Source organism: Populus trichocarpa, chromosome 2 (assembly GCF_000002775.5).
Source record: "Populus trichocarpa isolate Nisqually-1 chromosome 2, P.trichocarpa_v4.1, whole genome shotgun sequence".
NCBI classification, from domain to species: domain Eukaryota; kingdom Viridiplantae; phylum Streptophyta; class Magnoliopsida; order Malpighiales; family Salicaceae; genus Populus; species Populus trichocarpa.
The window spans coordinates 17,363,255-17,435,343 of record NC_037286.2 but is presented as its reverse complement, the minus strand read 5'-3'; the positions used below and the strand labels follow the sequence as shown (position 1 = coordinate 17,435,343).

Here is a 72,089-nt window from a genome sequence, read left to right as displayed (position 1 = left end):
TCATAAACTCGGTTATATTTAATAACTTTATTTCTCAGAACTAGTTTTTTTATTAAATAAAATGATAATAAAAAAGACACGCATAGAAAAGTGATTGAATAAAATTGAAGAAAAAAAATTAAGTAAGGCTGCACAGAAAGAATGTCTACTAATGTTAAAAAGATATTGTGATCTTATTCATAAATTGACGCAAATGGAACCACGAACAAGAACATGTTAAGCTAGAAAGACAAAATTGAAGTCAAATAGTGTTGTCATATAGAACCTTAATTTATAATTTTATTTTTGAAAATAAAAGTATGATATATTCTTTTAAAATACAGGTTAAACAACCTTATTGAAGTGTCTTAGGTCTACCTTGAAGAGAAAAACAATCTCAATCAATGATTATAGAGTTATTTTAGGGATCCTTAAACTAAAATAAATAAAACAATTACCAATCTTAATATTTTATTTTCTAAAATAAATAGGAAAAAAAAACATCATAAAGAAAAATATTTTTCTAAACTAAATCGAAAATAATAATAACTAAGAAAAATAATTTTCCTTAAAAATCTTCTTACATCAGTCTTTCACGTTGGAGAAAACTTATTGTCAAGTTCAAATTGCTCTTACCCCGGTCTCATGGGTTGCAATAGATGTATCGATGAATTAAGGGTAAAAATGAAAAAATATGAGTTGCCATATAGTTTTATGGTAATTAGAAACCCTAACTAGTCTTTCTGAGATTATTGCATAAAAAATGGTTATACTAAAGAGAAGTTGAAAATCACCCAAAGACATTCTACATAAGGTACGTTGCTTCATATATGTATTTTATGACAAATTGTACTTATGATGTTTACATGCTAAATACTTAGCTAAATTGATATATGTATGTTAAATGATGACTAAAATTTTGAGACAATGATTTGGGATTTGGGCCCAACAAAAACCTAATCCTTATTTTTGGAATATAGACATTAGACTTGAGAGGATAGTGAATGTTGAATTAGACTTCAACTCATTTACTTTGTTTAGTTTTAAAATGGGCATGAAGGCCATCATTTACACTCAATAAACTTGGGAATCATGTTGACCTGACCCAAATCTATTCACAATAAACAAGTATTCCTATACAAGCTTTATAATAAAATAAATACTTACAAATAAAGACCAAACAATATATATATATATATATATGTGTGTGTGTGTGTGTGCGTGTGTGCGTGTGTGTGTATTTTAAAATCAGATATTGTCACCTCGAAGGTTACTTTCACTATAAGATAATGATTTATTGTATGATAAAAAAGTGAATTAAAAGAGTAATGTCAAAGACATCCTTCAACTCATAGATCCAGTCATGCATTAAGAAAAAAAAACATAGCACATCGAACATATTTAATTTCCAAAAAAACATAGATACAAAATATAAACATAGAAAATCAAACACTTTTGTTTATTTTAAATAACAAAAATAAAAGAATTTTTTTTTTAATATGAAAATCCCCTTTATACATGTATATGTATGAAAATAGTACAAAAAATAAACATAGAAAATCACTTTTGTTTATTTTAAATAACTAAAATGAAAAAAAATTTAATATAAAAATCCCCATATATATATATATATATATATATATATATATATATATATATATATATATATATATATAAGAATACTCCTACTGGTTGGTTTTTTTTAAAATCATTATATTCCATAACGAATAAAAATCCACATCGACACATAAAACCAACACATTCATGTATAAAATCATGCATATTCACATACAAATTTAAACACGTTTACATCTAAAAATTTAACAATCCATGAGCATAAATTAAACATATTCAAATGTAAAAAATCAAACACATAGAGATATAAAATTAAACACATCCATACATAACAATAATCAAACACATTCACATTCAAGCAAAAAAATAATCATTTGAGATCTAAAAGACCTTAGAGTTGGAGCCAGTCGTAAATCACTAGAAACAACTAGGTAGCAGTTGATATATGAGATCCACACATTAGCAAGTGGATTACACTAAAAGGTTAGAATGCATGTTTTTTACGCGCAATCAACAATCATGCAAAACAAGTAGAAACATATCAAATTTTTTGGATGATTAGAAATGGAGGTATTGCTATGATATGGGGTTGTTTCATGGTGTTTAAAATGATTGAGGAGGCTAATTTGATTGAAAAAGGAAGATCAACTCGATTTTTTTGGTTGGGAAATGTTGTTCTTTTCAGGTTGTAATTGTGGAATAGACGAGACAGGGTAGTAGAGCAATGAGAATCACGACATGGTTTGAGTCAGATTAGTGGTGGGTTTAATGGTTTTATTTAATTGTGGTGAAGGCGTGAATCAGATGGGTTTTGAGTGTTTTTTCATGGTGGAAGGTTAATCAACTTTGGAGTGGGGAAGATGATAGTGATGATGATTTAATGATTACAATCATCAGCGTGAGTGGTCTTGGAATGTAAGTTGGTTAGAGTGGAGTAGTAGTGGCTAGTTGGTTTTTTGAGTGTTGAAAGATGAGAAGGAGACACAATAGTGTGGTGACAAGTGGTTGGAAGAGAGAGAGAAGGCAATGGATATTTCTTTTCTTTTTCTTTTTTTCTCTCTTTTCTTTTTCTTTTTTACTGGAAATTTCTACTCCTACTGGTTGGTTTTTTTTAAAATCATTATATTCCATAACGAATAAAAATCCACATCGACACATAAAACCAACACATTCATGTATAAAATCATGAATATTCACATACAAATTTAAACACGTTTACATCTAAAAATTTAACAATCCATGAGCATAAATTAAACATATTCAAATGTAAAAAATCAAACACATAGAGATATAAAATTAAACACATCCATACATAACAATAATCAAACACATTCACATTCAAGCAAAAAAATAATCATTTGAGATCTAAAAGACCTTAGAGTTGGAGCCAGTCGTAAATCACTAGAAACAACTAGGTAGCAGTTGATATATGAGATCCACACATTAGCAAGTGGATTACACTAAAAGGTTAGAATGCATGTTTTTTACGCGCAATCAACAATCATGCAAAACAAGTAGAAACATATCAAATTTTTTGGATGATTAGAAATGGAGGTATTGCTATGATATGGGGTTGTTTCATGGTGTTTAAAATGATTGAGGAGGCTAATTTGATTGAAAAAGGAAGATCAACTCGATTTTTTTGGTTGGGAAATGTTGTTCTTTTCAGGTTGTAATTGTGGAATAGACGAGACAGGGTAGTAGAGCAATGAGAATCACGACATGGTTTGAGTCAGATTAGTGGTGGGTTTAATGGTTTTATTTAATTGTGGTGAAGGCGTGAATCAGATGGGTTTTGAGTGTTTTTTCATGGTGGAAGGTTAATCAACTTTGGAGTGGGGAAGATGATAGTGATGATGATTTAATGATTACAATCATCAGCGTGAGTGGTCTTGGAATGTAAGTTGGTTAGAGTGGAGTAGTAGTGGCTAGTTGGTTTTTTGAGTGTTGAAAGATGAGAAGGAGACACAATAGTGTGGTGACAAGTGGTTGGAAGAGAGAGAGAAGGCAATGGATATTTCTTTTCTTTTTCTTTTTTTCTCTCTTTTCTTTTTCTTTTTTACTGGAAATTTCTACTCCTACTGGTTGGTTTTTTTTAAAATCATTATATTCCATAACGAATAAAAATCCACATCGACACATAAAACCAACACATTCATGTATAAAATCATGCATATTCACATACAAATTTAAACACGTTTACATCTAAAAATTTAACAATCCATGAGCATAAATTAAACATATTCAAATGTAAAAAATCAAACACATAGAGATATAAAATTAAACACATCCATACATAACAATAATCAAACACATTCACATTCAAGCAAAAAAATAATCATTTGAGATCTAAAAGACCTTAGAGTTGGAGCCAGTCGTAAATCACTAGAAACAACTAGGTAGCAGTTGATATATGAGATCCACACATTAGCAAGTGGATTACACTAAAAGGTTAGAATGCATGTTTTTTACGCGCAATCAACAATCATGCAAAACAAGTAGAAACATATCAAATTTTTTGGATGATTAGAAATGGAGGTATTGCTATGATATGGGGTTGTTTCATGGTGTTTAAAATGATTGAGGAGGCTAATTTGATTGAAAAAGGAAGATCAACTCGATTTTTTTGGTTGGGAAATGTTGTTCTTTTCAGGTTGTAATTGTGGAATAGACGAGACAGGGTAGTAGAGCAATGAGAATCACGACATGGTTTGAGTCAGATTAGTGGTGGGTTTAATGGTTTTATTTAATTGTGGTGAAGGCGTGAATCAGATGGGTTTTGAGTGTTTTTTCATGGTGGAAGGTTAATCAACTTTGGAGTGGGGAAGATGATAGTGATGATGATTTAATGATTACAATCATCAGCGTGAGTGGTCTTGGAATGTAAGTTGGTTAGAGTGGAGTAGTAGTGGCTAGTTGGTTTTTTGAGTGTTGAAAGATGAGAAGGAGACACAATAGTGTGGTGACAAGTGGTTGGAAGAGAGAGAGAAGGCAATGGATATTTCTTTTCTTTTTCTTTTTTTCTCTCTTTTCTTTTTCTTTTTTACTGGAAATTTCTGTCTTTCTCTAGGTTCTTATTTTTCTTTGTTTTTTTTTTAAAAAAGCTTGGCTTGAACTTATTATCTACCTATTTTCTTATCTTCTTGATAGAAAACCAGAGAACAATTAAAACATAGTTGGTTTATAGAGTGACCAGTTTAAAGGATGGTATTTCTATATAGTAACTCGTTCAAAATGGTTTTTAACTAAATATTTTTATAGAGTAATAAACTCAAGATTATTTTAAAAACATGATCATTTTATTGAGTGACAAACTCAAAATTATGTCGAAACATGGTCATTTTATAGACAAGAAACTTGAAGTGATTTTGAAACAATTGTCATTTTATAGTGTGATGAATTCAAAGTGATTTAAAAAAAATATAATTGAACATGTCATAGAATGATGAACTTGAAGTGATTTTAAAAACTTATTCATTTTATAAAGTGATGAACTCGAAGTGATTTTAAAAACATAATCGAATCTCAAAGTTATTTTTAACCTATTATTTTATAGAATGATGAAGTTAAAGTGAATTTGAAAATTATCATTTTAAAAAGATGTGCTTGGAGTGATTTTAAAAAATATAATTGAATCTTAAAGTGATTTTCAAAATTATAGTTATTTTATAAGGTGACAAACTTGAAGTGATTTTGATTTTTTTAACATTTTATAAAGCAAAAAACTCAGAGTGATTTAGGGGAGATAAAAAGCATAAATCACATATTTTGAAAGTTTAGTCTTTCTATTTTATATCATCTTTATCTTTGGATTTAGGATGTCAAGAATCACACACTAGCTTGCTTGAATTGTTCAAGTGACTCCATTACCTCAAATGATTATTATAAGTTTATCTTCCTATGTTTTTTGTTTTTTTTTCATAGATTGAGCATGGTTTATCTATTGTTATTACCCCAAAGTATTGTTTGAAGGTGTGTGTTTATTACTGTATTGTTTGAAGGTGTATGTTCATTATTATTCATTTCTCATCTCTATAAAGAAGTTGTCACCATATTTTATGATGGAACTCACAAACCATAATTTGTCATTGCATTTTTTGATGGAATTCACCAACTATAATTTATCATTGCAATGGACTTCTTCAAAGTGAATTTCTTCCAATTGAACTTATTGTGTTTATTTTTCCCAACTTCCATTAAAAAAAAAGCATATATGCATCATTATCATTTTCTTTCAAGAACTTTGCAAATTTAGTCAAAAGAGAAAATCATATTATAAATCATCTTTCTTGTTTTGAGACTAAGTTGCAAATCTTAATGATTGTGTCTATGTAACAATTATTGAAATGGAATCATTGAGTTGTAAATTTGAAAGTATTTTTATTGAGTGTAGAAAAAAATTGATTTTTTATCAAAAAGCCCAAAACACATCATTCAAGAGCTATGATGCAATTTTGGATGTTTTTGAAATACAATTAAATGGGTTGATTAGGATTGTGAAAAAGAATGATTATTTTAGAATTCTGATTATTTTAAAAAGTGAATGGCTTGTTACTGGCTTGAAGAAAAATACAACGATCTTCTAGATTGGAAGTTGAGCAAATCCTCCCTAACACAATCAAATGTTGAAAACTCTTGGCTCTTTAGAGGAAAACCAGATTTGGGGTACCCATATTTCAAATTTCTGCCATGTATATTCCATAATTCACAAAAATAGATACATATAGATGTATGATTATGCATGATGATGTATGTTAGATATGGATTAGCTATACTTCAGGCTGATATATGGCCACCATTTCTTTATAAACAGGAAGGGTTCCAGTCCTTTTATAGCATCCAAGACAATTTAATCTAAACCAATGCTTAATAAAAACACATTAATCATAAAGAGATTGCTCACAAGGTTGGGCCTAAGCCCTTTTCATTAATACTTGATGAAAACTTTTACATTTAAAACTAGTCAACTCATCATCATTGTTTATAGGGAGAAAGGTAAAGTTTTTTTTTCTGTATCTCTAAGAAAGACATCAGTCTCAGCCATGCTTTATTGATATTGGTAGACATCCCTTCCAATTTATCGAGCATTATAGCAGGTTCTTCAGGCATTAAAACATATTGATCATTGAATAACCTGAAGAATTGGGATAACTCAGACTTCCTTGGCACATGTTGTACACCCCCAAGTTACCTCACAACCAAAACGGGTGTATAACTGACATATCTGATCACTCCTACTAGAGGCACCCATTGTCTTTACCCACAACTCATCAAACAATCTATTGCTCTCATCCATTGGGCTTTTCACTTCACTTCTCATTGCGGGATTTCTTGCAATTTTACTTTCCAATTCTCCTTACTCAAGTCCTTCTATTTCTCTTTTTTAAGTATCTTCAATGGTTTTTGACTAAATCACCAGAAGTTGTTAAATACTAGCCTCTCGGTTTCTATATGGCTAATCAACATATGTATAATAATTGTTCACAATATCTCATTGATCCCTTGCCAACCCTCTTACAATGGTTGAGTGTTAAAATAGTTTCTGCTAATATTGTCGTAGTGAGATTTATCTAAGTGTTTTCATATGCAACAAAAGCTATTGTCGCCTCTAAACTAATTATTCCAGTGAGGTTTGGAAACAACACCAACCCAAAGATTCCTAAAGCAAGTATTCTGTCTTTTTCTTCAACAAATCTAGAGTCATTTTTCCTCTTTTCAAATATCTCTTTGATCTTCTTTCATTTTAGGCCAGTAACACTTTTCTCCAATATATCTTATGATCAATTCAGCCAATCCAGTTAGCACTTTGTCATGTCTTTGGTGGAAGTAGACTTTATATAGATTTTAAGGGAATCGATCAGTAAACCATATTCTTTCAAAGTAGAACACATGTTTACATTCCCAAAAGTAAAGCATTGATACTCAGGGTTCTAAAAATGCATCAAGGCCTTATTGCTGAATTATGCACGGAAACCTTCACGATTCCCATTATCCTCCCATATTTCTTTAAAAACTCATTCTCACAGATGCTTTTCATGTATGAGATGAGCTTCTTCAAGTCATTCCCAGAGCAACTCACATTTCTGATGGGTGGTAATTTACTATCATCCAGTCTCAAACAATCCTTTTTTAACAACTATAGGGATTCGGAATCCAACCCATATTCAACAGAGATCATTTCTTTAATGGTGGCCATGTTATTAGCCCTAAGTCCTGTAATCCAAGATGTTTTTTCGGGTTAAACATGTTTTAATGCAACAATATTTATTTGTGGAGCACACTTTCAACATGCAAGTTCTATGTCCTTTTACGTAAGATATTGAGGTAAACACTATCTAGTCTCAAAAGAGTCTCTTGTTGTCCCAGTGATTACCCTTATAAAGGTAATATGAGGGCTTAGTAAGTAGTTGGATGGTACGTATACTAATTTTTGTCAGTCCACGCACTCAGCCTAGAGTTGGATGGTTTCACAGACTTAAACCATAACTGAAAGTCATAGGGTAAATCGCTACTCCCTCCCAACTTGAAGTTCCATGTGTATGCATTTCAAAGCGATATATCACAAATAAACTAGTACTGCATGAAAATATTTATCTATATCCAACACACATGCATGAAAAGGATAAAACATACTAAAGTGTAAATAAAATAAAAATAAAAAAAGCCAAATGCAAAAACACACCAAATCATATATACCAAATAAAACATATAAAGCCTAATCCAATATTGTAAAAAATAGAAGTCCCCAGCAGAGTCATTATTTTGTCGCACGTGGGCGAGCGGTGTCGGCGGTCAAGGAGTTGCCACCTAGTTATTTGGTTTATAGTCACTAGAAGACTCGAGTGTATTGTTCTTATTATAAATTCTAGGATAATGGACTAGTTGTGGCTAAGAAATATATTAGCACCCCCAGCGCACCTTACCTGAGGTAAGTTGCAATGTGTGGTCTTTATATGGTTTAAAGGTTTTAATGGATTTTTAACTGATGGTCAATTTATGGCTTAGGATAAATATTTACTCTTATGAATAAATCTAAAATTTTGAATTTATTATGGGTTCATATGTCCAGATAAATTCTTATAGAAATGGTCTATGTAGGTGCCACCTATCTTAGAAGGCGAATGAGTTTTCTACAATTCGTAAATTGTGGTGAAAAATACTCGCAATTAAAATTAGTGAATATCTAACAATAATTCTAAAAAATTTCTAGTCAACTCCTGATATTTAAATATCAGCCTACCTATAGGTCCAACATTTATACTAAGATGTTGATAATTAATTTTCATGAATTAAAATTTTTAGGATTATTGAAATACGAGCAAATTCTTATAAAAATTTTATTTTTATTTATAAAAAGAAAACTTTTTAATATTATTTTAGAAAATATCTGTGTTGATTTTCCTTTGCATTTTTTTTTTGAATTTACAACAAGTTTGTAAAATTTATTAAGGATTTGACCAATATTTCAATAACCCTAAAACTTTTAATTAATGAAAATTCATGGTCAACACCCTGGTATAAATGATGGACTTATAGGTAGGCTGGTATTTAAATACCAGGTGTTGACTAAAAAACTTTTAAAATTATTTTTTTATATTCAACAATTTTAATTAGGAGTATTTTTTACCATAATATACGAATTGTGAAAAACCCTTTCGCCTTTCAAGATATGTGAACTTTGTTAAAGCACATACACAAACTCTTTCCGTAAAAATTTATCTAGGCATACAAATCCATAATAAATTCAAAATATCAGATTTATTCGTAAGAGTAAATCTTTATTCTAAGCCATAGACTGACCATTGGTTAAAAACCCATCAAAAAATTTAAACCATATAAAGACCACACAATGTAGTTTACCTTAAGTAAGGTGCGCTAATGTTGCTAATACCTTTCATAGTCACAACCAGTCCCTTACACTAGAATTTCTGATAAGATCAGTATATTCGAGTCTCCTAATGACTCTAAACCAAACAACTAGGTGACGACTTTTTGACCCCCGATGCTGCTCGCCCACGTGCGACATGTATGACGGTCATCATTTATTTTTTTATTTAAACTTTCAATCTTAAAATCCTTTAGTTTAAAATTCTTTCAATTTCAAATACTTTTTTTTATTTAAAATCATTTAACAACGCTCCAAACCGTTTTGAGTTTTGAAAGGAGACTAAATTTCTTTTTGGTCATTTTTTCCTCCTTCACTTGTCATTCAACCACCTAATCTTTCTTCTTCTTTTTTTTTTTAATTTTTCATATTTTTTTAATTTTGTTTAAAAATATGTTGAAAATGGGGTCAAGATTAGGTTATGACATCATGTTTACGTGTTCAACATGCTTGCTAATAGTATTAGCTTTACAAAAAGCATTAAACTCGAGAGATGTGAACTCTCCACTCCTATCTGTGTGTAAACAATGAATAAAAGCTCATGTCTATTTCTCAACAAGGTTTTTATAATTCTTAAAGATAGGAAAAGCTTCAAATTTCTCAGCAAGAAAATATATCCACACATTACGGTTGTAATCATCAATAAAACTTATGAAGTACCCCTTCTAATTGCTGGAAACAAGTTTGATGGGTCGCAAAAATCAACATGTACCAACTACAGTTTTTGTAATGCTTTCCATGAACTCCTCATTGAAATTGCATCCCTATGTTGCTTTCCCACCGTGCAATCAATGCATGTTTTGGATGGTGCCTTCAACTGTGGTAACCGTCTCACCATTTGCTTGTATTGCAATATTCTTAGACTTTTGAAACTTAAGTGCCCATATCTACAATGCCACAAGTGATTATTGTTTTCAAGAGTTGTTTAGAAACAAGTGGGAGCTTTCGACAAAACTCTTGCAAACAATATGAACATCTTATTTATAGACACTGTTGTTTGCATGATAAGCTCTTTCTTGGGATGATAGACTCACATTACTATATGTTGTATCAAAATAACTACATCTCTTTCTTGCATTTATCCAATACTTAATAAATTATTTCTCAACTCAGATATATAGAAAACATTAGCGATTATATGAGTAACTCTAGCAATTTGCAACCTAATGTTACCTTTTCCTAACACACCATCTTGGAATTATTCCTCCCGAGCTTCATAAATTGCCAAAATTCCTTATCAAGATTCGAGAACCACTGCTTATTTACACACATATGATTGTTACTCCTTGAGTCAAGGAACCATACATCTTCTCTCCTTGATTAATTAAACTCTTCATATGACATCAACAACATCTCTTTTTTCTCCTTAAACTCAATGTAATTTGCTTCTTTCTCTCATTTAGGACACTCATACTGAAAGTGTCCTAATTGATGACACTTATAACACTCAACTATAGCTTTGTTGAATGCTTGTCTGCCTCTTCCTCTATCTAAAAAAATTCCATGACCTCGACCGCTTTCTTTTCCACCATATCTATCATAATAGGTCACCTTTAATGTCTGCTCATCTTTACTATGCCCGTTCATCCTCTGCTCATATACCAATAGCTTGCTCTGCAACTCATCAATGGTTAAAATGTCTATATTATTAGACTCTTCAACTGAACATACAACATAGTCGAACCTTGAACTCATTGATCTTAAGATATTTTTTAATGATTACCACTTGCTACATGTTTTCACCATGAATCTTCATCTTGTTTTCTATGATGACTGTTTAAGCGAAGTACTCTGATGCAACCATATTATTCGATAGTTTCACCCACATTTAACTAGTGTTTTGCCTATGTTTTATATATAAAATGCCTTGATATTCTTTGTTTTATGTTTTGAAGGCACTTTTGGATGAAAGATGCAAAAAGGAGTAAATTGGAGATAATTGGCAGATTTGACCTTCAGTCGATGTTTTGTGCAGAGCGTGAGCTCTAGAGGTTGAAATGAAGTGATTCCAGTGGCATTAAAAAGCTAACATCCATACCTTTCTGGAAATCTAAGGCAAGAAAATAAAATAAGGAAGAGCATGGAAATCGCAGCCTTCAAAGTCAAATCTCGCAATCTGCCAGTGTTGACCTTCGGCCATTCCAACTTGAATATCTGGAGCTAAAAAAGTCCAATTGATGCAAACTCAATTGTTTTGGATTCATGTCTCAAAGGTCTATAAACGCTCCAAATTTCAGCCAAAACCGATGTCATATGAGGGAGATATGAGTTTTCAAAGATGACAACTAAATTCTGCCAGCAAACAGGTTTCGTGAAGAAACGAGTCCAAATTACGTTCCGAAGCATCTAAACCGATATCCAAGTTTATATTTCAGCAATTTAGCTCCTCTAAGTCAAAGCTTGAAGATTTCATGCAAGGCTATTTCTCCTTTTTTAGGAAAATAGTTATTGAAGTACTTAAATGTAAACAATCTACTTAATGGAGGACTATTTTGTAAAATAGAGACCTAGGGTTTCCTAGGATATAAAAAGAATGAGAGAAGAGAAGGGGGGCAGCCAGCCAAGAAGAGAAAAACGCCCCCTTCCTCTAAGAAACCCTAAATTATGCATTCTTCCTTCTTTTTGATTAGTTGTTCAACAAACATGCAAGGCTAAACACTTTTTCTTGGTTGCAAGGACACGGAAACCTTCAGATTTCAAGAACTGTGAGATTTATTTTACCTTTTCTTTTCAGTTTATATGATGAATATGTTTGTTCTCCTATGCTTATTTTTCCTATGATTGTTTATTTTAATTGCTAGAGCGGACTCTAAGTTATTATTGTAGATAATTTATTGCTAAGTTTGATATCAAAACCGTAGTTGTGGTATATGAACTTGTGAAGCAACTGAGTTTAATAATTGTGGCGGATCTACGTTATTAATCTTAGGGAGAACATTCAATCAAATCAAACATAGACTGCGGACATTTATGTTTTCTTGATTAATCAACTTATCTAGTTCTTAAGGCTGCCATTGAATTAAATTACTAGTGCAGACACTGTGGTTGTTTGATGGTTAGGGCTAGTTATACGGCGGATCCGTTAACTAACCAATGTTAAGAAGAGATAAATATTCAGAATATAAATTGATGTTTCGTTTCCATGATCAGTTCTGATTTCTGTAGGTGGATGTGTGCTTGTGACCAAGGTTTGTTCTCTTGATAATTTTCTGATTTTATTAAATTTAGTTTGATAGTTTTCTGTTTTCTTTTGCTTTAGCCTAAATAACGTCCAAACCCCCCCAAATTGCACATCATCTAGCATAAAAATCTGACTTGAATCTTCCTCGTGGGATCGACCCCTTGCTTGCTCTATACTATCTTGTGTGTTGTGTTTGAAGCTATGGTAATTAATTTGTGTGACCGCGACATCGCAATAAATTTTGGCGCCGTTGCCGGGGAGGTAATTTTAGTTGATTCTTGTGCTTGTACTGTTATTTTTATTTGCTCTGATTCAAAAAAAAAAAAAGAGAAACAGAATTTTTACTTGCGGCGGTACTGTTCACTTGCGGCAGCGGTACTGTTTATAACAGATTTGTTGGTGGAATTAGGTATCAGTCTTTTGTTTCCTGAAGGGAAACGATGTTCTAAACAAGACTAGTGGTATGCCACTAGCCCCACCCTATTGAGGCCAAATTCCACTGTGGTCTAGGGTTTTTAGGCAGTTTTTGTTTTCTACCGTAGGATTTTCATACAATTTGCATTGTTTTCGATCTCTTGTGTGGTTGGTTTCTTTTGAGTTTTCTTGATGATTTATGCCAGTAACTCGTTATACTAATCAAAGTCAAGTGCAGGTGGATCTCGAAATAGAAAAAACTTTACGCAGGTTACGAAAGGAAGCTCGCCTCAACACCATGGCTGTTGCACGACAACAAACACTCAAGGAGCTTGCTGCTCCTAACATAGAAAATCAGCCATTGTGCATAAACATCGACAATAATGTAAACTTTGAGCTCAAATCTGGTTTTATACATTTGCTACCAACTTTCAATGGTTTTGCAGGAGAAGATCCTCATACCATCTCAAGGAATTCCATATGGTTTGCGTTGGCATGAAACCGAATGGAGTTGATGAAGAACAGGTTAAGTTGAAAGCTTTCCCTTTCTCTTTAAAAGGGGCAGCAAAGGCATGGCTTTTCTCCATTCTCCCAGGTTCAATTGGAACGTGGAATGGCATGAAGAAGATCTTCCTTGAGAAGTATTTCCCAGCATCTCGAGTTGCCAACATAAGGAAAGAAATATGTGGGATTCGACAATCTCATGGAGAGACACTTTCCGAGTATTGGGAAAGATTTGAGCAACTGTGTATTCAATGCCCTCATCATCAAATACCCGATCAACTGCTCATTCAATATTTCTATGAAGGATTGATGCCTACTGACCGTAGTATTATTGATGCTGCAAGTGGAGGGGCATTGGTAGATAAGACACCCGAGGCTGCACGCCAATTGATCTCAAACATGGCAGCCAACTCGAAACAGTTTGGCACTCGTGGAGACTTCGCAAATAAACAAGTAAATGAGGTAAGTATTTCTAACCTTGAGAATAAAGTTAATGATCTTACTTCTCTTGTGCGTTCTTTGGCTTGTGGCAATGTACATTAGGTGAAAGTTTGTAGCATATGCTCCTTACAAGGACATGCTTCAGATATATGCCCAACAATGCAAGAAGATTACATTGAACAAGCTAATGCAGTTGATGGAGCATTCAATGGACAACCTCAGCGTAAGTATGATCCTTTTTCCCACACGTACAATCCTGGATGGAGAGATCATCCCAACCTATGGTATGGGAACCAACCTCAACAAGGCAATCAAGGCCGACAATTCCATCCCCATGGATTTCAGCCCCAACAGAATTATCAAGCAAGACAACCCCCTCCATTCACAAACTCCAATGTTATGGGGTCGTCATCCAGTGATGATCTTCGTGAGATGATGAAAACTTTGGCTTCTAACACTGTGACCTTGCAACAAAATGTCATGTCTTTTCAACAGGAAACAAGGTCAAGTATTCACAACTTGGAGAAGCAAATGGGGCAAGTAGCTTCAAGTGTGGGGAAATTGAAAGCACAAATGAATGGAAAATTGCCCTCCCAAGCATTGAATCCAAAAGAGAATGTTAGTGCGATCATGCTGCGAAGTGGGAAAGAACTTGAAAGACAAAGGTCGAAACAAATTGAGATGGAGGAAGAAGAAGAGATAGAAACTGAATTGAGTACAAAGAAGGAACATCCTCCTCCTCCACAAACTGAAATAAAGACCAACACTCCAAAGGTAACTCCTCACTCAATTAATTCCAGTTTTAAAACAATTCCACCCTTTCCTGTGAGTTCTTCTAGGTCAAAGAAAGAAGACAAAGAAATAGAGATTTTAGAGGTTTTCAAGAAAGTGGAACTCAACATTTCTTTGCTTGATGCTATCAAGCAAATTCCCAAATATGCCAAATTCTTGAAGGAGTTGTGTACTACCAAGAGAGCTTTCAAACTGAAAGGTCATGAAACGGTAAGTATGGGTGAAGTTGTATCTGCTGTTGTTCAAAAGAATCTGCCTTTGAAACAAAAAGACCCAGGTGCGTTTACTATCCCATGTGTTATTGGTAATGCTAGTTTTAAAAGAGCTTTATGCGATTTAGGTGCATCCATTAGTGTTATGCCCAAACATGTTTATGATTCTCTTAGTCTTGAGCCTTTGAATAAAACTAGCATTGTAATACAACTTGCGGATCGTAGTTTTATTTATCCACTTGATGTGATAGAAGATGTCCTAGTCAAGATTGATAGTTTGGTTATTCCATGTGATTTTTATATTCTTGATATGGAACATGATTCTTGTGATTCATCAACCAGCACTCCTATATTGTTTGGGAGACCATTCTTGAAAACCGCCAACGCAAAGATTGATTGTGGTAAGGATACCTTGTCTATGGAGGTAGGAGATGAAAAAATTGAATTCAATTTTCATGATGCAATGAAATATCCTTATAGCAATGTTTATTCTATCACATGTTATGACCAAATTGATAAGTTTGTGCAGCAAGTTTTTGATTTTGATTGCGAAGACGGATTAAGCATAGCTTTGAGCTATGGCTATGATTTCACCAAGATAGAAGAGATGGAGAGGCATGTGTGTGTTCCCCAAAACATGCATGAATCAATATTGGCCTTACCAGCTTTGCAAATCGTTCCCCATGGTAATGTCTTTATTGATTTAGTACTCTCACATAAAAAGCTTTTGCCATCTATTTTACAGGCCCCCGAGTTAGAATTAAAACCTTTGCCTGATAATTTGAAGTATGTATTCATTGGCGACAACAATACACTTCCCGTTATCATAGCAAAAGGTTTGACAAGTATGCAAGAGGAAAAACTTGTGAAGTTGTTGTGTGATCACAAGACGACCATTGGATGGACTTTAGCCGACATGAAGGGCATTAGTCCCTCAATGTGTATGCATCACATACTACTGGAGGACAACGCAAAACCAACAAGGGAAATGCAAAGGAGGTTGAACCCGCCTATGATGGAGGTAGTGAAAGCTGAAATTTTAAAACTGTTAGATGCAGGAGTCATTTATCCCATCACGGACAGTAAATGGGTTGCGCCAATCCATGTGGTGCCTAAAAAGACCGGAATCACGTTGGTGAAAAACAAAAATGATGAGCTCATTCCTACTCGCATCTCGAGTGGATGGAGAATGTGTGTTGATTACAGAAAGCTAAATCTTGCTACATGCAAAGATCATTTTCCATTACCATTCATGGATCAAATGCTTGAACACCTAGCATGTAAATCTTTTTATTGCTTTCTTGATGGATATAGTGGATACAATCAGATTGTTATTAATCCTGAGGATCAAGAAAAGACTACATTTACATGTCCATTTGGTACATATGCATATAGGAGAATGCCCTTTGTTCTCTGTAATGCACCTGCAACTTTTCAAAGATGCATGATGAGTATTTTTTCTGACTATGTTGAAAGAATAATTGAGGTTTTCATGGATGATTTCACGGTGTATGGTGATTCTTTTGATAAATGTCTAGAAAATTTATCTTTGATCTTGAAAAGGTGCATTGAAACTAACCTTGTCTTAAACTATGAAAAGTGTTATTTTATGGTAGAACAAGGAATAGTTCTTGGGCATGTTGTGTCTTCACGTGGATTAGAGGTTGATAAAGCTAAAATAGACGTTATTTCATCATTGCCTTACCCCTCCTGCGTGAGGGAAATTCGTTCTTTTCTTGGCCATGCAGGTTTCTATCGACGCTTTATCAAAGATTTCTCAAAGATTACAGCACCCTTGTGCAAACTATTAGCCAAAGAAGTGGATTTTGTGTTTGATCAAGCATGTAAAGATGCCCATGATGAGCTTAAGAGGCGTGTCACATCTGCCCCTATCATCCAACCACCAAATTGGGATGAGCCTTTTGAGATAATGTGTGATGCAAGTGACTATGCGGTAGGGGCTGTCCTTGGGCAAAGAATAGGGAAGAATTTGCATGTTATCGCCTATGCTTCCCGCATGTTGGACGGAGCACAATGCAATTACCATACAACTGAAAAGGAACTTTTTGCAGTGGTGTTTGCTCTTGAAAAATTTAGGTCATATCTACTTGGTACAAAAGTCATTGTTTTTACTGATCATGCAGCTTTAAGGTATCTTTTGAAGAAAAAAGAGTCCAAACCAAGATTGATTAGGTGGATCTTGCTTTTTCAAGAATTTGATCTTGAGATCAAAGACAAAAAAGGTGCCGAAAATCATGTGGCTGATCACTTGAGCCGACTGAGGACTGAGGATATACAAACCGAAACAATACGAGAGACATTCCCCGATGAGCAGTTGTATGTGTTACATTCCTCTACAAGACCATGGTATGCTGATTTGGTGAACTATTTAGTCACCAAAGAATTCCCTCCAGGTTTGTCTACATCCCAAAAAGACAAGTTACGAGCTGATGCTAAATATTATTTTTGGGATACTCCTTATCTGTGGAAATTTTGTGTGGATCAAGTAGTTAGGAGATGTGTACCACAAGATGAATTTCATTCCATTCTTACCTTTTGTCATTCTCATTCTTGTGGTGGGCATTTTGGAGCAAAAAGAACGGCCCACAAGGTACTTGAAAGTGATTTTTATTGGCCTTCTATTTTTAAGGATGCATATCATTTTTGCAAATCATGTGAAAAATGCCAAAAAACAGGTAATATCACTCATAAGAATCAAATGCCTTTAACGAATATTCTTGTGAGTGAAATTTTTGATGTTTGGGGTATTGATTTTATGGGTCCATTTCCTTCTTCTTTTGGCAATCTTTATATCCTTCTTGCTGTTGATTATGTGTCCAAATGGATTGAGGCGAAAGCCACACGAACTAACGATGCTAAGGTTGTTTTAGATTTTGTCAGGACTCACATATTTGACAGGTTTGGAATCCCTAAAGCTATCATTAGTGATCGTGGCACTCATTTTTGCAATCGTTCAATGGAAGCATTGTTACGTAAATATCATGTGACTCATCGAACTTCCACAGCATATCATCCTCAAACGAATGGCCAAGCTGAAATTTCAAATCGAGAAATCAAGTCCATTTTGGAGAAGACAGTGCAACCTAACCGGCGAGATTGGAGTCTACGACTTGGTGATGCACTTTGGGCTTATCGGACTGCTTACAAATCACCTATAGGAATGTCACCTTATAGGATGATTTATGGAAAAGCATGTCATCTACCGGTGGAGCTTGAACACAAAGCTTTTTGGGCCATTAAAAAATGTAACATGGATTATGATGCTGCTGGGATTGCAAGAAAGTTGCAATTGCAAGAGTTGGAAGAGATTCGAAATGATGCTTACGAGAATGCAAGGATTTATAAAGAAAAGACTAAGAGTCTCCATGACCGAATGATTACAAGAAAAGAGTTTAATGTTGGAGACAAAGTCCTTCTTTATCATTCGCGTTTGAAACTTTTTCCTGAAAAGTTACGCTCTCGTTGGATTGGACCATTTGTTGTTTCTAATGTTTTTATTTATGGTGCAGTTGAAATTACAAGTTTAGAAACCAACAAAGTACTCAAGGTCAATGGGCATCGCTTGAAACCTTTCTATGAAGGTTGGACGACAGAACTCACCGCTTCTGCGGAGTTAGCTGAACCAATCTATGAAGAATGAGCATGCAACATGTCGAGCCAATGACATAAAACAAAAGCACTTACTGGGAGGCAACCCAGCACACAAAAAAAAAAAAAAAACAGATTTGCTTTCTTTTTCCCTTATCTTTTATTTTTCGCATTTTACTTTATTTTTGTCATTCTCCAATATTCCTTTTCTTTTATTTCAACATTGAGGACAATGTTGTGTTTTAAGTGTGGGGGTATTGGGAGAATGTTGGTTTTCTAATTTTGGTTTTCTTTGTTATTTTTCAAAATAAAAAAAATTATGTTTGATCTTTTGAACTCCCATTGGTTTTTGAGAATATGAGTATTATGTATGAGAATTAGTTGAGATAGATGAAGATATAAATCGAATGAAGGAGTGTGCATGCAAGTTTTAAGGTTTAATTGGTTTAGGGATTGACTTTGAGAATATGTCATGTTGACTTTATAGTGTTATACCAATGCAAGCTTTTGAGCCTTCAACATTATATTCTTTGATTGTGCCTTCTTTCAATGATATGTATCTTTAGAACTTGCTTCATATCTTGTTGAGATTACATTCATATTACATACATACACGAAGATGATAAAGGCATTAGGAATTTTAACCACTTGAGCCAAAAAGCCAACCTAAAGCATATTATTCTTAGTGAGCCCCTTTTGAGCTTGTTTATCTTTTTTTTGATTTATCCATGTATAAGCCTTAACTTTTTATATGTTTTCCTTTTCCCCTGGCCAAGGATTAGTAGAGCGTATACTTATGATATCTCATGGAATTATGGTTGGAAATTATGTGAAAAGAAAGAAGAAGTGATGTTTGATGAAAAGATGGGCAAAGTTGCCAAAGGTAAAAAAAAAAAAAAAGGAAAGAAAAAAAAAGAAAAAGAAAAGAAAAAGAAAAAGAAAAAAGTGTTCCTTTATGTTCTTAAGATTTTATATTGAAAAAGCTTGAAATCAAAAGAAGTTAAGCATTGGTGATTAAAGATGGAAAATTTATGTGCTTTGATGGAATATCTTGTTTGAACTATCATTTTTCAGAATGCTCTACTTTCTTTGGTTTGAACCTTTTCTTTTACTCTCTTTTACTCTCTTTTACCTCACCTTTACCTTAGCCCCATTACAACCAGAAAATAAGACCTTTTGATTCATGCATTGTTTGTAATATGTTATTAATGGAGATGAGATTGAAGAGCAAGCTTATGGTAGAACATATTCATTGATTGAATTTGAGAGATTTAAACACATAAGCCCTAAACACGTGAGTGTTGGAGTGTATATCAATGAGAGGACCTATCACTTTGGCATGTCATAGATTTCATTTAAATCTCGAAGATTAATTGAATTTTGAAGTTTGCATGTAAATAAATTCATGAAAATTTATACTCTTTATCCTTCTTAATTGTGTTCTTGTTTATAATGCATATATTCTTGGATATTGATGGGAGATTAGAAGATTAGTCATAGTGATTTCATTTAATTTAACTTCAATTTGATTTTACCTATCCTTTCTCGAGGACGAGCAAGAGCTAAGTGTGGGGGTATTTGATGCAACCATATTATTCGATAGTTTCACCCACATTTAACTAGTGTTTTGCCTATGTTTTATATATAAAATGCCTTGATATTCTTTGTTTTATGTTTTGAAGGCACTTTTGGATGAAAGATGCAAAAAGGAGTAAATTGGAGATAATTGGCAGATTTGACCTTCAGTCGATGTTTTGTACAGAGCGTGAGCTCTAGAGGTTGAAATGAAGTGATTCCAGTGGCATTAAAAAGCTAACATCCATACCTTTCTGGAAATCTAAGGCAAGAAAATAAAATAAGGAAGAGCATGGAAATCGCAGCCTTCAAAGTCAAATCTCGCAATCTGCCAGTGTTGACCTTCGGCCATTCCAACTTGAATATCTGGAGCTAAAAAAGTCCAATTGATGCAAACTCAATTGTTTTGGATTCATGTCTCAAAGGTCTATAAACACTCCAAATTTCAGCCAAAACCAATGTCATATGAGGGAGATATGATTTTTCAAAGATGATAACTAAATTCTGCCAGCAAACAGGTTTCGTGAAGAAACGAGTCCAAATTACGTTCCGAAGCATCTAAACCGATATCCAAGTTTGTATTTCAGCAATTTAGCTCCTCTAAGTCAAAGCTTGAAGATTTCATGCAAGACTATTTCTCCTTTTTTAGGAAAATAGTTATTGAAGTACTTAAATGTAAACAATCTACTTAATGGAGAACTATTTTGTAAAATAGAGACCTAGGGTTTCCTAGGATATAAAAAGAATGAGAGAAGAGAAGGGGGGTAGCCAGCCAAGAAGAGAAAAACGCCCCCTTCCTCTAAGAAACCCTAAATTATACATTCTTCCTTCTTTTTGATTAGTTGTTCAACAAACATGCAAGGCTAAACACTTTTTCTTGGTTGCAAGGACACGGAAACCTTCGGATTTCAAGAACTGTGAGATTTATTTTACCTTTTCTTTTCAGTTTATATGATGAATATGTTTGTTCTCCTATGCTTATTTTTCCTATGATTGTTTATTTTAATTGCTAGAGCGGACTCTAAGTTATTATTGTAGACAATTTATTGCTAAGTTTGATATTAAAACCGGAGTTGTGGTATATGAACTTGTGAAGCAACTGAGTTTAATAATTGTGGCGGATCTACGTTATTAATCTTAGGGAGAACATTCAATCAAATCAAACATAGACTGCGGACATTTATGTTTTCTTGATTAATCAACTTATCTAGTTCTTAAGGCTGCCATTGAATTAAATTACTAGTGCGGACACTGTGGTTGTTTGATGGTTAGGGCTAGTTATACGGCGGATCCGTTAACTAACCAATGTTAAGAAGAGATAAATATTCAGAATATAAATTGATGTTTCGTTTCCATGATCAGTTCTGATTTCTGTAGGTGGATGTGTGCTTGTGACCAAGGTTTGTTCTCTTGATAATTTTCTGATTTTATTAAATTTAGTTTGATAGTTTTCTGTTTTCTTTTGCTTTAGCCTAAATAACGTCCAAACCCCCCCAAATTGCATATCATCTAGCATAAAAATCTGACTTGAATCTTCCTCGTGGGATCGACCCCTTGCTTGCTCTATACTATCTTGTGTGTTGTGTTTGAAGCTAGGGTAATTAATTTGTGCGACCGCGACATCGCAACATACTCATCAACACTCTCACTCTTTTTCATTTGTAGAACCTCAAACTCCTTCTGAATAGTCTGAAGCTATGCTTCTTTGAATCTTGTGGAACCTTGATACTTTTGCTTCATAGAGTCCCAGATATGCTTGGTAGTGTCTCTATTGAGGATGTTATCCATAATAGTTTGATCAATGGTCTAGAATAAATAATTCTTGACCTTCAAGTCTTTTAGCTTCTGGTCTATACTTGATTTTTGTTGTGTTTCAGTAAGTTTCACTCTTTCTGCTACAACAAAAATTCCATTCTCCATCAAACTCTAATACTCATTCAAACAATGTTTTTCCCATAATCATTGCCCAATAATCATAATAGCTATCATACTCAGGAATTATTGGCTGAATGAAATTATTTTTAGTTGTCATGCTTCAATTCTCTCTCTTTTTTTTTTTTACCTTTCTTTCTTTCAGCTCTCTCTTCTTAAGAAACTATAGTTTCTTTTCTCTCACAATCAAGCTCAATGATGGTGCTTTAATACCAAATTATTGTAAACCTTTTGTTATATATTGTTTATAAAAGCATATAGCAAGCTATTAGGATATTATATAAACCTTACAAAGAAATAAAATTGAAACAAACAACATATTTTTACATGGTAAATGGCTAAGGAAATAGTGAGACTACATGCCCTAAATAATATGAATTATTAACTAAATGAAGTTTGACAACTTCAATTATAACTCTAAAAACTCCCATATTTATGTCGCATGTCACAACATAAGACAAAGAAATCTAATTAATTATATTATCAATAAATTTATAAAAAAATAAAAAATAAAAAAATTCAAATTATTAATATATTTAATGAAATTGCTTGTATACAAATCAATAACTTCTTCTAAAAGAATAGAAGCAGTTTTTCCTTAGGTCATGATGAGTATTTTGCTTTATAAAAATATTTTATATTGTAGTTGAAAATGTATTTAGATGTGGTTTAAAAATATAATTTGAAAAGATATTAAATAAATATATTTTTTAATATTTTTACTATATTAATATAAAAAATTTAAAATTTTAAAATAATTATTTTTAAATAAAAAATACTTTAAAAAATAATTTACAATTCCGGTACCAAAGCAAAAGCAAAGCATCCTCTCAAGCTCGCGTGTCCGTAAATAAACGAATCTCCACGAACAATAAAATAATTAGACGAAACTATCCCCAATCTGAACCCTCTCACAAGCTAACCAACATGAACAACATAGTAATTGCAGATCAACCTGTATAGTCACCATTTCTGTCTCCTGTTTCCGTTTCACAGTAACCCCCTTAATTAACTCGAAAATTCTCTTTTAGGTCCTGCCTCCATGGCTACTCTCTCAGCGTACTCCTCTCCTCCATGGCCTAACCCGGACCCTAACCCGGAACTTCTGGCCCCTCAAGATGAACTCGATTCCCAAACTCAGTCCCCGTCTGAGCCTCAATCTTACGGTTCCCTCTCTTCTACTATGCCTCCAAACCCTAACCCTAACCCTAACCCTAACCCTTTTTCCAATTACAACACCTCTGTATCTTCTCAGCCTCAATCAACCTCACAGCCGCCTCCGATTTCTCTTCTCCATGTCTCCTTCAACCAGGATTCTGGGTGTTTCGCGGCAGGAACTGACCACGGGTTTCGGATCTACAACTGCGACCCCTTCCGCGAGATCTTCCGTCGCGACTTCGATGGCAGCGGAAATAGTGGCGGCGGGATTGGAGCGGTTGAGATGCTTTTTAGATGCAATGTTTTAGCTCTTGTTGGTGGTGGACCTGACCCTCAGTACCCTCCGAACAAGGTCATGATCTGGGACGACCATCAGAGTCGATGCATCGGCGAGCTATCGTTTCGGTCTGAGGTCCGGTCCGTGAAGCTAAGACGGGATAGGATTATTGTTGTTTTGGAGCAGAAAATATTTGTTTATAACTTTGCGGATTTGAAGCTTTTGCATCAGATTGAAACCATTGCGAATCCGAAAGGGCTCTGTGCGGTTTCGCATGGGGCAGGATCGTTAGTTTTGGTTTGTCCAGGATTGCAGAAAGGTCAGGTTAGGGTGGAGCATTACGCTTCAAAACGAACTAAGTTTATTATGGCGCATGATTCGAGGACTGCGTGTTTTGCTCTCACGCAGGATGGGCAGTTGCTGGCTACTGCTAGCACTAAGGGTACTCTCGTTCGGATTTTCAATACAGCTGATGGCACCCTGCTTCAAGAGGTATATATTTTCATCTCTTTTACGCGGATTGTATTTTCGAAGCTGCCTAGTCTGTATAGCTAGCTGTATTGATTGTGAACTGTTGTTGGTGCATTGTGGTTTGGAAATAGTTGAGGCTGCTGGTAGATATTCTGTGTCGTTTTGCTTTGTTTTGTACAACTCCACAGGGTTTGAAAACTTTTTGTGAGGTGTTGAATTCTCATTTTGACACTTCCAAAAACGAGGGAAGGCAATACAAATGATGATTTAGTGTTAGTTGATCTAGACAACCGTTAGTTTGGTATAGGGATGTATCCACTGTATGTGGCTTTTGTTGATCTTTCTTTTTTCTTTTTAAATAGAGCTTCAAGTCCAGTTATAGATAGGAATTGTAGTTTGTACCGTGACTAAGGTTTTGCTCTTATCAATTCGTGATATCATACGACCTGCTCTTAGCCTCTTACTGTAATAGTTGTGGTCATTCAGGTCAAAATATAGGGAGAGTTCTTTCCTATATGGTTTGCTTAATGACATATGAAATATGATGTATTGATTGTCAGCGCTTTCAATGTATTGGCATGTAATTGCAATGTTTGAAGGGGAAACAAGAAATTGTGTGTGGATATGCTGCATGTGGGTGCTATCTCTGCTCTGAATGCTTTTAGTTGATTTATTTTATATTCACATCTGTGCTTCAAATTACAATTGTCATTTAAATAAATGGACTATGAGGGCTCAATTACATTTCCTTCACTGGGTAATGTCCTTTTTATATCCAAATCGTGGCTGCCCCCCCCCAACAACTATGCCATGTCAGCATTTGTCTGTCATGTTATTTGTGAATTGTAGATAAGTAAGTTTTTTTTCAGCAAGGATATGATTCTCATAATTATTATATTGTGAAATTTCATATATGCCAAAACTAACTAGATGCTTGAATGTAGGTGAGGAGGGGTGCAGATAGAGCAGAAGTTTATAGTTTGGCATTTTCTTCAACTGCCCAGTGGCTAGCTGTCTCAAGTGATAAGGGCACTGTCCATGTCTTCAGCCTTAAGATTAATCCAGGATCTCCAGTGATTGACAGGTCACAGAGCACAAATGAGCCTAATCTTGCTCTTACATCACCTGCCTCTTCATTATCTTTCTTCAAAGGTGATGGCCTTTAACCTTTCTCTCTTCCTATTGTAAATTGAACATTATGCTGTAGTCACTTTGGACATTGTAACTTAATCACATGCACTTGACGCAACAGAGTTTTCTTAAACAGTATTAGTAACACTTGGGAGTGATTTCCTTTGAAATTAGAATGGCAAACATTTTCAATTTGTAAAATAGAAGAAACAGATAATGAATCATCTGAGATCTAACACTAAATATAGGTGAATGACTTTTTAGCAAGTTGTTATGTCCGACTAACATTGCTAGTTAAAGAACATTAATAATGAAAATTTGTATCATCGACCCCGTTGAACTGTTTCCTAATAGTATCACTTTGAATACGGCACCAGTAAATCCAGCAAGTAGGGATCATATCCATTCACTGGAAGGAGTTTTTATTTCTAATCCATATGCAGCAAAATTTTGACAATTTATACTTGTTTTGAAGTTGTGCACCTAGATCAAGGGTTATGTATGCATATTTTGTTGTATTTTAATTAAGATTTCACCTGCAGGAGTTTTACCAAAGTATTTCAGCTCAGAGTGGTCGGTGGCTCAGTTTCACTTAGTTGAGGGTTCTCAGTACATTGTTGCTTTTGGTCACCAAAAGAATACGGTGGTTATTCTTGGTTTGGATGGGAGGTAACAAGACATCAGTTCTATTCTGCTGCTGTAGAAATTTTACATCGATTTCATTTAATATGATTTTATACTGACGTCACTGGTAGATAGTGATGGGGAATTAAAGGAGAGGAAGGCTTGAAGTGGAAAGTGCATGAATTTTCTGGGGAATTTTCCCCATAATGTTGTGCTTCAGTGTACCTTCAACGATGAATGACTTTGCATCATTTTTCCATGTTCTTTTCATATCTCTTGCCATCATGCTCTTCTGGCCTCCACATTGCCCCCAACTCTACCCCTCATCCTCACCGGAACCACCACCTCAACTTCTTGCCAATTTTTTTTTTTTGGCATGGCATTATTTCTTGATAAAAGAAATTTCTGGAATAAAATTGTTGATAGGCAGTTTGGTTATGTTTGCAGTTTCTATCGTTGTCAGTTTGATCCTGTGAATGGTGGAGAGATGACTCAGCTGGAATATCACAACTTCTTGAAGCCAGAAGCAGCCTTTTAAAGAGGCATCTCATTCATTCTGGAAATATGTATTTCTTCTCCCATTTCTATTTGGGTACTTCCTGCATTGCCTCATCTATATGGCTATATTATGTTGTAAATATGTAATTATAAAACTGTAAAGTAAGTGAAAAAAGAAATAAAAAAAGAGAGGAGATTATTAGTGGAATTATTATGCCATTTCGAATTGCAAACTATGCTAAAATGGTATCGCCTTCCTCATTTAACAGTGCAGGAAGGATTTACAAGTCTCAGGAGTCGTCTGTTTTGTATTCGGATGTGTGGTTTGAGCAGTGACTAAAAATGTAACTCTGAATCCTGACTCGACAATACCAGTTTTGGCGTTGCTCTTAGTCTTTGTTCTTTTCTTCCCCCTCATTCCCTGTTAACTCGCAAATTCCACTTTGTATACAAATCTGTCGAATTTTAACGGTGGTTTTCTGAAAAGATTTCTCGATGATATAGTGATTAGGAGGGAGTGAGCAAAAGTCCGAGGTGGGGATGGACATTTCCTAGTATGTGTTTGCCTTTGTTCCGACGGTGGTACGAAAGTAGAGTTGTTAAGCAACGATTAACTTAAAAGTCAAGACAGGCAGAAGAGCCTGTTCGTGTTTTCTTCAAATAGACATCAATAGTAGTTTGAATGTCTAACAAGGAAGTTCATTTTGGAGCGTTTATTACTTGGTTAAATGGTCCCTTAATGTGTTCTGTAACCACGTTCTTCGCTTCATGTTATTAGTGACTGCAGTAGTAAATCCTCTTCTGATGGCAGAAGTAATTCTGGTCATGTGAGCTTCGTATGAGGATGATAAATTAGTAGTTGCTCCAGCTGTTTGTATTAAGTGGCCGTTTGGGAGTGTGGCTACGGGTGAGGTTCACCCGCAGCCACACATGACAATGTTTGGTTAAGGAAAATAAAATGTGTCTTGCTGGTAGAACCCACTAAAATCAGAGATTGGACCGTAGGTTTTGTTTAGCTGCTTCTCGTGGTGGGAAAGGAACGTCAACAGTGGAGCATGGCTCCACTGCGCACTGTTCACTAAGTGAACATTTTTTTTTTTTGAAAAACCAGCACGCAAAGTTTTATTTTTTTTGAAAAACTAGTGCAGTTAATTAATTGCACTCGTATTGTTCACGTGAACGTGAAAGTGAACAATATTTTTTTTTGTTTTTTTAAAAAATTAGTTTAAGGTGAATTAAATTTACTCGTACTGTAATCTCAATTTTATTCATGATAATATTTTACCTAATTTTATTGCACGCATGATAAATCATGGAAACTGTAGTTATTGCCGAATGAATTTTGTACGTAATGAAATTGTTGATTTTTTTTTAAAAAATTATGTTTTACTCGAAAAACTAGTATTTAATATTATTTAATAACACTACATAAATTAGAAGGATATCGCATGATAACGTAGCATTTGTGAAATTTGATCGCAATTCCAATTATGTTCTTGCCGGGTCCGGCCCTAGTTAAAAAAAATTCAGTTTTTATTTTTATTTTATTTTATTGTGTTCTATTCAAAAAATTAGAAGGAGATCGCTTGATGACGTAACCAAAAATTCAGTTTTTGTTGTTGCGCGCTTAAGAAACCATGAAAAATATAGTCATTGTTGGATAGATTTCGTATGTGATGACATTGCACATAGTTTAATGGAATAATAAAAAATATTTGATATCAATATTATTTATTTCATGATGTAATAACAGTAGTTAAATCTACAATATTTAAATTAAAAATCATTAATATTAATATATATATTTTTAATTATTTTATAACCTCAATTTGAAAAACATTTTTTTAACCAAACACATTAAACTACTTTTTCTTCAACCTCAATTTCAACCACAGTTTTAACCAAACACCTATTTTTTCAAACCAACCTCAACTAAAAGTACTTTTTATAAAACAACTTTTTTCAAACCACAACTACAACAGCTACCGCAATACCAAACACACTCTAACAAGATGAATATATAGGTATCAGTGGTCCCATTTTTTTAGATGGTTGATCTATATTGTCTAGATTAAGTAATGCAACAATTTAGCTATAGACAACACATTTCAGTCAACATCAATACAAGTGATGTGTTGCACACCTTAAATTGTCAGGGTAAAAATGATTATTATGATTTGTTAAAACGTTATGAAGCTTATATATCATAATAGGATGCATAGAGGAATGGGATATTTATAGAGATACATCATGTAATTATAGAGGAGTAGTATATGATTTGGTACATGGATATCACATGTCAGGTCATTACATCGGATTCCAAGCAGATTCCTCCACCCACAGATATGCAATACGAGCAACATGTCTAACGGATTCAAAATACTGTAAATAATCAAATATTTTTAGAATTAATTTATGCTAAATGTTGTATTTTATTTATTGATCTTTTAATCTAACATTAATTTTTTTTTGTTAATATTAGGTTAACTTGTTGTTACGGGAGGGTCGAGAGGCTGCATCTATGTATCGTAATATTGACAAAAAACACAAATATATACCTATACATCTCGGTGGTTCAATGTTTGTTATAATGCACTTGAGAACTTTGAAGAGATGCTAACTCTTGATGATGTTGTGGAAAAGAACAAGGCCACTTAGCCAAGAACAGGAGCATGATACAATTGTGCTATTGATGAACTCAAATCATCTAGTAAATGACATAAATGTAGATAGATAGATGAGTTATATTAACATATTTTAGGATTTCAATTAGTAAAATGTTGCATTATTTAAACATTTCATATTCCTTTTGTATGTATGCATGCATGCTTATTTATTTGCATTAATCTCATGAAAACATTCTTAATAAAACAACAGTTCATAAATGTGACGGGTGAAAATAAATGAGATTTATGTTTTGAGTTATAAGTCTAAGACTACGTGTGATTATAAAATGTGAGAATTTATTGTGTTTAATTATTGTGGTTACTTACAGGTATTTTTAAGTGGAATCAAATTTTAGGTAGTGTTTCTAAATAAAAGAAACTCTGCTAAAATTTTGTTAAAATAAAAAAATTTCTTACTCTCTAAAATCATTAACTAAATTAAATATAAGATTAACAAACTAAATAATCAAATTATTGTTATTATGCAATTTAATGATAAATCTCGTAAGAATTTTTTTTGGTTAGATTTAGACGTGGAGGAATTTTGTTGTGGATTTTCATGGGAAGACTGAGGATAGTTACTCACAATTATAAAACACGATATAATTAATTAGATGTAATATTTCAGAAATGCGCATCAATTAATCATCGCAATTATGGCGTTACTGAAACTTAACATTTTAAAGTATACTACTTCGCGTATACTTTGTGCTGCTGGATAAATTCACCAAACCTTTTTTACTTTCCATGTTAATGGCACAATATATCCAATTTAATTAAGGGACGCACACCAGTTAGTCATCACAGTTGTTTTGAAAGATTGACCTGCAGGTTTACACGTTTCCTGTGAATAAGAAAACACGCAGCAAAACTACCCCGAGCACATGCATTTCAGAGACCACTAGCTGGCTAGATTAGCAGAGAAGCCAAAAAAACAAGAAAAACTTTAGCAAACATGTCAACGGGTAGTAGCTAGACAGCAGGTAACTAGTATAATAAGCAGTGAAGGAGTTGGGTTTTCTTCATCTACAAAAATATAAAACCTACCAGTCTGTGAAATCTGTTGCTCTGTCTTCATCAATGGTGCTTAAGTTGTATGGAGCACCCATGTCCACATGCACCTCTCGCGTGCTGACATGCCTCCATGAGAAGAACTTGGATTTTGAGCTTGTCCCAGTTGATCTTTTCGCTGGCGAGCACAAGCAGCCTCCTTTCCTGGCCAAAAATGTAAGCTAGTACCAAATTCTCGTTTAGTTCTGTGTTAGTTTCTGATTTCATTTTCTTACACTGTTGAATTGTTTTCTATATGCTTGCAGCCCTTTGGTCAGATTCCAGCTCTTGAAGAAGATGATCTTACTTTATTCGGTAAGCTATGATTTATTTCTAATTACTTCTTCACTAACACACACACATGAAACTAACTTAGAAATATAAAACACGGGTTTGAGATTTGAGATTACGTTTTCAAAACCATGGCTTGCATCTAAAATTTCAGCTTCATCAAAACCAAGGTTTGAAAAAAAAAATTTAAGAGTTTAATAATGATTGTGGTTTAAAACATTTTTTTATTTAGAAATATATTAAAATAATATTTTTTTTTTTAAAAAAATTATTTTTAATTTTAACATGTCAAAACGATCAGAAAATATAAAAAAATTAATTTTAAATAAAAAATATTTTTAAATTTTAAAAAATATGATTTCAACTACAGTTTCAAACGTGGAAAACTCATTGTTGATCCCACTCCAAAGCATGTCTTCCTATGATTGGTTTGCAGTCGTGTTTATGTTGATTTTGTTTTTAGGTTTTATTTTCCACAGTGAAAGCATCACCTCGCGAGGCATCTTCACCAAACAATCAAAACCGAACTTCTATCTGCACTAAAAGAAATATAATAATAGTTATTTTATAAAATATTTTTTTATTTAAAAATATATTAAAATAATATATTTTTTTATTTTTAATAAATTATTTTTTATATCAATACATCAAAATAATCTAAAAATACTAAAAAATATTAATTTAAAACAAAAAAAATAAATATATTTTTAAATTTTTTCAAAAACATTTTTCAAATAAAAAACACACAGAGATGAGAGCTCTGCACCAATATTTTGATTTTTTTTTTTACATGATTTAAAACAAACATCACTGCAGTCAAATATATTTTATTTTCTACAAATAAATTACGTAAACAAAAATATTTTATTTATTTTTTCACGACAAGAAAGTGAAAAAACCATGATTTGAAGTCATTGTTGCAGTCCCTCAATATTTTGTGTCTTTACCAGAATCCAGGGCAATCACATCATACATTGCTGAGAAGTTCAAGGGGACTGGCTACGATCTTATAAGGCACGAAAACCTCAAAGAAGCTGCATCGGTGAAGGTATGGACAGAGGTAGAATCCCACCGATATAACCCTGCGATAGCACCGATTGTCTTTCAATTCATGGTGGCTCCACTTCGAGGCAATTCACCTGATCAAACAATCATTGACGACAACGTAGAGAAGCTAGGAAAAGTGCTTGACATATATGAAGCTAAGCTGAGTAGCACCAAGTACCTTGCTGGGGATTTCTATAGCTTGGCTGACCTTCACCACCTACCATACACGTACTATCTCATGAAGACTCCCGCAGCTTCGGTGGTGAATGAGCGTCCGCATGTGAAGGCATGGTGGGAGGATATTTCTTCTAGGCCAGCTTTTAAGAAAGTGGCCGAGGGTATGAATTTTGTTAAGAAATGAAACTTGAGGAGTGTTCTGTTGCTTTATTTCAAGTATTTATTTTGATGAAGTCATGTTGATTGGGATCTTAATGTATTGGAATTTCGAAATAATTTCATAGGAAAATTGTGAGAATTGATTGATTAGCGTTTAAGAAAAGTGCAAAAATCTGTTTTTTTTTTTTTTTTTCTTGAAATGTTTCTCCAAAACTTTGAAGTAAGCTGTTTCTCGCTCAATAACTTAACCCCAAGATCATAAATTTCTTTCAAGAATGAAAATTTTTACTGACACTGAAATAATTATATAGCAAAACAAACTATAAAATTTAATTAAAAAAATTTGATAATCATGGTGAAAAAAAAATGACACTAGTGGATCTTAAAAAATTGGCCTTTTATTTTTTAATTGTATTCTCTAAAAATTCATTTTAGTATTTTTTTATGACATTTCATTATATAATTATTCTTTGCATGGTTATATTTAAACACCTATATATTGTATTATCATTGTTAAGACCGTTAAGAAGTATATTTACTTTATTTTATTTGTTAAGAATAGAATAATATTTTTAATTTAACACACACACACACACACACACACATATATATATATATATATAAAATCTTTTTGTATTTAAGTTAAAATAATCACTTCAGAATAAAATGATCAATGAAAACCCTAGCCTCCTTTTTTCTTACATTTGTATTTTTTGTGTGTACTAATTTAGATTGCTTTAACATGATATCAAAGTTGGTTTTATAGAACGAGACTTAATCTCAAACATAATTTTTGTATTTCTTTTTATATTTATTCAGTATCTGCAAATCTGGTATTTCATCTTCATTTAGTTTCTGCAATTTGGTATTTGCATTCTGTTTTTGTAATTTTTTGTTTTGGAGTAATTGTATAACTTCGAGAAGATATTTGTTCAATTTTTGCGATATTTGTTCAGTTTCTGCAATCTATTAGTTTGTTTTTCGCTGCGTTTGCTTTTTGTTTTTTTATTTGTTGATTATGACTACTGAAAGAGATGATTTGCTTTAGTCTGTGAGTGTGAAGTTTGGATGGAAAGAACTATTCGTATTGAAGTTATGTAATGAGAAATTTCCTTATGAGTAAAAAGATGTGGGGATATATTAATGGAACTTATGTGATACCTAAAAATACTGAAGAGGGGGATGTTGCTTTGATAGATGCATGGGAAGCAAACAATGCAAAGATTATTACTTGGATTAACAATTCTGTTGAGCATTTCATCGGTATCCAGTTGACAAAGTATGAAACAACAAAAGAAGTTTAGGATCATTTATAAAAATTATTCACACAATTATTTTGTAGAGCAGAATCAATTAGAACATTCATTGTTTGTTAAAGCATCAAAATGCTTCTATGGAGGCAAAAGTGGAGTATTTAGGTAAATTTGATATTAGCTGAAGGTGTTCAAACTATTCCAAAAAAATGGAAGTTGTTCTTGGGGTGGAAAGTTCTTATTTTTGTTGTAATTATTTTATTGGAAAAATTAATCTACGCAGAGTTTAAAAGCGATGATGGCAATCATAGCACCGGGATTTTGTTACACGCGTGACTTTGTGTGTGGACAATAACGGGCTATTTGAAATTTTTTTAATTGAATTCAATTTAAATATTTTAATAAAATTTTATATTTAAATTTTTTTAAATATCAAGAATTAAATTTTAAATTAAATTAAATTTTTAAAATGATACAAAAATAAATTAGAAGTTAAATATTGATATTAAATTAGAAGTCAATTTTATTTTATACTAATATTAAATTATATATATATATATATATATATATATATATATATATGCGCGCACGTATCATCCTAATACATTGAACTTGATTGAACTTTACAAATAAAAAGGGATTGAATTGTATAATATATATTAAAAAACCAATTCAATCCAAAAGTTTAAGTTATTAGATGAGGTTTCAATATATGATTTATATTATTTTCTAACATGTCCTTTCGAGTGAAAGCTTTTTGAACTTGAAATTTGCACAAACTAACATTACTTTGTGCTTAATTTTTATCAAATAAATAAAGATGGTGAGATTTGAACTCGTGACCGCTTGGTCATTAAAGTTCTTATACAATATCAAAGAACTAATTCAACTTAAAAGTTTACGTTATTAGATAAAATCTCAAAATATAATTTATATTATTTTCTAATAATATATGTTATTTTCATTTGTGATCCTCAAAATATCATCCTAAACATTTTAGGATGTGTTTGATACACTAAACTTGATACAACTTTACAAATAAAAATGGATTTGAATTGTATAATACATGTCCTTTTCTTTTGTTGTCCTTGTAATGAGACAAAATCATATGAAGTATTTGTGAAAATTCATTTTGATTTTTAAAATTTTATCAACAATTTGTTTTGGTGCCTATATTTTATTTTTACCACATTTTAATTTTATGACATGTACAATTTAGTTCCTAAATAAAAAATCTGCAATTAAAACCTTATATGTATTTATTTATTTTAATAAATGAATGAATGATAAATAAAAAGTAAATAATATAAGAAATTGAGAAATAATGATTTTTATCTATGGTGCTGGACAAGTTTTTTAAGGGACCAAAATTCAACAGTTTGAAATTAAGGGATCAACTTGTCTTATAACCAAAATCCAAAAGCACCTCCTACGCAAGAAAGAAATAGCCAGCATATAGGCATCTTCTTTCCGCGTTCCATTATTCACCAATATATTTATTTATGTTACTACGTCCAATGATGCCATTTATTTTGTTTTCTAGTGTGATTAAAAATATTTTTTAATTTTAAATATATTAAAAAATATTTTTATTTTTAACATTAATATGTTATAACTATAAAAAAAATAATTTAATATATTTTTTTAAATAAATTTTAAGAAAAAAACTTTCAAAAGGATGTCTGTTTTCGCATTTTAAAATTCTTTAAAAACAATTAAATTTTTTTCTTCAAATTAATTTTTTTTAATATTTTCATATTATTTTTACATGCTAATATATAAAATAAATTTTATAAAATATTATTTAAATATATTTATAAATAAAAAATATTTTTAAAAACAATTACACACCATTTTTTTCTCATAACCAAAAAAAGCCAAAGATTCGTCGCCTTTTTGTGCTTTATGTCAATTCAACTCGACACCAATAATGGCTTTTGTGGGTGTGGTGCTTCTAACTGCTTGCAGACATCTTTTTCAAATCGCACTTTCTGGAAACAAATGTACGTGCTGTCTCATTAGATTGCCAAGTTGGAAGAGTTTTTTTTTCTTCTAGTATAGTAAAAAAATATTAATAAAATAATATAATGCAGAAAATATTTAAAAATAATAGTAAATTTTAGAGAATCACAAATAATATTTGTGATTAGCAACTCATTAGTGTCGACCCTCTTAAATTACATAATTGAAATTCAATAAAAAAGGGAAGGTAAAAGAAAAAAAAGGAAAGAAAAAAAAGAAAAAAATATCTTAAAACTCCAATGATGACACCACTGGTACTATTAAAAAGATCTTAATAAAATAAATTCAATGACACAAAAAAAGATCATCAATGGTAGCAGAAGTGAATTGCACGAGCGATCCAAAAGCAAGTGAGTTTTGACACCTTTAGATGACTCGTGTGGTCCACTTTGTTATTTTTTTTACTCTCTCTTATTTCTTCACAAATTATAAAGAGAAAATAGGAAAAACAAATAAAGAAAATAATCATGTAGGCACACCGAAGCTCTGATTACGACACCATCGATACTGTTTAAAAGATCTTAACAAGATAAATTCAACGACATCCAAGAATGTCACAAACAGTAAATGGAATGGGTCACACAAGTTGTCCAAAGGTGTTGGGGCTTACTTGTCTTTGGACCGCTCATGTGGTTCACTCCAGTCACCGTTGGTGACCTTTCTTAGTATCGTTAGATTTGTCTTGTCAAGATCTTTTCAACGATATCAGTGGTGTCTTTATCAAAGTTTTGGGGTGTCTCTGAGGTCTTTTTCTTTCTTTTCTCTTTCTTTATTGAATCTTGTGTCCAATAATTTTATAATTTGAGAGGGTTGCAAATGACACAAATAACATAACTCTCTAAATTGTGTTATTTTCTTAAATAGTTTTTACACCATGTTATTTTGTCAATTTTTTTTTACTATGCTAGAATCACAAAAAACTCCAAGTTGGTACCACATATATTAAATAAAAGAAAACAACCTATTGTGAAGATTAAAATTTTGTTATAGGCACTGCACCCGTAAAGCAATCTGTGTTGACATTACTAAATGAAGATATATTTAGTATTGTGATGCATAATGTTTTTTAATTAAAAATATATTAAAATAATTTTTTTTATTTTTAACATCATTATATTAAAATCATAAAAAAACACCTAAAGAAACACCAATTAATACTTTTTAAGACAAAAAACATATTTAAAAACTACCACAAAATAAACACTCACTAAGAAAAATAGGTTAGGTATGTTTGGTACAAACATTTAGGAAAGTAGCATTTTTGGCACCAAAAAATAGAGATTACTTCCTTGGTTGCTGCTGTAATTTTGATCTCATATCCTTGAATTTAAGATTAATTAAAAAAATGAACAAAAAAGTTTTGCATTACAATATTCATACATACTAGATAGCTTACTTGCTTTTCGACGTGGGCCGAGCTCATTTTTTTAAGCGTAAAAAAGCAATGCATAATCGTTGTAAATGTATTTTAAAAAGAAAAACAAATTAATAACTCTACATCAAAGAAAAAGATTTGGAAAAATAATAATGATTGTCAATCCCCAACAATCAAAATGATGAAAGAAAAAATCAAAAAATAAAAAATCAATGAAAAAAAAAGGTAAAACAAATACCAGCAAACCCAGGTGATGAAATTGAAAACAAATATCAAGATTATGGATCCAATGATAAAATTAAAAAAAATTAAAATTTAATAAAAAGAATAAGAATTCAAATTAAAAATCAAAACATTAAGGGCCAAAATCTCAAATATTGAATTGAAGGGAAAATTTGAAAATTCCTAAGTGAGTGAGAACCAAATTTGAAAAAAAAAATTGAAAAAATCAAAATCAAAATACACCATTTGACGCTCAAGATGCTTGACTCAATATGTTGACTTAAAACCTAGAGTTAGGTCGGCTCGAGTTTCAAAAGTAATTAGAACAAAGCATAAAAAACATTTGCTGCTTATATTTCATTCAAAAGCAAAAATTCTCATTAAAAAAATAATTGAACAAAGCCAAAAAAAATTAGCTTTGGGTAAAACATTTAAAAAAAACAAATGGAAAATACTATAGGAAGCGGAAAAAAGGTAAGAAAACGTCTGAGAATAAAATTGAAAAAAAAATTAACTAAAAAGAAAAAAAAAACAAGCAAATCCCAATGAACTTTTTAAATTCAGGTTAATCTCTCAAAGCCGCAAACTGTCAAGTTCCAAACCTACACTCAATTAAGAAGGTATAAAACAAATTCAATGCTGAAGGGTGAGATAAATTAATTTAATTATAAAAAATTATTTTTAAAAGAGAAAGATCTAACAAAGAGTACCAAAAAAACCGAGGCAATACCAAACCAATTTAATATTAAAGGATGAAATAAATTAATTTAAGATAATAAAAAAATTCCTTTTAAAAGAGGTAGATCTAGAAATTTGACTATTTTTTTTAAAATATATATATATATGACTATTTTTGTCATTTTTTAAACTAATGATTAAATAAAGAACTATGAAATCAAAGGACATTAGAGAATTAAATAAGAAGGAATTGAGTTCTTAGAAATTTGGAAATAGATGAGCTTCAAACTTTTTGCAGGGATTTCAAATTTAAAGGGTTGAAAGGATAATTTTGTCCTTTTGAGTAAATAGGTGTGTTAAATGATAATAACCTCATCCAGAGGGAAAAACAAAGGTATGATAGGTCGTTTTACATCTCTAAAAGAGTCTAAAAAGCTTGAAATGGGTCAAATATTGTGGAGCGCGTGCTTCACATTTCTCATCAGTTACACTTGTAAGGGTCAGGGCCACTTATATACAACATTTTAGGTTATTAAGTATTTTAAAATAATTTATTCCCTCCCTCTTATAATTAGAGATGTTCCATTGTTTATCTATCTATCTATTTTTTAAATGAATGTATATAGAAAATTATAGTGTTTATTTTATCCTTAAGAATAACAAAATATTATCATCTTTAATTGTTTGAATAATAGAAATTCTATTTCAAAATATAGATGTATATGCTTTTCTATATTGTTTTTAAAAGATAGTTTTATTATTGATAAAGGTGTTTGAGTTTGGTTTTCTATATTTTTTCAAAATATAGATGTATATGCTTTTCTATATATTTTTTTTAAAAGATAGTTTTATTATTGATAGAGGTTTCTGAGTTTGGTTTTCTATATTTTTTCAAAATATAGATGTATTTGCTTTTCTATATATTTTTTTTAAAAGATAGTTTTATTATTGATAGAGGTTTCTGAGTTTGGTTTTCTATATTTTTTCAAAATATAGATGTATATGCTTTTCTATATTTTTTTTAAAAGATAGTTTTATTATTGATAGAGGTGTATGGGTTTGGTTATTCTAAACTTTCTTGTAAAAACAAGTATCATATTAGGATAGGAGACCATCTCATACTTCAATTAATAAATTATATGAGAAAAATAGTGCATGTAATGATAAAGAGTACGAAGAGTGCATGAGGTGTATGTTTGTGTTAGTCATGTTTTGTATGGACTATATTGTGATCTTGTATAGCCTTGTGTGTTATCATATGGTGACTTGAGGTATTGAGATACCTTAATCATATGATAATACATTGTGAAACATGGAGTTGCAGACATATCGTGTGGAAGTAATGATGAAGAAAAATTATATATGTTGCATAGTTAAAGTTGTGTTGGCGTTGTACTAGAAGGGTAGGCATCACAATTATTGGTGGAAAAGGTTGGTTGTTCGTATAGGGTTGTCCTAGCAGAAATTGTTGTCTTAAGTAGATAAGTTATTTGTTATTCTTCTTTTTGGCACATTAGTTACTCTCAACTCTTGAAAATTGCATGCAATTTGAAAGGCTCGTGAATTTCTTCTCATTAAGTTATAGGGCATAACATGGAGAATGCTTGATGACTGTGAAAGTTATGTCAAGGTAAAAATTATGCTAATGACAATAGAGAAATTACCACAATGAATGTTTAAAGAGCTCATTACTTAGAGACGTGGAGACTTTATTGGAGACACTGCTATTTTACATAAATATATGGAGATTTTTCAAGAGCCATGGAGTTAGGCTCCTTGAGAATTTGCATGGGATCGAGATTCGGTCCTGAGATAGTTAGGGGTTAGGGCAAGGCCTACATAATGGCTATTAATAGTTTGTTGTTACGCAAAGGCTTATAACACTATGGATATAGGTTATCTGTTCTTTTTTTCTTTCTTCTATTGGCCTATTAGCTGCCTCCTAGTATTTGAAATTGTTTGTTATTTAAAAGACTCATGAATTTCTCCTTATCAAGTTTTAGGCATAAAATGAAGAATGCTTTATGATTGCGAATGTTATATCGTGGTAAGAATTTTGCTAATGATAATAAAGGGTCAACAGAGAAATTTACATGATGAATGTTTAGAGAGCTCATGAAATTATGATAATGAACATTAATACGAGATGTGAATATTTGTTTGAGACATGAAGATTTTGTTTGGAGATATGAAAATTTCATTTTTGTCAAAAGCATGAAGCTTTGTATGGAAATTTCATTTGGAGATATGAAGATTTCATTGAAGATACAAAGATTACATTTGGGAGATAAGTAATTCTACAAAGAAAAATGTATGGAGACTACTTAGAAAGACAATATTGATTTTTTCATTGAAAAGTTTAAAAGATTTTATCTTGGTACATTCCCCAGGGATTACTTGATTTTAGGTAATGTATTGTGAAATGTGACCACCTTTTTTCCTTTTTGATCGGGTTGTATTTTCTTTCTTACAAACTGTTAGAGGTAACCCCTAACGATCAATTTTTTTTATGGCATAGCTATCCTCAGTGTCATATCTGTTATTGTGGTAAAAGGAATAAAATTTATTGAAGTTTCTTGTGTTCACACTGCTCTTTATAGAAAAGATATATTATATAAATTCTTGTTTCTTAATGACAACCAATGTCTTAATGCATATGGTGGCTAGAGGTGTGGGTATGAGCTGAGAGAATGTTAATTGATCACCAATTGATCCCTTTGTCTTACTTTTAGATGCCATAGGATTTCTAGAAGATCGATGACACTTGAGAACTTATACTCTCTATTACCAGAACCAAGGGTGTTCTTACCGGGTCACGTTCATTTCTTTTACTCAAATGTGATTTTTCATTGCCTATTTTACTTTGAAGAGAGTTCGATCATGAAGAGTATATAGTCATTCTCATCGAGGATAATTGTCGATTCCATTAATTAGAGCTTTAATAAAAATGAGTTCAAGTGTACTTTCCACTTTGGGCATATCCATATTAAAATTTTAGAGATATGATCTAATACTCTAATTTTCTTGTTTTGTGATGCCAAAGAACTTAGTTATGCTTTTTTTAGCTGGTGTGCTTGTGCTAAAGCATTTAGTGATAAGATCATGAAAGTCAAGGATGAAGTTATGCTTCAAGCTATGGTACCACACTCGAGAAAATTCATGGAATGTTATCGGAAGAACTTTACATATAACATCACTATCTTATGTTACAAGCTCTAGGCCACTTTTTACATTTTATAAATGCTATCTTGGATATGTAAGTCCATTGTAAGTGTCTAAATTGGCATTAACATACACACAATCTCTGAAAAGATAGGCATGCAACATTCAATGATAAAGTGGAGAATATCCCACTCGGAGGAGGCAATATTCATTTTCATAAGCTTATATTGTTATTGATCTCACTCGTGTCAGGGTCTTTTTTGATAAAGAGTAAGTGAGTAAGATTTATAAGAAGATCAATGATAGTAGCCCCTCATATGGTATAGACTTGCTAAGGTTTCTATTTTTCATCTTTGACTTTCATGTCTATAGCATCCAAATTAAGAATGTTCTTTATGGTAGGAGCAACTTCTTTAGAGGGGAGGGTTAGAGTGTGAGTATTCTCATGTCTACTTGATTGCACATTGATTTGCCCTTTTCATTTAGAAAACCAGGGTTGTCTGTGTGCACTTAATTATGCATGTAGTTAAGCTAGGTGTTATGTTATCCATTGAGGAAGTCGAATAGTGTGAAATTATTGTTGTGCAGATATAATAACTTCATTGAGCTATTCCATTTGATGGGTAATTTGTTAAAGATTTAGAGGAGCTTATATACTTATGGTAAGGAAATTAGTTACCCTCTCACGTCCTTGTGTTTCCAAGTCATCAGCTATGAAAAGAAGTTTTGGATGAGGTGTGAAATGAGAATGAACTAGATTTTGTTTAGTTTTCTATAGACAGTGCCACTGATAAAGTTGGGAAAAACTTTAAATTGGTTTGGGATTTTCATGGATGCTTATAAGCTAAGATGACTTAGTCATTCCACACTCTCCTGCAAAAAAAAGTTTCATATCAGGATAAGCGACCCTTCGATATTTAAATCAGTAAATAGCAGGGGGATAATAGTGTATGTAAAGATAACAAGAACGAATAGTTTATGAATGAGTATATTGTGTGTTGGGTGATATGTTTTGTGATATTATAGGTTGTTATCTAGTGACATGAGGTTTTTATATACCTCCATCACGTGAAATTACCTCATGTAATGTGGAGTTGCAAACATAGTAAGTGAAGTAATGATAAAAAAAATAATATTATTATTTATACCACCTAGGTAAACCTATATAGGCTTTCGTACTAGAAGGTTAGACAACGCGACCATTGATAAGGAAAAGCTAGCATTCACGAGTGATTGGCAAAAAAATTAGCATTATACCGAAAGGTGTATATCATGCGCGGCACTAATCTCTTGGAGGTTATAATATTGTATTGTTTGAATTGTTGGGTATGCCAATACCATGGTTTTCAATGATTTGTTATTGGACCAAGCCCACAACTTAACGACCAGGGATGTCTGTTAATTTATTTTTATTTTCAAATCCACCATGCTCTAATAAATAATTAAAAATTCAGTGATGGAAAAAGAAAATCAGATGGAGCGAGTATTCAATTAACAACATCAAATATGTAATCGCTTGGTTTAAATTTACTAAATTAGATACGAGTGGGATATGGCCTATCTTGATTGGACCATGAATTTGGCCCAGCATATTGGTCCAGCTCCATAAATCCTACTCCTCCTCCCGTAGGAATCCCGTCGTCACCCAAGGCATTAACGAAACCGAATTCTCTCTGGGTTTTTTTTTTTTAAAAAAAGAAAAACATTTTCTGGAAAAAATCATGGCAACCTTGAAACTCCATGGAACCCCTATATCGACCAACACACAGCGAGTTCTTGCAACCCTTTACGAGAAAGAGGTAGAATTTGAGCTTGTTAATGTCAATTTGGGAGCTGGGGAACACAAGCAAGAGCCCCATATTTCCCTCAATGTAAGTGCTTTACTAATATTGAAAGATAAGAGCATCTATTTATTTCCCATCACAAATGATCACTGCATCTATCGATTTCTTAATCTAATATAATATTACTTCTTCATCAAATGAAATAGCCATTTGGTCAAGTTCCAGCTGCTGTTGATGGAGATCTTAAGCTCTTTGGTGAGTAATATTTCAACCCCTAGTTACTGAAGAAGTACTATTTTACACGATTTGTTGGGGGCTATAGTTTATTTTCTCTTTCGGGTATTTGCAGAATCAAGAGCAATTTCACAGTACGTAGCCCACCAATATGCTAGCAAGGGGACTCAACTGGGCGCTGCAGGAAACGGGTATGCAACAATTTTGGTATGGCAAGAAGTGGAGTCTCACCAGTTCGACCCATCAGCCTCAAAACTGGTGTGGGAGCAAGTTTTTAAACCAGTTTTTGGGTTACCAACAGATGCAGCTCTAGTTGCCGAGACGGAGGTGACTCTCGGTAAGGTTCTAGATGTGTACGAGGCAAGACTGTCTCAATCCAAGTACCTAGCCAGTGACAGCTTCACCTTGGCCGATCTGCACCACCTCCCTAACATCCAGGCCTTGTTGGGGACTCCATCCAAGAAATTGTTCGATTCTCGCCCCCATGTTAGCGCATGGGTTGCCAGTATCACTGGAAGGCCAGCTTGGGGCAAGGTGCTCGCTTTGCTTCCCAAGTAAATTAGAAAGTAACTATGCAGGGTCTCTTGTACTGAATAAATAATAAAAAAGATGAGTATGGTGTTTAGTCATCAATATATATATTTCTGTTTACAGAAACAGCTAGACTGAAAGGTCCCCTGTTTGCTTCTCGAGTACTTGTATTTTGATCTTGTGTATGGTGTTTAGTCATCAATCTTCTATGCGAAGGATGGTTAAACTTGGAATAAAGTTGTCTTTTTTTGTGTTGTTCGTGGCATTTCCTGCATCGGTTTGTAAAGTGGGACATTGATGAGCCTTGAAATTTCAGTTCAGATTTTATGGACCAATATCATTTCAACATTCTCAAGTTTTGATCTTAATTCTCTCTTCTTCTTTTTTTTAACAAATGCGTAGCGATCATTCTAGCTCTGGAAACACATGAACGCTCCTTTGTGCTCTTTTGGTGTTGGAAAAACGCTTCTTTCATATGGGCATCTGCCCTTCAGACTTCAGGTTTGGTCGAAATATGGCAGAAGCATTTGGTTCTATGCTAGCCATCCTCCTTGCAAGAGTAAAGCTGGAACAGGTTGTGCACACAAGTAGGTAGTGAAGTGATGATTCGTCTTGCACTTGATCAAGGCAGTTTTTATCGTTTTGAAAAAAGAAGTGATCTTCTTCATAAAAGGCATTTTATGTCTCTATTATAGACTAAATTTACAAACATCATAATACCTTTAATTTTCAATTGCAATGCTTAAAGTTGCATGTATCCTTCTGTCTTTATTTTTTTTATCAAACTTTAAAGCAAATTTGAAGCTTCATAGGATGAGGTGAATGGTTAAAAAAGAAAAAAAAAAGAAATTAACTATAACTAAAAGGGATTAGGGTTAGTGTTTTATTGTAGAATGAGTTATTGTGAATTGTAAGTATTTTTTATTATGAATTATATTATTTGATACTATAATATTAATTACTTATTGTAGATGGTAAATAATTTTACTGTGAATTGTACTATTTGGTGGTACATGATGAGCTTGCAGATTAGGGCTGAGCATTTCCGGTTCGGTCCGGTTTTAAACCAAAATAAACAACCAAACCGAATTTTTTTTTTTAATTTTTTGAACCGAACCGAACCGAAAACCGGTTCAAACCGATTAATTTCGGTTCAGTTCGGTTTTTTTCCCTTCCAAACCGGTTCAAACCCAATGGTCCTCTCTGCTTCTCCTACAACCTTGACCGCAACAACGTTCAACTGCACATAGCGTTGATTGTTCGAGGAAAAGTTCATCCATTTCATTGTAATTAATCAAATGGCAGGGGGTTGTAGAAATCCACGGATATGAAAAACAAAAGAAAAGGAATGGATCTACTATTCCAATTCCATTTGTGGCACAGACTCAACAAGAAAATTGAAACCCAAAGGAACCAAATCCATAAGGGAGGGGAGGAAAATCAAAGGCAGAGGGTAAAGTGAGAAAGATGCAGAGAAGGGAGGAATGGATCTACTATTCCAATTCCATTTGTGGCACAGACTCAACAAGAAAATTAAAACCCAAAGGAACCAAATCCATAAGGGAGGGGAGGAAAATCAAAGGCAGAGGGTAAAGTGAGAAAGATGCAGAGGAGGGTGGGGTGGGGGGGGGGGAGGGTAACGTGAGGGGCAGAGAAGTGAGAGGGTAAAGTGAGAGACAGAGAAGGGAGAGAGTGGGGGGGGGGGGGGAGGGTAACGTGAGATGCGGGGGGGTGAAGTGAGAGGGAGAGAAGGGGGGGCGGGCGGCTAGGGTTAGGAAATGTTTGTATTTATAGTTGTTTTATTTTTTTAAATGCTGGTTGATTGAACCGGTTCGGTTCGGTTCAATCGGTTTCAGACTTTAGAAACCGAAACCGAACCGAACCGGAATTTTTTTGTGATTTTTTAATCGGTTAATTCGGTTTTTTTTTCGGTTCGGTTTCTTCGGTTATTTTTTTTCCGGTTTTCTCGGTTTAATCGGTTTATCGGTTTTTTTGCTCACCCCTATTGCAGACTGTGAATTGCAATGTTTAATAAAGCGAGACAAACATGTTTTTCTTTTCTTTTTTTCTTTTTCCAAAAGCTAAAGTGCTGCAATATCTTTATTCATTCTCATGGCTTTTCGTAAAAACACAAGGATGAGATGATAGTTGACGAGAGCGGTGGACTTGAGTCTTTGATGATTTGAAAAGAAAATGAAAATGAAAATGACATAAATGTGATCAGTCCACCAGATGTTTCATTGCGATCATTTCAACCCTTCCACTCAAATGTTGGGCTTCGGAAATCAAAGTTTTGAATTTTGTTTTGATATGTGTTTTGTTTTTTTAATTGAAATAAAATATTTTGATATTAAAGTGTTTTGATGTATCATTTAAAAGTTATACTGTTTATGTATATTAATTCAAATTCAAGATAAATTAATTATAAATTATACAATACAAATATAATGTCAAACAAATATAATTTTAAAATTTAAAATATTCATAAATAATCAAGATTAAATAGAACTTTAACTTAAAGTAATTCAACTTAAACAAAATACCAAAATATTATGAAAGTAAAATGTTTTGACACAAAAAAAACATAAATCAAACATCATCTCCATCATTAAAATAGAAATAAAGATCTTGATCTTGTGGTGGTACGTAGGGAAAGTCACCAACTAAACATTTCAATAATTGATCATTTCCACCAAGCTCATTCTCGTCATCAAAACATATCTCTTCGTCCTATAAAGTTAAAGTAAACGAAGGTGCTTCAATAGTCTCCTAACTTATATCCTCTCCATTAAGAAGGCTAGATTCTTCACAAATTCATTCATTCAATAGGTCAATGTTATCTAAGCTAATGGGATTTAAAGCATCCCTTATTTTGCTCAAATTCCTACAAAGTATAAACATGAAAAAAAACAACATGAATATAAACCATCTATATTAGTGATAAATCTAATTTTAAAAAATTAATATAATTGTTATTGGAAATAGTAATGAAAAAGAGCTTTTTATAGTTTATACTTGGGTGGTTTAATTAATCAAATTGAACCGGGTTTAATTTGATTCAAAGGCTTTTTAAGCGCAGAACGGAACATGTGAAATGAAATCGGAACATTCTGGCCGAAATTTATCCGAAAAATGCTGAATGGACCGAGATTTGAAATGAGATGAAATTTTTTTTGTTTTTTGAATTGGTATGAAATGTTTCGGCCATTTCGAACGAAATGGAACGGAATTGACAATCCTGCCGAAAACCTTCTAAGAAGCTAACACGTGGTTGTTCTCTGTACATAAATTTTGTCCATTGTATGGCTGACATGTTGTCTTACCATTTCTTTGATAACGATTTAATCCTCACATTTCAACATAATCTTTGCGGTTTTTCACCGACGCATCGTCTTGCGCAAATGATAGATTTAGGGTTCTTCAACCTAGACTATAATTATTTTTTTATAAATTATAAGTTTTGAAGAAATTTGTAAAGCCAATAGTGTTAGTCTAATAAAACAATACATGAAATTATTTATTTTTCTAATAAAACATTTACTCCTAACTAAATATCACAATAAAATCATTATTAATTAATCATAGTTGTTTATGATTGACAACCTATCATGATCAATTATGTAGAGGAAACTTTCATCGTAGTTGATTATGATTAATGGTAATTAAGGATCAAAAAATATAATGAAAAAAATAAACGAATAAGAAAAATAAATAAAGAGGGAGTAAAGATTCAAATAAAAATTAAAAAAGATTATAATTGACTTGGTTTGCATGGAAAGTCTTAATGAATATATTTAGAGAATTACTAATTATGGGTCTTATTAAAATCAAGAATAAAACAAAGAGATCTTGTATAATTCAAGAATTGAAAAATTAATCTTTGATTATAAAATCTATAGACCTCGCCCAAGAAAGAAAAAAAGAAAAAAGATCTTTCAATTAATAGATGAAATTTATCTTGTATGGTGCTAAATACTAGAGCTTCCCCTCTCAGCACCGTGACTAGACTCTAGCCACCACCATTATCCAACTTGTAGCCATCATTTCCAACCTAAAATCCACCCAAAATAAACTTGCAATTAAAGCATTTGGATATCCAAAACCAACAAAAGCCATACATAAGGATCTGACAGAAAAAAAAATCACTTTTCAACTTGAAAGTCTGATCTGTTTTGTTCATTCTTTTGCAGGTTCAACATCAGCATGCTTCCAGTCGAATCCAATAACTCTTGAATGTCATTTTTGAAAGCTAATTTTTTTTTCGTATTTTGAATAATTTCAATGTATTGTTAATTTTTTATGTATCCTATGATAAATATTTGAAGAGCACTTGGCCCAAGTTAATTAACTATAACTAAAACTGATCAGTGTCTCACTACTGTGCATTGTGAATGAATTTACTATGTATTGCACTGTTCTGCACTGTAGCGTAGGTACTGTGCACTGTGAGTGTTTTCACTATGGACTACACTATTTGGTGAGGGTATGTGTGAGGCTGCAGCCAGCAGGCCCCAAGCGCTAGGCTGGAGGCACGCCCCCTGGGGATGCACACACCTGACGCTTGGCTGCAACGCCCGAGCACTGGGCAGGCCATGCCTGTTGACAGGGGCCTAGGCTGCAACCACCTGGCGCTCAATCTACCCTGCCTTGGGCGCATGGGCTGCCTGCATGTATGCTTGGCAGACCAAGTGCACACATGGCGCTTAGGTTGATGCCTGTGTGAGAAATATTATTATTTCAAATTTATTAATTATTTTATTAATAATATTAATTATAATAAAAATAATAATATTTATAACACAAATAATAATATTTTTAATATTCATACTATTAATTATAATAAAAATAATAATATTTATAACACAAATAATATTAGTTTTGATATGAATATTTAGAATTATAATAAAAATAATAATATTTATCACATAAATAATTATATTAAGAATTACAATGATGATTATAACACAAATAATAATATTTTTTATATCAATACTTTGAGTTATAATAAAAATAATAATATTTATAACATACATTATTATATTAAGAAAACTGACGTGGGGTTGGGCGTGTACACATCCAGGTCCAACATGGGGTTGGGTGTGGATGCGTCACCCCTCCAACGTGGGGTTGGGCATGGACACGTTCAGGCCCAACATGGAGTTGGGCGAGGACATGTACAGGTCCAACGTGGGGTTGGCGGCGGACGCGTCCAGGCCCAACGTGGGGTTGGGCGCGGACGTGTCGAGGCCCAACCTGAAGGTGTTAATATTAAAATACTATTATTTGTGTTATAAATATTACTATTTCTATTATAGTTCAGAGCATTAATATAAAAAATATTATTATTTGCGGTACAAATATTTTTATTTTTATTATAATTAAAAGTAATAATATTTATTTTTATTGTAGTTCAAAGTATTAATATCAAAAATATTATTATTTGTGGCACAAAGATTAAAAAATATTATAATTTGCGTTGTAAATATTATTATTTTTCTTATAATACAAAATATTCATATAAAAAATATTATTATTTGTGTACTAAATATTATTATTATTTTTATAATTCAACTCTTCATATCAAAGATATTATTATTTGTGTTCTAATATTATTATTTTTATAATAATTCAAAGTTTTAATATAAAAAATATATTATTATTTATGTTCTAAATATTATTGGAATTAAAAATAGTATTATTTGTGTTATGAATATTATTATTTATACTATAATCAAAAGTATTAATATTAAAAATATTATCTTTTGTGTTATAAATATTATTATTTTTATAATAATGAATATTATTAATAAAATAATTACTAAACTAGAAAAAACAATTATTGCTAATATTGAAAAACAACCATAGATTTGATTTAAAAGGTAAAATTAATTAATTATTATTATTATTATTATTATTATTATTATTATCATTAATAAATTTTTAAAAACTGTTATTACCATTGAAGAAAAACTACGTGGGGACTTGGGTTGCTGCCTATGTGCTGGGCAGACCCCAGCGCACACATGGCGCTTGAGCTCCTGCCTCAGTGCTGGGCACACCCTTACGCACCCGTGGCGCTTGGGCTACGCTGGGAGAGAGCCATGTCTGTGCCCCACTTGGGGACATCTAGCACCTGGGTCATGGCATTGGACCCAAGGTTTTTGAATCTTAAGATTCTAAATATAATTATTTGTTTTAGAAATATTTTTATTTTTATTATAATTAATATAATTAATAAAATAATTAATAACTTTGAAAGAAAATAGTATTATTAATATTCAAAACATATTATTATTTATATTATAAATTTTTATGATATGTTTTATAAAAATAGAAAGTGAGCCCGCAGCGTAGTATTACTAAAAATATTCAACAATTCTAAGTATTAATATAAAAAAATATTATAATTTGTGTCGTGAATATTATTATTTTTCTTCTAATACAAAGTATTCATATAAAAAATATTATTATTTTTCTTATAATCAAAAGTATTAATATTAAAAATATTATCTTTTGTGTTATAAATATTATTATTTTTATAATAATTAATATTATTAATAAAATAATTACTAAATTAGAAAAGATATTATTCTTAGTATTGAAAAACAACCATAGATTTGATTTGAAAGGTAAAATTAAAAATTACTACTATTATTATTATCATTAATAAATTTTAAAAAACTGTTATTATTATTGAAGAAAAACCACTTGGGGATATGTGGTGCTTGAGTTGATGCCTGTGTGTTGGGCATACCCCCAACGCACACATGACGCTTGGGCACCTGTCTTAGTGCCGAGCACACACTAGCGCACACGTGGCGCTTGAGCTGTGCCAAGACCGACCCAACTATTCTTGGATCCCGCATGTTGTAAAATTCAAAATAGCCTTGAGTCATTAGTTGTAAAGGACCCAAAATATACTTAAGTCCTACCAACATTAAGACACAACTTTTTTATAAAAATAAAAGGTGAGCACACAGCAACATAGAACATCTAACTAGTAAAAGCTATTTGTGAAACATGTCCTACGGAGAGACCAAGATAAAAGGTTTGGTTCCTTTTTTGATAAGGAGGTGCCACTTTTGGGCCCTTAAATTTCTTGCTTGGTTGCAGCTGGAATTTTGATCTAATCTTGTTGAATTTTAAATTAATAAAAAAAATGAACACAAAAGTCTTGCAATAAAAACAAATTATAATATAGAAAATTTCTTATATGTTTTATGATGTACGCTATTTTGATAAATTAATAATTGTTCAATCTTTATTGTTTTGATGTTTTCTTAAATTGTCATATCTAATCTTCGAAGATTAAATATTTTGTTTCATATTTATTTTATGATATATGTTATACTAATTAAATAATAATTGTTCAATCTAATATTATTTATAAACTAGATTATTTTATTACATTATATAAAAAAATTAAAATTGGTGGACAATCTATAGTGTACCAATGGAACATTATGAACAACCATAATGTTTTTTTTTTTAGTTTGTGCACAAAACCTGAAGAAAGAGAGAGGAAGGGAGGGGGGGGGGAAGACCATCAGAGCCACTTCGAGACTTCAATGCCAACATGTACTACTCTAAGAGAAAAAACTCGATGAGACAATACTGGCAACACCAAGAAAGGCCATGATCGGAGCTCGGAGGAGGCCACACGTGCGTCCTTAACATGGTGGCCTCCTCACACGATTGCGCGTGTCACTTATGCGCTAGACAATTTTTTTTCCCCTCATTATTTTATGCCATTTCAGTTTGGTTCTAGATTTTACACAACTGTTTTTATTTGGACCCCAATTCTTTGATAACTCTTCAATTTAGTTCTAAATTTCATCCTACCCAAGGCTAATTGAGACTTAACTAGGGAAAAGAATGAGACATATCATCCAACCAGGTTATCTCATTGTGGTTATGTTTATGACTCGGGCCGTGAATTTTATAGGTTAACCTAAGTTGACGGGGGAAATGCAATATGACATTTTTTTATATATAAAAAAATTCATTCCTAACTTTTTTATAACTCTTCAATTTAGTCTTTGTGATAATTTTTCACTTTGGTACCAAAATTCATCCCACCAAAGGATAATTAAGGCCCGACTAAGGAGAAAATAAAGGATAAGAAAAGATGGAGGCATATTGCCCAACAGGGTTTTCTCATCGTAGTCGTGTCCATGACTTGGATTGTGACTTTCACAGGTTAACCCAGGGTAATTAAAGTCGATACAATGTGGCATTTAAAAAAAAAAAAACAAATTAGACCCTAGTTCTTTTATAACTCTTCAATTTAATCTCTTTGATAACTATTCCATTTAGTCACAATTTTCAACCTGCCTAATGCTAATTAAGGCCCAACTATAAAGAAAATAAGGGATGTTAAAAGAAAAAGACATATTGGCCAATTAGGTTATCTCATTTTGGTCATGTCTATGACCCGACTCGTGAATTTTATAGTTAACCCAAGTTGATCGGGGTTGATCCAATATGATATTTTAAAAAAAAGAATCCTCAATTCTTTTATAACTCTTCAATTTAGTCCTAGATTTCGTCCAACATGAGACCAATCGAGACTTAATTAAGGCTCAACCAAGAAGAAAATAAAGGAAGGAAAAAGAAAGAGACGTATTTCCCAACTAGGCTAGCTCATTATGGTCGTGTCCATTACTTAGGTCATAAATTTTACAGTTTAACTCGGGTCAATACAATATGTGTTATCTTTTCATTTCACTTCTTGATTTTATTTTATTTTACATTGGACAGTTCATTATTTTGCATTTAAACCTAATGGGTTAAGGCAGAGGTTAAATTAACAGAGATGTGAAGTTTTTCGAGATTCAGATTGTCATTTGAATGAGGCGACTAGTTCATCATAGATAATTTTTACAAGATTGTTTATATGAAATTGAATAGTATTATGAATATAAAAATAAAAATGAAATCAAGAGCTATTTTTTAGCCAATAGAAGTTTAACTCCTACAAAATCAATTCTATAATTTTAAAATTCAGACCTATTTAGCAGGCTGATTCGAGATTTGAACTACTACATATTAAAAAAACAAAAAAAAAATTAATTGACTTTGGTAAAAAATTCAAGTCAATCCATTAACTTAATCAACGTGGGTTTGATCTAGTCAAAACCTAATTTTCTATCTGCTGATTTTTATTTAAAAAAAACAAATTTAATCAACTATTTTTTATGAAAAAAACAAATTGGATGGAAACCTTCGCAACCTAAAATTTACCTTATATTAATCTCTTTATGGTTTTTAATTTTACAAAGGTGTTTGTAAATGTATTAGTGATTGTTTTTTAAAGTGTTTTTTACTCGAAAATATATTAAAATAATATTTTTATTTTTTAAAAAATATATTTTTAATATCAACATATTAAAAAAAATTTAAAATATAAATAAAAAAAATAAATTTTATACAATCTCGTTTGGAACGCAATAAAAAAAAACGGCTACGATCACTTCATGATTTTTCTTATCAACTAGATAGTAGATAGAGGAACAATCTAGCGTGCCAGGCGCGTGCCCACGCCTGGGCCTAGGAAGTAGGAAGCCAGGCTCGTTTTGCAGGGGATGGGGTTGCTATGGAGCAGCTATCAAATAATGCATTGCTCCAGTCATATCTTCTTTACCAACCAATTAGGCTAGAAATCTGTCACGAAAAGTTAATGTCTACTGCTAAAAATACAGGTGACGCTATATTATTACAAACAACATTGTTTTTTTTTTTTTAAGTTTAATATGGATGTTCGGGCTAGCTTACGCGTACCTCGACTAATTTCACGGGCCCTGAAGTTAACGACCATGTAAGCCTCCAGTGACCATCATATGAGTAACCACATGGCTTGAACCTGAGACCACAGAGGAAGCAAACCTCTTGGTCCCAAGCTTTTACTACTGGGCCACCACCTAGATGGTTGCTCATTCTTTTTTTTTTTTGTTATTTACGTGGGGTGTCCGGGCCAGCTTACGCGCACCACGACTATTCCCCACGGCCCACTGGACACCCTGCAAGCCCAGGAGCAGGTAAGGCACCGCGGGGGTGACAGGCGTGCACATAAAGGGTCGAACCCGGGACGGGGGCGGAACAAGTCACACGATTGACCACAACAGCTAGACCCTCAAGTGCTTGCTCATTCTTTTTTAAATATACAGGTTGTGCCATTGAAAATAACATGTATAATCTTTGAGTCAAATCTTTGATTAATTTAGTTTCAAGTCAAGTATCAAGTCACCAAGTTTGTTTTCAAAATTGTTTGGTTAAAAGAAATGAAATGTCTAAAATTTAGACAACCTAATTTCCAATTTTGGACAAACGTATGTCCAAGTTTTGACAATTTATTTCGACAAATGAATGTCCAAAATTTAGATATTTTATTTCTCCCTCCACCTAATCTTATTAGGTATTCTTTGAAGAAAATAAGTTGAAATGGTTTTTTGAATCTAAAAACCCTAGCTCGATTTTCCAGCCACCTCTTTGATAGTCAAAAATTAAATCAACAGTCGACATGTCATTTGTTTTTTTAATAAAATTATAGGTACGTGAAAGATATCGATGAATGAGAATTTAATAGAAAATACATATAAGACATAAATGTATGGGATTTTTATAATTTTGAGAAAAACAAATTGTTTCCTTCAACCATTTACAATAAAAAATGAGTTGGAAGAAAATTTTCTTTTCTCTTTCTTTCTTCTTTAATCTTATTCATTTTAGGGAGTTATGGAAAGCGACTACGTGTTTCTTATTTGTTTAAGAAATGAAAGTAGATAGAATTAGAGAGAGAGTTGTTACCTAGAAGAAAGTGCCCAATTTCTTTTTTCTCTTTCTTTTTTCATTAATGTTATTAAGATTAGCCAACTAGTTATCTAGTAATGTGGGCAAAATATTTTAAAAATATATTTTTTTATTAAAAATATACTAAAATGATGTTTTTTATATATATTTATGTTTTAATCTTTGATATAGTATATCAAAATTATAAAAAAATTAATTTAATACTTTTACAAATAAAAAATAATTTTAAAGATATATGGAACAAAATTACAAACACACCGTTCGTGACATTCTTATAGATTTCCCATAGCAATACCTCGCTACAAGTTACCAATTATTATTAACTTTTTACTCCCTCCGTCCAATTTGTTTCATCATATATTTTGTTTTATCTATAGAATATCCAATATTTATCTCTTTTTAAATTGAAATATATGGCACTATTATAATTTTTATTTTTCTCTTTATGGTTTAAAAAATATTATCCATAATTATTTTTTATTCCAAAATAATGCGTTTTAATATTTTTTTTTAAATAAAACAGTTTTAGCATATGTACACAAATAAATAATAATCGATGTTTTCGTAAATAACTAAAAGTTTACCAGGAGGAGAAATAAAGTGAGTGCTAAAGTTACATCATCAAATACGTCACCACTCGATAAATTATGACGTGACTAATAAGACAAGGAAAATGATTTTTTTAAAAAAAATTAGCATTGTTTTGAAAAAAATTGGCAAAATAATATAATTATTTTTGATAAAATAACATAATTTAATATATGTCGTAATTGAGAATAATAACCTTGTAAGAAGGCAATAACAACTTCTAAAAATTAGTAAAAATAAGTTGGCATATATTTCAAGAGAGAGAGAGGAGATAAAGAAAAAAAGAAAAAGAAAGAGATGTTGGAGACAAATTGAAACTTCAATTAAGACATTATTAGTATTATCAGAAATATCTTGACGAGATAAATCGAAAACACCAAAAAATATCAATAATAATAGCTGTAGTAGATCACACACAACGAATAACTTACTTGTCATTTGACGGAGAGTATGACTCACTCTAGTCATTATTAATAATCTGTTTTGTGTCATAGAATTTATATTGTAGAGATATTTTTAATGGTATTGGTCATAATCGAAGCTTTGATATACATTTGATATTTCTTTCTTTTCTTTTCTATTCTTTTCTTTTCTTTTTATTTTTTGTTATTGAAATTTGTGTTAGCAATTCCTTAAAAATTTTCTATTCCCAAATACGATTTCTTATAAAGCTGTTGTTTTTAATAGTGAAATATGTCAAACCGGGCTGTTATGTTGAAATTGTTTTTGCTTGTGTTATTTGGGTTTTTTTTTTATTAAAAAAATGGCCTGTTTTGATCAAAGTTATCAATTTTGTTCCGTTTCGCCTGAAATGGCTGAAACATTCCATACCAATTCAAAAAACAGAACAAAACAGAACAATTTTTCATCTCATTTTAAATCTCGGTCCGTTCCGGATTTTTCGGCTAAATTTCGATCGAAACGTTCCGGTTTCATTCCATATGTTCCGTTCCGCTCTTGAAAAGTCATTGAATCAAATTGAACTTTAATTAATTAAACCACCCAAAATATAAAAAGCTCTTTTTCATTACTATTTTCAATAACAATGATATTAATAATAATATTGAAAATTATTATTACTATTTTCTTTAACAATGATATTAATTTTTTAAAATTAGATTTATCACTAATATATATGGTTTATATTCATGTTATTTTTTTCATGTTTATACTTTGTTGGAATTTGAGCAAAACAAGGGATGTTTTAGATTCCATTAGCCTTGATAACATTAACCTAACTTATATTTAAAATATTTGTGTTAAAACATTTTACTTTTATAATATTTTGATATTTTATTTAAGTTGAATCACTTTAAGTTAAAGATCCATTAATCTTGATTATTTAGAAATATTTTAAATTTTGAAATTATATTTGTTTGGCATTGTGTTTGTATTGCATAATTTATAATTAATTTATCTTTAATTTGAATTATGTTTGTTGAATATATATATATATATATATATATATATATATATATATAAACAGTACAACCCTGAAATGGTACACTAAAATAATTTAAAATTAAAATATTTTATTTCAATTATAAAAATAAAACAATTATCAAAACAAAACAAAATTAATGAACTCTGTTTGTACTGTGAAGGAAATAAATGGTCAATTGATTTAGGCGGCCTATTGGTTCATAAATTCCACTCGTCCAGCCATCGGAAATCCATCGTCACCCATTGGAAATACTTCTCTATTTGGTTGAAAATGACGTGATTAATGAGACAAGGAGTGATGTACGGTTTATTTTTATGTTTTAAAAATATTTAAAAAAATTAAATTTTTATTTTATTTTTTTAAATTAATATTTTTAATACTTTCAAATTATTTTAAAACATTAATATCAAAAATAATTTTTAAAAATAAAAAAATATTATTTTAAATAAAAAACACTTTAAAAATAACTTCAATTACACTCCAAACACACCCTATATATCATGAATGGATTGTGAAGGAAACAAATGGTCAAGTGATTCACGCGGCTTATTGGTCCATAAATTTCACTCGTCCACCCATCGGAAGTACACATCGTCACCCAAGCCAACAAGAACCGAAATCTCTCATTTTCTGCTTTATTCACTGAAGAAGTCATGGCCCCTTTGAAACTCCATGGAAGCGTTTTATCTACCAACACACAGCGAGTTCTAGCAACCCTTTACGAGAAAGAGGTAGAATTTGAGCTTGTTAACGTCAATTTGGGAGCTGGGGAACACAAGCAAGAGCCCCATATTTCCCTCAATGTAAGTGCTTTACTAATATTGAAAGATAAGAGCATCTATTTATTTCCCATCACAAATGATCACTACATCTATCGATTTCTTAATCTAATATAATATCATTTCTTCTTCGAATGAAATAGCCATTTGGTCAAGTTCCAGCTGCTGTTGATGGAGATCTTAAGCTCTTTGGTGAGTAAGATTTCAACCCCTAGTTACTGTAGAAGTACTATTTTACACGATTTGTTGGGGGCTATAGTTTATTTACTCTTTCGGGTATTTGCAGAATCAAGAGCAATTTCACAGTACGTAGCCCACCAATATGCCAGCAAGGGGACTCAACTGGGCGCTGCAGGCAACGGGTATGCAACAATTTTGGTATGGCAAGAAGTGGAGTCTCACCAGTTCGACCCATCAGCTTCAAAACTGGTGTGGGAGCAAGTTTTTAAACCAGTTTTTGGGCTACCAACAGATGCAGCTCTAGTTGCCGAGACGGAGGTGACTCTCGGTAAGGTTCTAGATGTGTACGAGGCAAGACTGTCTCAATCCAAGTACCTAGCCAGTGACAGCTTCACCTTGGCTGATCTGCACCACCTCCCTAACATCCAGGCCTTGTTGGGGACTCCATCCAAGAAATTGTTCGATTCTCGCCCCCATGTTAGCGCATGGGTTGCCAGTATCACTGGAAGGCCAGCTTGGGGCAAGGTGCTCGCTTTGCTTCCCAAGTAAATTAGAAAGTAACTATGCAGGGTCTCTTGTCCTGAATAAATAAATAAAAAAGATGAGTTTGGTGTTTAGTGATCAATATATATATTTCTGTTTACAGAAACAGCTAGACTGAAAGGTCTCCTGTTTGCTTCTCGAGTACTTGTATTTTGATCTTGTGTATGGTGTTTAGTCATCAATCTTCTATGCGAAAGATGGTTAAACTTGGAATAAAGTTGTCTTTTTTTGTGTTGTTCGTGGCATTTCCTGCATCGGTTTGTAAAGTGGGACATTGATGAGCCTTGAAATTTCAGTTCAGATTTTATGGACCAATATCATTTCAACATCCTGAAGTTTTGATCTTAATTATCTCTTTTTTTTTTATCGAATGCGTAGCGATCATTCTAGCTCTGGAAACACATGAACGACCAGAGCTCCTTTCATTGTCGTCGTTGACTAGATATCAAAAACGCTTCTTTCATTTGGGCATCTGCTCCTCTTCTGGTTTGGTCGAAATATGGCAGAAGCATTTGGTTCTATGCTAGCCAAGAGTGAAGCTGGAACAGGTTGTGCACACAAGTAGGCAGTGAAGTGATCATTCGTCTTGCACTTGATCAAGGCAGTCTTTATCGTTTTGAAAAAAGAAGTGATCTTCTTCATATAAGGCACTTTATGTCTATATCATAAAACCTTTCATTTTCAATTGCAATGCTTAAAGTTGCATGTATCCTTGCGACTTCTTTTTATTTTTATCAAACTTTAAAGTAAATTTAAAGCTTCATAGGATGACGTGAATGGTTAAAAAGAAAAGAAAAGAAATATACGCTAAAAGGAACAGGAACAGGAACAGGAACAGGACGTTGTTTGGATTAGGTTGTTGATTTGGCTAACTAATGGTATCAATGTAAATAGAAAAAAAAAAGAGGATGAATATATTTCTAGGAATTTGTGGGGCTGTTGGCTACTAGGCTTTTCGTCCATGCCAGTCAAATCAATGGACAATAAATTGTAATTATTGAGTATCGAGTAGAAGCTATCTTACGCGTGGCCTGTTAAGTCCTTCCTCATATGCATGTACGTGTTTCTACAACTAAATGCGTGCATTTACTAATCTCAAAGTTAGCTCCTTTCGTGATGGCGTGATATTGCAGGGAAATAACACTAGGCCCCCCATTAACAATCGAGCCCAAACATTACAGCCTCTCCTCTCCCTGTTCTATACTTTCATATTATTACTATCACTGAATATCATAACTACTACCACTATTATTATTATCATCACCACTACCACTACAAGCTTATTTGAAATTATAATTGTGATTTAAAGTGCTTTTCGTTTATAAATACATCAAAATGATATTTTTTTATTTAAAAAAAATCATTTTGAAATCAGCACATCAAAACGATCCGAAAACATAAAAAAAATTAATTTTTAGCAAAAATAATTTTTTGAATTTTTTAGAAACGCGGGTTGAACCGCGTTTTCAAATGGTCCCTACCACTACAACCACTATCACCACCACCACCACTACCACCACCACCACTAATCTAAATTGCTCATATGTAGATATAAATTTGATAGGTGGTTCACGCTTCATTATGGCCTGACTGAATTTTCAGTAATGTAAAAAACAATACTCAAGCGTTGTCAATGCATTTTAAAGAAGATGAAAAAAATCCACGACTTAACATTATAAAAAGAAAATAAAAAAAATTATGATTGTCAACCCCCAAGAATTAAACATATAAGGATGAAATCGAGAAAAAAAAATCAGTTAACAAAAAGAAGTCTAAAAAACCAAAGAACCTGCAAATCCAGGTGAGGTTGTCAAAACTCGTGAGTGAGATCATGTGAATGGAATACCTAATAGAAGGCCAAACGATGGGTTGATCCGTGATTTAGATGACCTGAGGCATAGGATGGGTCAAGTTTCAAAAGAAATTTGGTGAGAATCAACCTGATGTGAAACGATTAAAAATACGGGTTGACCAGTGACCTGGTCAACCCGTGGCAAACCTAGTTAAAATCAGGTCAAAACTCGTTACCTATTTTTCTTTATTTTATTGTAATTTCAAAATAATATAATTTTTACCTTTTATATAAAACACAAAAAAATGTTTAACTTGGGTTAACCCACTTGACATGTGATACAGTACTTGTCTCGAATCTATTCTCAGACTTACTTATGAAAAATGAGAGGACAACCTAAAATTTTGAATTAAATGGTAAAATAAAAAAAATAAAATTAACATAAGAATCCAAAATAAAAAATAAAAATGAAGAGAATGAGGTCCAAACTTGAAAAAACAAAACCAAAATTATGGATCCAATAATAAAATTAAAATTTGATTAAGGGGTTAAGAATTAAAATTTGAATCCAAAACATTGAGGGCCTAACCTTAAATATCATCAAACTTTGAATTGAAAGGTAATATTGAAAAGAAAAATCGAATTAACAAAAGAATCCAAAACAAAAAATAAAATTCAAGAGAATGAGGACCAAACTTTAAAAAATAAAACCAAGATTATAGACCTAAAGATGAAATTGAAAACAAATAAAAATTTGATAAAAGAGTTAAAAATTAAAATTTGAAATCAAAACATTGAGATCCTAACCTTAAATATCATCAAACTTTGAATTAAAGGGTAAAATTTAAAAGAAAAATTAAATTCACAAAAGAATCCAAATCAAAAATAAAAATCAAGAGAATGAAGAACAAACTTGAAGAAATTAAAAATCAAGATTATGGATCCAAGAATAAAATTGAAAACAAATTAAAATTTGATAAAAGAACTAATAATCAAACTTAGAAATCAAAACATTAAGGGCCAAATATGAAATGTCATAAAATAAAAGGACAAAGTTGATTTTTTTCATGACCAACACAAAATTCAATTGGGAGGAGAGAGAGAAAAGGAAAAGAAAAGAGAAGGGCGAGCGACGATAGACTGTCATTGAAAACACCACACGTGCCGTCCCACGTGGAAGAGGACATCGTGGAGCTTTAAACACCGTAGCTAAAGCTGACTTTCTTTCATTGAACTACTGACTTTCTTTGATTGAACTACGACTCAAGTCTCGCGTCAATAATTTTTTTTTAATAATTTTTAAAATGGAGAAAGACTGAATCGTCCCTAACCCGACTTAATAATAACAAAAAAACTATAAGAAATGATAGAAACACCCTGGATCCAAAGCTTAAGGGTATTTGAGAGTACGGTAACGGTTACTTTTTAAAGTGTTTTTTGGCTCAAAAACGCATCAATTTTTTTAAAATAATTTTGACATTAGAACATCAAAATAATTTAAAAACATAAAAGAAATATTAATTTGAAGAAAAAAAATTCAATTTTGCTTAAAAATATTTTTGAAACATAAAAACAAACAGGCTCTTAAAAAGTTTGATTTTAGGGGCAATTTAGATATTCTAATTTTTAAGAAAACATAAGAAACAAAAAATGCTCTTGAAATAATTAAATGAAAATAACTTTCAAGACTAATTTAGTAATCCTACTATTCTAAAAAATAAAATAAAAATGAAAAGAGTATAATAACCCTCATGAATTTTACAAAGACGTTTGAGCTCTTATAAAAAGATTGAAGTATCCTCTCGGCAAAGTAAGTTGTTTTCGTAGGACAGTGATAAAATAGTAGATTTATATTTCAAATCACCTTGAAAAATCTCATCTCTTTTAGCCTTAGACTAGTTAGGTGGCCAGGTGGCCCGTGATGTATTGTTTTTTTCGACATTATATATATAAAAGCCAAGATTTAAGGGTATATCTGCAAAGCGAGACCAAAAAGTTTTGGATTTGACCTATAACACCTGATTCAAAAATAAAATTTTTATAATATTAATCATAATAGCAATAGTAATATTTTTAATATTAAAAATAATATTAAACTTGTTTGACCCAACTTTAAGTGAGTTTTGCTGCAATGCCAGACCCAAAAGTCTTGGATGTGGGTCTAGCTGCACGACCGTGTCATAAAAATATAATTACTAAATAGAAAAATATTTAATATTAAAGAATAAAATTAGAAAAAAAATTAATTAAAAAAAAACAAAGCAAAACACTTTTGGGAGGAGGAGTACAATAAAATCACCTTATAAGATCAGGATAATCTAATAAAAAGTAAACAAAACAAATCATGAAGTTTAATTCTCAATCAAATCGTTATTAAAAGATGAAATTGAAAGAAAAAAATAATTAAGAAAAAAAATCTGAGTCAACTCGATTAATCCGTCAAATCAATTTAACTCGTTGAACCTAAGATATGTGTAATGAAAGTATGATAACTAAATATAAAAAAATTAATATTAAAAACTAAATTAAAAAAAACTATAATAAAAAAAATATATAACTAAAAGTAACCGCCTTTATTTAGACAGTGAAAAGCTGAGCTTTTTAGTTATAGTTAATACAAGGTTTTATTATCTGATATTATTTCCTGGTCTCATCATATTTTTCATCATTTTACATAAAAAAGTCCAGCAATGGTCTGATAAAGCGAGGAAAATTGACAGTGATTGTTACATGTCTTACAACATGATTTGTTTAGTTTTTATAATTATTGATTGAAGTGACTAAAATTCATAACCTGTGAGATGAAGCTAATTTCTTCATAACTGGTGTTGTCAATTATTTTTCCTACATAACAGATAAAAGGTAATGATTAACAAATAAACACGTAATTCAGGGATGGAACTAAAAGTACAGAAATAGTTTAAAGAGCCATAATGTTAAATAAATATAGAAATCAAACCCTAATAAAAAAAAATTCCAATTTTTTTTAGTTTAACGTGGGTGTCCGGACCAGTTTAGATGCACCTTGACTAATTCCACGGATCCTGAAGTTAACGACCATGTAAGCCTGCAGTGGCCATCATATGAGCAACCATAGGACTCGAACCTGAGACCACAGAAGAAGCAAACCTCTTGATCCCAAGTTCTTACCACTGGACCACCATTTAAATAGTTAAAAAAAATACAACCTTCTTGTGGGAAATTGTGGTTTTTAAATGGTTCCGGATCCCTTGGTGCCTTAATTGCCTCATTTTTTTTTATTAATATTTTTATTTAGATTAACTTACATCTAACTCAATTAATTTAATAAATTCTAAAATTCACGACACTGTAAGCTTGTAATAAAAACTTAAAATTATAAAAAAAACAAACCTTTTATTCCAAGTCTTACAGTCACCTACTGTTTTCTTTCTTTATTATGTGGTGGGAAGACTTAGAGGTCGTGTGACGCAATAGCGTGCGTAGGTAGGGCGGTGGTTGAGAGGTTTGAACTTGTAAGTTTCTACTTTTAATTAAGGTTTTATGGCTACCAAACCCCCCTTTGTCCTACCTGGGTGAGTTAATTATAACTTAGTTTTTCATGAAAGAAACTGATCAATTAATGAAGCAGATCGAGTTGTTTTTTTTTTTTCCTCCAAAATATCCAAAATTCCCACCTCCCCTGTTGGTTATTATAACTATGGAAAAAAAGTGGCAGACCAACCACTGAATTTCAAAAGTCCCAAGTCAATAAAAGCCTGCAGCTGACGGTAGACTATTATTGTTCATGAGTAGTGCCAAGAATATGTAGATATTTTATCATTTTAAAAATATATTTCATAATGAACATGACTCGCCATTTGTTTCTTTTAATCGCACTCTCTTTCTTGCCTTTTTTTATGGTGCAGGATTCTTGTATACTAGTCGTCACATGGAACCTTCTGGAGAAGGAGCCATCTTATATATCATTGCCCTACTCCCCTTCATCGTCACTTGTGTGCTCAACTGTTCCTTGATCAGACTCCAATCACAAAAATGGCAGAAATCATTAAAGTCCACGGAAGCACCCTCTCAACAGCTGCACAACGAGTTTTTGCTTGCCTTTATGAGAAGGAGCTTGAGTTTGAGTTCATTCCTGTCAACATGGCGGTAGGGGAGCACAAGAAAGAGCCATTCCTTGCCCTCAATGTAAGTGTGAAATTTCCATGTCTAATAAGTACAGAATGAAGACATTTCCCTAACCTCCATTCAGAATCTAATACTTCTTGGTGTGGATATTTCAGCCATTTGGTCAAGTCCCAGCTTTTGAACAAGGAGATCTTAAGCTCTTCGGTATACTTTCTCTACCTATTATTACTTAACTACATGGCGAACATGTGTTTGGATGCGTACTGATCAGTGTTTATATGACAAATTGATCGTTTTGGAGCGCAGAATCAAGGGCAATCACTCAATACATTGCCCACGGGTATGCAGACAAGGGGACTCCGCTTGTTATCCCAGGCAAGCAGATGGCAACATTATCAGTGTGGATGGAGGTTGAGGCTCACCAATTTGACCCAGTAGCTTCAAAGCTGAACTGGGAGCTAGTTTTTAAGCCAATGTTTGGAATTCCCACAGATAATGCAGCGGTGGAGGAAAACGAGGCTAAGCTCGGTAAGGTTCTCGATGTCTACGAGTCAAGGTTGGCTCAGTCCAAGTACTTGGGAGGCGATATCTTCACCTTGGCTGATTTGCACCATCTCCCTAACATATCTTGCGCGATGAGGACACACGTGAAGAAACTATTCGATTCCCGACCCCATGTTAGCGCATGGGTAGCAGATATCACCTCGAGGCCAGCTTGGTCCAAGGTCGTTGCCATGAACAAGTAAAATTAAAGCAGCTGCTATCCACTTCAGTCACAATAAATTGTTGGTAGCCATAGTGCCCCTGAATAAGGTCTTTCTGTGTACCTGTCGATCTTTTTATCTTGCTGTTTTGTTGAGACTTCAATCCTCTAGTCGAGGACTGATTCTCTCGTCGCTGTTGAATTTGTATGGCACAATGGCTTTGTATTTTGTCGGTGGGCTTTTCTAATTCAGTACTCTTCAAGTTTTTGGTTTTTTGAGATGGATTTGGAAGCATGAATTTTAAGTTAGATTACAGTAGTTAAATATAATAAAACATAATAGTCTTCAGCTGGAGACTGTCAGCACTCGTTATTTACAGTGTCGCCGGAAGGCAGCCTGGTTCCAACTCTATCTGACAATATTCTGTCAAGAGGGTGGGCGACAATGCGTTTCTCAAAATACCCAAGTTCTTTAAAAAATGTAGCATATGTTTCTTAGGGGCGATTCAGCGATTCAGTCAAATTTTAGCCCTACCAGCATAAAGAATCGAAGGCTATTTGGTACAGTTTTGTCTGAACCGACAAAACTTTTGCCATTCAAAAAAAGTCAATGAAATGGATGGTCTGGAAACATGACACCGTTCGGTTTGCATATGGCTCATCTTATAGCATCATAGTTAACGTTATGCTCGGACCAGTTCTCACCGGACTTTAAGTTAAAAAGACAATCTTCGCCATGGGAGCCTTTAAATTCCACTGGGCCGGACGGTTTTCAGCCTATCTTCTACTAGAAGTGCTGGGAAATAGTGTCAAAAGTCCAAAAAGCATTCACAACAGCATTGTTGGAGGAGAGTCAACATACCTCCATCGTCCTAGAATGAGGTAAATAGTGCTAGACTGTACTGTTAACGGGCAAGGCAGCCTAAATAAAGTAGCTCTTATAGCTGAATGAATTGATTGACCACAACCTCCTTGAACAGCCTATAGAGAGGATCACAGAGGCCTTATTTCCTTGGTGAAATAGAGAAATATAATTTTTTCCATTAACTATTTACTAAAAGAGGTCAGAACCCGATTGGTGACCAAGCTTAGCTTTAAAAAGGTATAAAAGTCTATTTCACTAGATTTATTAGTAATTATGTTAGAAAAAAATATTAATTAATAATTTCATGTTTTTTCTACAATATAATTACCAAATAATCCTTAAAAATAGTTCCTTTAAGGGGCTTTTCAGGTTTTTCATATTTTTTTTATATGTTAATTATTTAAATGTCCTTCAAAAATAAACTATCTTTATTATGGATGCAAAGTTATCTTAGATTTTTTGCTATGATTTTTTTTGAAATTCTCAAGTGGGGTTAGAGATGATTGTATTTTAATATATATAAATTAATATTAAATTTCAAAAGTTGCACGCGCTAGTAATTGGGCGTGCCCGAGCCCTTCGGGTGGGGCGTGCAGCGCCCACACAATACCGGATGCCGCCATTCGAGGCGGCATTCAACGTGCCTCACCACCCCTCTCACGGTGGTGAGACGCGTGTTCTCCAGCGGCACACAGAGAAGCTCCGACAAGGAATTTTTCCCTTCCCCCCTCTTTTTCCTCTCTCCACCTAGAAAAACATGTTGGCCATTGCAAAAACAAGAAAGTCTAGCTATTTATTTGTTAAGTTAAATTACGTCCTCATTCTTTTGATTGCAAATGTATTTGGTCTTGAATTATTTATTGAGTTAATTTGTTTTTCAATTTCTTCCCTTAATATTTTATTTTTATATGAGGTTTGATCCTCATTCTTTTAATTATAATGTATTTGGTCTTGGATCATTTATTAAGTCAATTGTTTTTTCAATTGCATCTCTTTACACTTTGTTTTTATATTAGCTTTGGTCCACATTCTTTAAATTATGATCTTTTTGGTCTTGAATCCTTTATTGAATTAATTTGTTTTTGGATTTCATTTTTTGACATTTTATTTTTATATAAAATATGATCATCATTATTTGGATTGTTATTTTTAGTTTTTATTCTTTTCTTAATTGAAATTGTTTTCCAATTTCATCCCTTATGATTTGGTTTTATTTTCTTTTTGTGTCAAATTTGATTCTTTCTTTTAAAATCTACATTTTTCAAATCACTTTTTTTTTTAATTTTTTTTCAAGTTTATCCCTAATTATTTTGGTTGGTTTGGAATTTTACATTGTTATTTTTTTGGGTTTGCCTTTTACATTGTGATCTGGCCTCATGATCTGTGTCATAAATTTTGAAGGTTGGACCGGGTTCACTTTAGTCATTTTTAATTATTTTAAAAAATTTCATCCATTATCATTAAGTTCGTTGAAAATTGATTTTCTTTGTTTTTTTTATGGTTTGGATTTTTTTGTGAATTTGATTTTTCTTTTTGATTTTGTCATTCAATTCAATATTTTTTTTTATATTTAAGATTTGACATGATACTACTTGCGGGTTTTGATGATCTCACTTGATTTTGTTAATGTTTTGTTTTTTAATACTTTTTTTCATTGATTTTTTCCCTGATTTCATCATTTTACAGTTTGATTCAAGGGGTTTGACGATCATTATTTTTTTTAGTTCTCTTTCTATTATGTTGAGTCATTGATTTTTTCCGCTCTTTAAAATACAATGATAATGCTTTAGCATCGTTTTTTTCTCTACAAAGAAATTGGCCCAGCCCACGGCGAAGCGCGGGCCATCAATCTAGTCTTATCTGAAAAGAAAAAAAAAGAAGTAAAGGAATTTAATTAATCATGACAACAAAATATGGAATTATCATTTACTTGTAATAAATTCAGAATACCAATGGCAGGTGGAGAGTTAAATGACGAGATAAATTGGGCAATTGACATCTAAAAGGATAAAATGTTTTGGCGAAATAGCACAGTTTGTGGATGTCGCAGTTGTGAATCGGGACATTAGTTGACGCGGTTTTGAAACGCGATATTTGATCAAATTTCGCGTTTCTAAACCGCGACACTATCAAAATGTCGCGTTTCTAAACCGTGACATTCGATTCAATGTCGCGGTTGAGAACCATGACATTCTCAAGGATATCATTTTGAGAAATAACTGGACATTTGATAAAACGGTTGGAAAGTAGCCAAAATGATGAGACCATTTTGGCTATTGTAAGATTTTGGGTCATTTTTGTGTTTTAGCCTAAAAACGTTTATAAAATCATAGTTTTTGTTAATATGAGATTTTATTTAATTTATGATTTTAGAGACTTAGAATTTTTACAATTTTATCAAAATTTGGATTGAGTTTCCTCTATATAAGAACTATACTAAAAATTTTATCTTGGTTAAAAAACACTGCAAAAAACCACAATAACCCTAATCAACAAATTCTAACTAAACTCAACATATTCTCATATTCCTTAATCACAAGTAGTCTCAAAAATACAAACACACACACACACACACATGCATGCAAAATGAATAAAAAATAATTCAATAATACTCCCAAAATATATAAATATAACTCATCTATCTATCTATGTCTACATCGTCTACTGGATGATCTGAGCTCATCAATAACATGATTAGATTCAGCTTCTACTCCTACCTGAGTGGCATCGTCCTCTGTCATGACATCATCAAGAGTTAGCCTCTCTCTAAAGGCTTAAAGTCCAGTATGACAAACATTTAACCACTGAGACGCTACAGTGTGAACTTCACTTTCTTCGTTAGTACTACGCAGATAAAATCCGGTCTCTCGACCCTGCCCTAACAAGAAGCCAACCTAATATTATAAAACATTAATGTTAAATTAAAATATAAATACATAAAACTCAATGGTTAACATATATTAATCATAAAAAGGCTTTATTACGTACGTGACGTTGAATTCGTTGGGCATGTTGCGATACTGTATATATCCAAGTGGAGGAACCTGTTCGGGATCCAGAGTAATGATCCATCGTGTTATACATATGTACCAAATCATATACTCCTTATCAGTAATCACATGATGCATCTCTATAAATATCTCATTTCTCTGTGCATCCCACTGTGATACATAAGCATTATGTTGGCTTAACTAGTCGTAATCATAATTTTTACCCCTACGAGTAATGGCGTGCAAAGCATCACTTGTATTGATATAGACCGAAATATGCTATCTTGTAGCTGAACTATTGCATTACTCAATTTAGACAATGTAGCTCGACTATCTCAAAACATTTAGCGAGACCACTATTGTCCATATATCCATCCCGCTGGTGCAGACAGCTAGAGCAACGACCAATCTTTCTTTCGAGTAAGACATCCACATGACCTGCAGATTATAAGTTAAATAAATATCAAACAATAATGATTTGGTGCAATTAATTATTTTAATTAACATGTAGTTCAAAAAAAAAAAAAAAAACCTGGATAGCATGTTGTCCATTTAGCTTGCTTAGATAAAATGCTAGCATATGTGCTAGATTATTTTCAAAAACTCGTCTAGCACACCACCTAACATTAAAAACATGTTAGTTTAATTGCATTTTTTAAAGTTTTAAGAGCACAATATAAATATATATATAATTGCAAAAATAACATTGCAATACCTGCATCCTAGTGGGAGATGAAGTGTAACCCTTATAGTTTGGACTATCATATCCAATAATCTCGGTATTTAGGGCCTTCCCACTTGAAGATATTCCCACGACCATAATTTTTATTAAATAAAAACATTTTGTTAATTTTGTTGTGCATGAAACATTCAATTCTAAATTGCTATTTATATTTTTTTATTCATTCCTATAGAAGTAGCAAACATCCCCCAACTTGTTTGCCTCCTTTCATGTATATAAGAGATAAATGTCTGTACAAGGTTGCCAATATAGCAGATCTCCAACTATATGTGGGGATAATATCGAAATTTTTCAGGAGCGTTAAATAAAGCAAAGGAACATATCTCCCTATGATGTTAGTGAATAATACACTAACAAATAAATGGAGTATATATGCTCTAGTATACCTACAAATAAATTAAAATGATCAAAATAATTAACGCAATCATAATAAATAATCAACATATTTAAATCATAATTTATTTTTTACCTCTGCAAGACCTCCCCATCACCATCATCTGGTGATGTAAAAAATGTCTCCTGAATCCACTGAAGATGTATGCTACTCCCCTTTCAATTCAGAAGGAGGGGGTGCTAATTCAAATGACCACTCGTATAATGCAATCCTATTACAAACACCAGTAGATGTGACTGCTTGTCCATCAATAGACAATCCAAGCAAAACTGCCACATCCTGTAGTGTTAGTGTCATCTCTCCATATCTAAGATGGAACATGCGTGTCTCACGTCTCCATCGCGCAATAGTGCATGGATCAAGTCGTGGTTAAGCTTGATGTGGTCAAGACAATTGACATACAAAAAACCAGCCTAGATCACATATGTTGGACTCACTCATGTAGTTGCATTCGTCTATATGTACGACAATAAATAATGGTCTCATCTTGCATAAAAATTTAAATTATAATTATTGAAAATATATCATTTAATGATAATTAAATTAAACATAAATTAAAAATATATTAAAATTAAATATTTTTACAATGCCAGCAATACGTCTTCCAATCAATGTCGATCTTGAAACCGCATGACAGAAGTGTCGGTGGGTCCGATAGGCATGTACTGTGACTCGTGCTCAACATGATCATACTTATGCTCTATATGAATATCATAGGCATGCTCTCCATGCTCATTGTAATGGTCACCATGATCATCATCCAAATATGGATACTCAACATGAGCAGACGATTTACCACCTCTAGTGTATGGCATCCTGTGTAATAGTACTTGTAATTGATGTGAAATTATATAAGTATAAAATTCTTAAAAAAATATCATAATATATCATAACATAATCTAACAAATTGTTATATATACGTTGTCGATTATGACATTTTTTTTTATTATACCCTGTGTCATTGCATATGCCACACCTATAATGTGCATGACCTTCTCTTGCATCCATCTCATTGTGCAAATTAGTAGACATTCATCAACCACGTCCTAATTTTCATCTAGATGAGTCTGCTTCAACTCTAGGTCCAGTGTAATTAGTCCATTCTAACTTGTCTGGTAATGGACGAAATGAATTGTCATATGCTAACCTGTAACTTTGAACTGTATAGTAATCATTAACAAACTATGTGATCTCGGCACACCATGCAAGAACATGTGAACATAGATGATGAAATGTTTGCCATTTACCACATGTGCATATTCTATCATTCAATCTGATTGCTCATCTAACTTCTTTCATAACACTTAGTTTAATAGAGGTGTTGACATGGAAAACATGTTCCTCGGAGTTAAACAACATTGCAGTATAATCTCTTAATCTATCCCTGCTCATTATCAATTCAAGCTGAATTGTTGGAGGCCAGATTACTCCACTTTGAATGACATCACTAGCTTCACATCTCTGTTTGACCCAATAACCATTACATCTATAAAATGTTAATTGAACTAGAGTAGAAATAGGCATTACACGAGCATTTTTTAGAACATGATTAAATGATTCTGAAAGATTAGTTGTCATATTACCATACTAGCGACCACCATCATAATATAAAGCCCATTTTTCTTTTGTCTCCCTTTCAAGTCATTCTTTATATGTTGGGTTCAAGTTGCATATTTTTTCATACCACAAATCACATTTGTTCCTAGAAATTTTTTAACACATTCTCATTAAATCTATTTTGGTACTTGGGTATTTGAATTTATGGTTGAAGTTGCTAACAAAATATCTGGCACAATACCGATGGTATCCTAAAGGTTGACGCCAAATTTCTACGACTCCGTTATTGATGTCTGCATGTCTATCTGATATTATACATATATCGGTTCTACCACCAGTAACATATTTTTGTAAGTAAAGCAAAAACCATCTTCAATTATCATTATTTTCTTCATTAATAATTTCAAAAGTTAACAGGAAAATCCCATTATTTGCATCAAAAGCAACCACAATCAATAACTCCTCATCATATTGCCCATACAAATGTGTCCCATCAACATTGATAAGTGGTTTACAGTACTTGAAATCTTTAATACAAGGTCCAAATTACCAAACTGTACTATTATCAAGATATCATTTGTGTCTCTAATCAACAACTGTTTCAGGATTTTATTTCTTTATTTGCCAACAATAACCTAAGAAATTTCTCAAAAGCTCCTTATATGAACCAAAAAGATGCTCAATCACCTTTTGTTTTGCAACCCATGCTTTGTCATATGATATTTTATACTTGTAATGCAATTTTATTTCATCTCGTATGCTTGCAATCATTATTGAAAGATTATTCATTATAAGAGTTAATATAGCACTAGCAATAAAATTTGCCTCAAGTTGATGGTGGTCTTTTTGGACAAAGGTTGAAACACATGTGTGTAATATACGATCAACTAATATTTATCGAATTTGAAACAGAGTCAAAAGAAATGGTTCGATCCTCTTATTTTTCTTTCTTGAACCGAGAGATATGATTAATACTTAAAAGTGCATTTTTATCAAGGTTTTATATCATCATATTGCACTTAAAGTATCATTAAATTCCCTAACTTAAGCATGTTTTATAATAACAAGTCTGATAACATAAGATATATTTAATTTATGGTTAATGCTTATTTTGAATGCAGGCATATTTCATAATTTAAAGGATTGATTGATATGTTTAACTATTGAAAGTGAAAAGACAAAGAGATGGCTAAGCTTAAAAAAGAGATGCTGATTCAATTCAAACTAGAACATCATTCGGTTATTGGATCATAACTGGAGCTGTAGAATATAGATTTAGATCTGATTTATATGGATGGAAAGCTAAGACATAGGTCTAAAACTTTCATGAAGAGTCCAAGATTCAAAATGGCCGTTTTCAAGTTCAAATTGTAGTAATAAAAGAGAAGTCAGAATCTGTCCTGCAACCTAGACAATGTTCAGTGTTCAGCCCATATCTCGAGTTCTAGAAGTCCAAATGAGCTCATTCTTATTTTGTGGGAAAGTTGAGACAAATTTCCAGAACTTTCATGAAGACTATCTGTTCAAATTTTGACGTTAGTAATGGTGTTTTGTTCAGACAAGAAGATAATGGTTGTCACCAAGTCAAGAGGTGACCACCCACTCAATAATTAGTCATCAAATCAATAGTTTTGAATTTTAGCCTATAAAAGGAGGCATTTGCCATATATTTAGACATCTTGGTGTT

The 72,089-nt window shown here is 32.4% G+C and overlaps 5 protein-coding genes across 5 annotated transcripts; all 5 read left to right on the top strand.

Moving 5' to 3' along the window:
- The first annotated feature begins 23,018 nt into the window (after positions 1 to 23,018).
- On the top strand, positions 23,019 to 26,466 carry LOC18096458 (autophagy-related protein 18a). The gene is made up of 4 exons (XM_006386694.3): positions 23,019 to 24,026; positions 24,950 to 25,157; positions 25,679 to 25,805; positions 26,208 to 26,466. Exons 1-4 carry the CDS (start codon positions 23,142 to 23,144, stop codon positions 26,296 to 26,298), a joined length of 1,311 nt encoding a protein of 436 aa, XP_006386756.2. The 5' UTR covers positions 23,019 to 23,141; the 3' UTR covers positions 26,299 to 26,466.
- A 3,367-nt stretch (positions 26,467 to 29,833) lies between these two features.
- On the top strand, positions 29,834 to 31,787 carry LOC18096457 (glutathione S-transferase F13). Its single transcript, XM_006386693.3, has 3 exons — positions 29,834 to 30,151; positions 30,241 to 30,289; positions 31,216 to 31,787. Exons 1-3 carry the CDS (start codon positions 30,005 to 30,007, stop codon positions 31,671 to 31,673), a joined length of 654 nt encoding a protein of 217 aa, XP_006386755.1. The 5' UTR covers positions 29,834 to 30,004; the 3' UTR covers positions 31,674 to 31,787.
- Positions 31,788 to 41,989: 10,202 nt separating this feature from the next.
- LOC18096456 (glutathione S-transferase F6) lies at positions 41,990 to 57,487 on the top strand. The gene is made up of 4 exons (XM_006386692.3): positions 41,990 to 42,231; positions 42,351 to 42,399; positions 42,494 to 42,912; positions 57,235 to 57,487. The coding sequence occupies exons 1-4, from the start codon at positions 42,082 to 42,084 to the stop codon at positions 57,256 to 57,258; spliced, it is 642 nt and encodes a 213-aa protein (XP_006386754.1). The 5' UTR covers positions 41,990 to 42,081; the 3' UTR covers positions 57,259 to 57,487.
- LOC18109626 (glutathione S-transferase F6) lies at positions 56,278 to 57,487 on the top strand. The gene is made up of 3 exons (XM_006387850.3): positions 56,278 to 56,553; positions 56,673 to 56,721; positions 56,816 to 57,487. The coding sequence occupies exons 1-3, from the start codon at positions 56,404 to 56,406 to the stop codon at positions 57,256 to 57,258; spliced, it is 642 nt and encodes a 213-aa protein (XP_006387912.1). The 5' UTR covers positions 56,278 to 56,403; the 3' UTR covers positions 57,259 to 57,487.
- Positions 57,488 to 62,753: 5,266 nt separating this feature from the next.
- LOC18096455 (glutathione S-transferase) lies at positions 62,754 to 64,133 on the top strand. Its single transcript, XM_006386691.2, has 4 exons — positions 62,754 to 62,830; positions 62,932 to 63,211; positions 63,307 to 63,355; positions 63,458 to 64,133. Exons 2-4 carry the CDS (start codon positions 63,059 to 63,061, stop codon positions 63,895 to 63,897), a joined length of 642 nt encoding a protein of 213 aa, XP_006386753.1. The 5' UTR covers positions 62,754 to 62,830; positions 62,932 to 63,058; the 3' UTR covers positions 63,898 to 64,133.
- Positions 64,134 to 72,089: the final 7,956 nt, after the last annotated feature.

Bases quoted from the DNA above. Each gene is read 5' to 3' on its own strand.
- LOC18096458 (XM_006386694.3), top strand. From the start codon at position 23,142: ATGGCTACTCTCTCAGCGTACTCCTCTCCTCCATGGCCTAACCCGGAC. The intron at 24,027-24,949 runs GTATATATTTTC...GCTTGAATGTAG, and splicing joins ATGGCACCCTGCTTCAAGAG to GTGAGGAGGGGTGCAGATAG. The intron at 25,158-25,678 runs GTGATGGCCTTT...TTTCACCTGCAG, and splicing joins TTCATTATCTTTCTTCAAAG to GAGTTTTACCAAAGTATTTC.
- LOC18096457 (XM_006386693.3), top strand. From the start codon at position 30,005: ATGGTGCTTAAGTTGTATGGAGCACCCATGTCCACATGCACCTCTCGC. The intron at 30,152-30,240 runs GTAAGCTAGTAC...ATATGCTTGCAG, and splicing joins CTCCTTTCCTGGCCAAAAAT to CCCTTTGGTCAGATTCCAGC. The intron at 30,290-31,215 runs GTAAGCTATGAT...TGTCTTTACCAG, and splicing joins AGATGATCTTACTTTATTCG to AATCCAGGGCAATCACATCA.
- LOC18096456 (XM_006386692.3), top strand. From the start codon at position 42,082: ATGGCAACCTTGAAACTCCATGGAACCCCTATATCGACCAACACACAG. The intron at 42,232-42,350 runs GTAAGTGCTTTA...CAAATGAAATAG, and splicing joins AGCCCCATATTTCCCTCAAT to CCATTTGGTCAAGTTCCAGC. The intron at 42,400-42,493 runs GTGAGTAATATT...GGGTATTTGCAG, and splicing joins TGGAGATCTTAAGCTCTTTG to AATCAAGAGCAATTTCACAG.
- LOC18109626 (XM_006387850.3), top strand. From the start codon at position 56,404: ATGGCCCCTTTGAAACTCCATGGAAGCGTTTTATCTACCAACACACAG. The intron at 56,554-56,672 runs GTAAGTGCTTTA...CGAATGAAATAG, and splicing joins AGCCCCATATTTCCCTCAAT to CCATTTGGTCAAGTTCCAGC. The intron at 56,722-56,815 runs GTGAGTAAGATT...GGGTATTTGCAG, and splicing joins TGGAGATCTTAAGCTCTTTG to AATCAAGAGCAATTTCACAG.
- LOC18096455 (XM_006386691.2), top strand. From the start codon at position 63,059: ATGGCAGAAATCATTAAAGTCCACGGAAGCACCCTCTCAACAGCTGCA. The intron at 63,212-63,306 runs GTAAGTGTGAAA...TGGATATTTCAG, and splicing joins AGCCATTCCTTGCCCTCAAT to CCATTTGGTCAAGTCCCAGC. The intron at 63,356-63,457 runs GTATACTTTCTC...TTTGGAGCGCAG, and splicing joins AGGAGATCTTAAGCTCTTCG to AATCAAGGGCAATCACTCAA.